This window comes from Glycine soja, chromosome 10 (genome assembly GCF_004193775.1).
Source record: "Glycine soja cultivar W05 chromosome 10, ASM419377v2, whole genome shotgun sequence".
Taxonomy (NCBI): Eukaryota; Viridiplantae; Streptophyta; class Magnoliopsida; order Fabales; family Fabaceae; genus Glycine; species Glycine soja.
Genome location: NC_041011.1, coordinates 41,494,669 through 41,547,682, shown reverse-complemented (window position 1 = coordinate 41,547,682; position 53,014 = coordinate 41,494,669). Strand labels below are relative to the sequence as shown.

The window sequence follows — 53,014 nt, the reverse complement described above, 5'->3', positions numbered from 1 at the left end:
ACCAATAACCACCAAGAACACATTACATTAGATAGATTATTAGGAAGAATTTTAGGAATACCTGAATTTATAATGATTGATCAACAAACGCAGCAGAATTTGAATCCCTAGATAATCAGTGACTTCATGGTTCTTCCTCGACCAGAACCTCTTTATTCGACCTTCGTAACTCTTCAGATGCGAGAAGAGAAACTATATGTGACAGCTTGATATATTGGAGATCATAATCTTCTTATAATGTGTTAACCTAATAAGATTCTCATTATCCCCTAATGGACCAACACTTACATCTGTTCAATTAAATTCATATCATTTAATTTAGTTGTCTAATTATCGAACTCACTTAATTTAATCACATAAAATAAAACCCACTAATAATAAATAACTAATATAATTATCTTATAATATTAATCCACATTAATTATTAAAATAAAAAATTCCAACAATAACTTCTCTAAATCTATATACAAACACAAACGTGGGGTTTACATCTACGTCACATTTTACAAAACTACAAGTATAATATTTTTTTCCCTTCATAGTACAAGTATAATATGTTATGTGCTCCTATTCAATTTTCTTATTAAATGTAGGAATGCTCACACGATGAAATGAATGAATATTATAAAAAATGCAATCACGTACCATATATATATATATATATATATATATATATATATATATATATATATATATATATATATATTACTAACTACATCCTTCTAATTTTCTACCTTAACGAATATTGTAATGTTCACACAGTGAAATGAATGAACATCATAAGTATACAATCATTTACCATTGCAATTGTCGTCACAAAAGTTTCGGTGGGGGCAACCATAAAAGGGGGAGATGCAATAAACGACAATCTTACCAGGAAGCATGGCATGCTATAGCAAGTGCCTTATCCAATCATTTTTCTATATGAAAATGACTTGCTACGGAATATTCAGGCTTCGTATAATTTGATTCCAAGATTGATTGAGCTTAGTTTCAACTTCCAAATTTAATTATAAACTAAATTAGGAAAAAATGAATACTGAAAAAAAGAAAAGAAATGAAAAATGAGAGACTCCTCCCAAGTGTCAATAATTTTGTTCCTTAATTAAACAAAAATAAATAATAATATTTTATGCGTGTATCTAACGTCTTTCAACTTGAAAATATTTGTATTTATCTTATTTTAAACTTAAATTACTATTAAGTATTAAACTTTTCAATTTTTTATTTAAGATATTTCTTTCCCAATCTATCAAATGAGAAGAGTGTTTTTGTATAATTAAAAGTTTTTTTATACAATTAAAATTTATTTAATAATTACACAGTTATTTAAGAAGCCACAAAACTTTATATTTATACTTTCTTAAAAAATAATAAAAGTATGATTGAACTGATCCGATTTAAATCACTTTAGATTGGACTGAATCAAATTTAAAATTTTAGATCAAATAAATAGAATATAAAGAAAATTTAAATTATTAAATCATATATTTTTTTCTTCTCAAAACCAATTTAATCCCATCTATAAACACCCTTTATTTTTTTGGTTATATGTACTCTATAATTTTTCTTTACCATAACACACATTCTAATATAAAAGTTATGGTTAAGATTAATGTAAAAATATATTTGATTATGTTTTGTTAGTATATTCAAATTATGTTTAATACTTTGAAATTATTTTTTATCATACAAAATATTCTACTTACTCTAAGATAAAAAAACCTATAATTGAGTACTAAACAAATTTATTTTGATTGATTTTTCGCTCCAACTTTAATATATTGTCTCTATTTTTTTTATAAAAAAATTATATATTCCTCACTATGAAATAAATAAATACCTAGAAATTTGAATATATATATATATATATACTATTTTTTGGTACAGGAATATATATACACTAAAATAACCTTACAGCGTGAATAAGTAGAGTGAATGTAGAAAGATTTAATATATGCTTGTGGACTATGCGTAGATGTAAATTTGAAGAAAGAGAGAAATGTGTCTTAATCAACAACAACAAAGGTAATAATTGAATAATGAAGATGAAGGCGTGTTTTAGAACACCCACGAGGTGGCGAATGAACATTGTTTACGCAAAGTCACTGCAGGTTATATTAGATTTTTTAATTATGAATTAATAAATGATAAGTTTGGAGAATCACCGAACTCTGAGCTTCCAAATTACTAAAGGCAACATCAAAAAACTCGAAACTAATTAAAGTTAAAGCAGAGAAGAGCAGAGAATCATCTCTCTCTGCAAGAACAAGAAGAGAAGAGACGAGAGGGAGGAGAAAGTTGAACACTTTTCTCCTTTATTACTATTGCTGGAACAATCTCCTTCTCTCTCTCTCTCTTCTTTGAAGGCAAGAAGAAGAAAAGAAAAGCGCTCTCTTCTTCATCTTGTTGCTTTGTGAGAAGAGAAGAGAGATGTTTGGGTGCAATAGTTTATGCTGGGATTCTTCTGTCCCTGAATTCACTGACCCTGATCCACTTCCCTTCTCTCTGCCTTCGCCCCTTCCTCAATGGCCACAAGGTATCTTCTTAGCATTGACTTTTTAAACAACCTTCTGGATTTGATTGATGGGCTTTTCTTTTTCTTCTCTCTCTCTCTCTCTCTCTCTCTCTCTTCTTAATAGAATTGCAACGATTAGGCACTGTTTTTTCATTCAATCAAACGAGAAACCAAACTACTTTATATATTATATCATCTTTGAGAAAAACTGTTTTCGGTCTATTAATTTCAAGCTACAGAGGTAATTGGATCAGAATTGAGATGGGTTGCTACTTGCTATTTATACGTCATTTTCTTTTATCAATCTCGCGGTATATTTTGAAAACAATTAGTTGTTTGCGAATATTCCATCACTATGAGCACAGAGAAGATAGATGCCTTGTTTATTTATTATAATTTTGTTTGGATGTGAAGTAGTGGCATTAATTCCATGGTTCTCTCGTTTACCGTGTTCCATCACGTATTGCTTCACTTCAATAGACCGTTAAAAGAAAATGTTTTTATAGTAGGAAAAGGGTTTATGATGTTACCTTTTTTGTAACTCTCCAACTGGAATTTCTTATCTTGACTTAACACTATAAATGTTTTGTCAAATGTTGTGCAGCTTATTGATGGATGTTTGTTTGCCTTAGAGAATTGAACAATATTAATTCATTACTGCAGCACTTTGTGTAGAACTTCCAGTCATCCACATTTTTCACTCATAAAATGCTAAGCTTAGTTTGTTCTTTTGCTTGATAGTTGAGCAATTGTGCATCAAGTAAGCACTTTTATTGTAGTATACATCAAAATTGAATCCTTTCTACCGATAATCATTTATTCTGTTTGGTTCAAACTATATGATCTTCTGTGGCTATGCTGTCAAATATTTGTGGCTTAATTATCTGATTTATCTAAGCCTGTGAGTGATCTGGTCAGGTGGTAGTTTTGCAAGTGGAAGAATATGCCTTGGAGAAATAGAAGTTGTAAAAGTAAACAATTTTGAGAAGGTTTGGAGATGCACAAGTTTGAATGGGAAATCGCTTGGTTTCACATTTTATAGACCTTTGGAAATTCCTGAAGGCTTTTTCTGCCTTGGTTACTACTGCCAGTCCAATCACCAGCCATTGAGAGGATATGTTCTTGTGGCCCGTGAAACTAGTTTCGATGCCTCCGTGTTAGAATCTCCTGCTCTGGAAAAGCCACTTAACTACTCGTTAATATGGAGCCTGGATTCACATGATGAGTGTGTTTACTTTTGGTTGCCAAACCCTCCAACAGGTTATAAAGCCATGGGCATAGTAGTTACTAGCAGTCCTAAGGAACCTGAAGTTGAAGAAGTTAGATGCGTGCGAGATGATCTCACAGAAACTTGTGAGACTTCTGATCTGTTACTGACTGTAAAGTCAAAATATGCAAAAGATTCATTTCAGGTTTGGAACACACAACCCTGTGATAGAGGTATGTTAGCTAGAGGTGTAGATGTTGGGACATTCTTCTGTGGCAGTACCTATTTTGATTCTGAGCAAGTGGTGGATATCGTGTGCTTGAAGAATCTTGATTCTTCCTTGCACGCGATGCCAAATCAGAACCAGATTCATGCACTTATTCAGCATTATGGTCCCACTGTATACTTCCATCCTGATGAGAAGTACTTGCCATCATCAGTGCAATGGTTTTTTAAGAATGGAGCAGTTTTGCATGCAGCAGGCAATAAGAAAGGTATAGCTATAGATTATCAGGGCTCAAATTTACCTAGTGGAGGAACAAATGATGGTGCATTTTGGATTGATTTGCCTACTGATGGAGATGCAAGAAACAATCTAAAGAAGGGAAACATAGAGAGTGCTGAACTCTATGTTCATGTGAAACCAGCATTGGGAGGAGCCTTTACTGATATTGTGATGTGGGTTTTTTGCCCCTTCAATGGACCTGCCACCCTTAAAGTGGCATTGATGAACATTGAGATGAGCAAGATAGGAGAACACGTAGGTGATTGGGAGCACTTTACCCTTCGTATAAGCAACTTCACCGGAGAGCTATGGTCTGTTTACTTCTCTCAGCATAGTGGAGGTGGATGGATACATGCATTTGATCTGGAGTTTAATAAGGGGAATAAGCCAATTGTTTATTCATCAAAAGATGGCCATGCTAGCTTCCCTCATCCCGGGACGTACCTTCAGGGATCATCCAAACTAGGAATAGGAGTACGCAATGATGCAGCTCAAAGCAAATTTATTGTGGATTCGAGTGTCAAATATCAGATTGTTGCGGCCGAGTATCTTGGTGAAGGAGTCATTACAGAACCATGTTGGTTGCAGTATATGAGAGAGTGGGGTCCTACCGTTGTATATGATTCACGGTCTGAGATAGAGAAGATAATAAATCTGCTTCCACTATTTGTTAGATTTTCTGTGGAGAACTTATTTGAACTATTTCCAACTGAGCTTTATGGTGAGGAGGGGCCAACTGGTCCAAAGGAGAAGGATAACTGGCTAGGAGATGAATATTGCTAGTTCTGCTTCCTCTCTCGTTTTAGCGGGAAAGGAATGCAAACTGATTAAGGTAATATCTTTATGTCCTGGTATTAGTATGTGTTATGTATGTCATTGTGGGAGAGGTGAAATGGAGCAAGACATCAACATCATCATCATCATCAATCAATTGTAAAGGGGGTGTACCTTACATAGTAGCAACTTATGTCATTCTTGGTGACCTGAAGAACTATAGTTCTCTGATGTTTGAGTTGCTTAAAACAATATACATAGCTACACAAAAATTGTGAGTAGAATGATAGCAATATACATTCTAATACACTCTTTGTTATTAGCTGAGAATTATTTAGACTCACAAATGATGTGGGGCTCACTTCCTATTGGATGAGTTTCTCTTATTATTTTGTGATTCTTAATAAATTTTAATCAATTACAAAAAGTGCATTAGAAAGAATGTGTTCCTAGCTTAAACTATAAACTTGTATGAGCTAGAGTTCTCGGTTGTATACACATTTCTGATCTCTTTGTATGATAATCTTGTTGCCAGTGTTTAGTGGGAAATATGAATTTTTTTTGCTAGTATTCCGAGTGTTGCTATATCTTTTATTCAATAGTTCACTTGCGTTCGTTTGATTGGAATTGGGAAGTTTTTGTCTGATCTGTTGTATCTTGAAAGTTTACCTGTCATTTCATAAAATAAAGTAACTTTATTATTGAAAGAAATTGTTATTTTCGCAGAGGTGTTATAATTTTGTGTAGGCTTCGTCGCCAAACCCAAATTATTATGCTACAGGCAATTGAACGTTATTTTTTTTTAATAATAATTATGCCAATGGGAAATGTGAGATAAAAGTGAGGAAATGACTAGTTAGGAAAAATACTTGCATATTCCCCTGATATACCACCTTTATGTAAGACTATAATTTTTAAAATCATAATAAAAGTAAAGTAAGTTATCCAATTTTTGGTAGTAGTGAATATTTTTTCTTATTTATTTGAAAAATGTAAGAAATGTCATTTTTTTCTCATAATAATAAAGTGAGTGATTCCTCTTGTGATATTATCTTAAAATCTTAAAAATTAAGGATAAATGAATCAACAAAAGTTGATCTAATTGGTAAGAATTAAATTTATATTCTATAAAAATATGGGTTTGAATTTCAATACTGATGTAAAACTCTTGTTAGTAAACAATCTATATTGAGACATCCTTTGGGCCTAGTGAATTTCCAAAATCCAACTCATGTTGAGTTTGGAAAGAGTAATTATGCAAGTAAAGCCTCAATGTTGCCTAAGAAGCAATTTTTCTTTTGACACTGCATTATTGCAGATTATTGCCGGGAAGTAGGCCACGCCTGATATTCCACGAAGCTTGATTTTTACATGCCTAGCTAAAGAAAAGCCATTAACTGCTTACAGCAACAAACGAAACATTTCTATTTCATTTTTATGGGAGGAACATTTCTGTTTCACCCATAAAAGATTTTAGCATGGGGAATAACCATTTACGACAAAAAAAAAAATAGATTTAATCATATATATAAACAGATCAAATTGTGTCATCCTTCATGTTGCCACATTCCTATCTCTTCTTCAAGTCTTCCCACCTAATCTCCTGGGCGCATTCCCCACAGACAGTACTGCATCCAAATTTTGTTCCTTGACTTCTAAGTGTCAACATATGCGCAAGGTTGGTGCATTTCCGTATCGTGAAACGCCTGCTTAGTTTAGTTGGCAAGATGCTGCAGCTTTCTGAAACATTTTGGGGCATCGCAATTGGCATTTCTGGCTTCTGTTCGGGCATAATAGACTCACCAAGTGGTACTCTCTGCACTTCTTCCCATTCCAACGATTTCTGGTAAACCTCCCAAGCCATATCTTGCTCCTCTTTCGATAGCTTTTCCTCTTCATTTTCTTGTAACAGGGATTCATGTTCATGATAATTGGCAATCCACCTGTTACAAAAAAATAGATTAGCTTATGTGTAAGATACATCCTACTTATTCTAAAAAAAATTGAGAGTAATTAAATACAAGCATCCATATTTTTTACAGATCTAACTCTAGCACAAAATCGTTAGTCTATGTACTTATTACTTAACTAAAATCTTTATTGATACTATTGCAGCATAGCAGAAATCCAGCCACTAAAATATCCGGTTCAGCTAGTGTCCTAATCGTGCTAAACTCAAGATCCAGACAGCACATGTGACCTGGATGCATATGCAGAGATATGCCCAAAAACATGATTCACATTATTTAGGAATAACTGAATGAGTGAATAACTGAAACAGACATAATTTTTGGTTGGGTCAGGTGTAGGACTGTCAGAAGCAATAACAAATACAAATCATTTAGATGCTTATTGCTTCCATCTCCAACTTTCTGACACACCTAGTCCCAATTGTTGAAACTAAAAGGGTAATTAAAAAAAATTAACATCCGATTTTGGATTTGTCTGTTTAACCAAAAAAAGTCAAAAACACTTTAACGACACTTAACAAAAACCTTTGTAATGAATATTCGTTCCCAATTTAAAATAATAAGTACAGGCATAAATGTTCATCTCAACAACTTATATAACCTAATAACTAAACTAACTATAAATCATTTTCACCACAGAATGTTGCAGAATAATCGGACTGGGAAATAAAACTGCATCAGATTTGCAGAAATATAAATTACAATCAGAGGAATGGGAGGATTCAGCAACAGATCTGAATCAATAATACCTCTAAATCAACTTCTAGATTATCTGTTAGTTGACAGTGAAATCATGAGTCAACTAATAGATGTGTAGCATGACATTTAAGAAAATTATTTTCAACACATTCTAATTTACCTTGAAAATTGCACAAAAAAGGAAAATTTGAAGTTACTTGATTCAATGCTTTTTTGGTCTAGGATCACAAGTATCTTCTACAAGAAACAATCTTGTTCATACAAGGAACATCCCCAACATTGTGGACCTAACTCTCCTATCAGAGATTTTATCTATATGCAACCAGGAATCAAACATATACAACCAGAATCAACCACTCACTTATTCCAAGAAACTTATTCCTCTTATCACACTCAAATTTAAAATCAATGCCTATTATTAGTTTCTTTAAAAATATCTTTCTAAATATACCAATTTATTTTTAGAGTAGCCTTTGAAAAATTGTCTAAATAATTTCACAAGAAATCAATAAATTTCTAGGAACACAAAATATTACAAATAAGCTCGTACCACAATTAACACTAGCCTGAGACTTTTAAAACAGGTGTGATGATGCAGAGATTCAATCCTTCATTTGGCCAACTATTCCTATCCTATACTTAGGTGCTAGCCCCTCTTACATACAAACTTAGAATATAAATTGCAAACCATGAAACAAGTGAAGATATATTGAAATATAAAAGAAACTATAATAATATTGTGTACTTTTTAGTCAAAGGTGAAACGAAAAAATGCAACTCCTTCTAAAAAAAATAAAACACAATAATATAATACAAATGCATCTCAGACATGAAACTTTGGGATACTAGAGTCCAAAATGGAAAAACATACTTTTGGTAAAAAAAAAAAAGCTAAAATATGTTTTTCGTCCCTATAAATATCGAAAAGCTAGGAATATGTCTATGCAAAATTATCGGTTTGTTTTTCGTCCTTGTAAAATTGAAATGTGTTGTGTTTTGGCCCGGAACTAGGCTTGGACGAAAGCTTACGTGACATTTTTTAAAACTTAAATTATAGGTCAAAATATCTTTTTGTCCATATAAATATCGAAATGTTCGAAATCCGTCCATGCAAAATTTTCAAGTCTTTTTTCCATCCTCAAAAAATTAAAATTTGTTACTTTTTGACCTAAACATATGTTCGGGTATCTGAACCTACGTGTTACTCTTTCATTGGTTCCATTGATGGTTATGAAAGTGAGTGATTTTTGGGGGTTAAAAATCGCCACAAAATGCAAAAACAAAAAACCCCAAAATTTGTAAATCCCTCTTTGCTAACTTCCTTCCCTAACTTCATCTTCTTCGAATTTAAATAAACAATTTTTTTCTTCTTTTTCATTCTTAAATGTTTTGTCCAACTGCAATGGTCAGCACCACCTTATTGACCCTGTCATCTTTTTCTTTGAATTCCCCTTTCTTCCGAAAACCTAACATCTTCACTCTCAAACTCAACGTTACGAATACCAATTTCAATGTTCTATCGTCAAACATCGCTGACAAACTCAACAACCTAACTTCCGAATTCACCTCTCTATCAAATTAGCCTGGTGGACGGAGAAGTTGAAGAAAGTTAGGGAAGAAGGAGGTTAGGGAAGTGAAATTTACAAATTTGTGGGGTTTTTTTCTGCATTTTGTGGCGATTTTCAACCCCCAAAAATCACCCACTCTCATAGCCATCAATGGAACCAATGAAAGAGTGACGCGTAGGTTCGGATTTACTCGAACCTACGTTCGTGCCAAAAACTAAAAAATTTCAATTTTTCACAGACTCAATTTTACAGGGATGAATTTCAAATATTTCGATGTTTATAGAGACGAAAAACAGATTTTAGCCTATAATTTAAGTTTTAAAAAATGTCACGTAGGCTTGGAGTCGTCCAAGCCTAACTCCGGGCCAAAAAATAACACATTTTGATTTTACGAGGACGAAAAACATACCAAAAATTATGCAGGGGCGAATTTTGAACTTTTCGATATTTATTGGGACAAAAAATATTTTAGCCAAAAAAGTTTTTTCTGGGAGAGAAGGTTGCCCAATTTCAAGGTAAAGGTACGCCGCAAAACATGACCACCAGTAGAAGTCTTGAACCAAACCCAAAACCTTTTTGATTTTGGTTTCCTCTATATCATTTGAGTTCATAAGGAAAATAATTTGATAAAATTTTTGCTATAAATTTGCAAATGCACCTGCCTTGCAGTAGCTTGTCAATTATATTTGTCATGGACTAATTATCCCAAAATGATTAAGCTCTTGGGGGAAGGCTCAATAATGATGTTATATCTAACATGCCTCCTCATTCAACAACCTATTGGGCTTAAAGCATGGGTAATGCACACGTTCATTGTATCTTGGGCTAAAACTCAACTTTTATCGAGAAAAATTGAGCAGCAATGATCAAGTCTTGACTACTTGGTCATATATGCTCTAATAGCACATCGTGAATCAACTATCCCAAAAGGTTAAGTTGTTGGATGTAGGCTTATGAGGGGATTTTATATCTAACAATACTTAAAATAGGACATCGCCTTCCATTTTTTTTGTCAATGAAAAAGTATGATGTTGACAAAATAAAAAATGCTCTTGTTCACTTCAATACTACTTGTAGGAAGTCCAGGGTAAAAAATGTGAAAAGATACCAAAAAGTCAAACTGAGAGAGACACTATAATCATGAGAAGAGTCTCAAATGAAATAATAACTAGTGTAACTAATACAAAGAGAGCAGTTGAGTAACTTGAACTCTTGCAATACTCTAATAGTCCAGAAGTCAAGAGAACCTACCTTGGATGATGCTTGCTAAGTAAGCTTTCCATTAACTTATCAGAATAACTACTTCCATTTGAATGTGGTGCTGTGTGTTTCAGTGAATGCCCAACCAAAATTGGGTTGTCTTGATGTTCATTATCTTGACTTAGATCAACCAAAGTCTCAGGGTTGTCATCATCACCAAACTCAAACAGATGCAGCATTTCTTCTTTAGAAATGGTCCTATGCACCTGCTGTCTATCAACCACCCTAGCAGCAAGCCCCTCCTTTGTTACCTATTCAAATCATTTCCAGGAATTAGAAAAAAAATTGACAAATTAACAATAGAAGCACATCATGTTGTATTACCTGGCGCTTATATATCTTCTCCTCCATAGTTCCATGAGCCAGCAATCGATAAGCAAACACAGGCTTTTTCTGCCCATACCTACAAACATGAAAATTATTTTGATTTCAACCACATTGTTTGTCAACTGATACAAATTAAATAATTTGTAAATGATCAAATATAAAACATGTATCCTTTTAATTTTTAAGGGTCTATCCAGAGTGAAACCAGCCAAACTAGTAAAATTCAAGTGAAGATTTTGATTTGCAAATACAGTGATATCAATTGTGTACAATACTGTATCAACAAAGTACCTAATTTCCCGCACAATGAGCAAATGCTTTTGCAAGAATAAGAAAATATTGGTGACCGTAATTAAGAGTGTAAGTCTCAACTTTCACATCTTATTGTTAGATATAAGGGAAACCCCTCTAAAAAGGCAATGAGCTAAGATACTGCTCACTGAAAGAATTCTCCGTAAAGGAGACAGTCACATCAAATTCTAAACTTTATATTTTATAAATAATTTTTTAATCAGAAGAAAACTCATCTTGATTAAGGGAAAAATTAACAGGATCTTACCTCCATGATCGATAGATGGCCTGGAGATCATATGTTGGATTCCAAGAACCATCAACTATAACAACACGATTAGCTGCATGAAGATTAATACCCAAAGAGCCTGCTCTAGTTGAAATCAGAGTGCACTTTACCCTCTTATTCAAAGGCTCATTAAATCTCTCAACAAGCTTCTGCCTCTCAGAACTCTCAGTCCTTCCATCCAACCTAGAGGTTAAATCATATCAGAAAATTCAGAAAATAATGAATGAAATAAAATTTTAAAAAAACTACTTAAAATAGAACCCATCTAAATTACAAAGTATTAAGATAACGGAAGTTCCAAGATCGAACAACACATGTGCATTCTGAGATGAAACGAATACAGGAGAGAAGAAACATGAAACAATAAAAAGCATACAGATTATACAAGTCCTGAATAACACAATCAAAATTCATAAAAGGGAAAGTAAGAAATAACCAGAAGAAACAAAACCTTTAACATGCAGAGACAATTGATCCAAAATCCCAAAGTATGCTTAATTAAGAACTCCAGTGAAAATGATACATTAAATCCCATGACAAGTTCTTGTCTCCTTTTGTGGGATAAGAATAAGGTTTAAATACATTTCTGGTCTAGTAGACTTTACCTTGATTTTGGTTTTGGTCCTCATACTTTAAAAGTTTGGTTTAAGTGGTAAAAAAATTGGTTTTAGTACCTGCTATCAACAATATGCCAAAACACTAGCTAACGCCTGGTATAATACGGGGAGCAAAACCTATATTGAGTAAAAGCAACGGGGACCAAAACCTAAACTTGTGAAAATAGTAATTACAAGGTCCAAAAACAATTTTTAAAGATAGGGAAATCGAGCTAAATAAGGACTACAAGTATTTAAACCAAAAGCTGGTTGGCAAGTCTCATTTCAAATTTTTTGTTTGTTTATAAGTTGTCAGCAATAAAATTGTATGTCTTTCCAAACACAATACTAGACTAAACAACTTACTCACTCACAGTATATCGAGTAAAAATCATATTTGTGGTTTTATAAGAATTTTTTCACAACACTGACTCTCTGAAAGATATCCTCTAATACTACTTGCTTGAAAGAGATAAGAAACAAATCAGAAAATTTGAAAAGTATCAAGAATAATTTGAGCAAGCCAATAAAAAGATCAATACAGAAGGGTGTTAAGTAATTAAACATTAATCCAAAATAATTTAGAAAATCTAAGCAACAATTAACACACAAAAAAAAAATCATCCCCAGACTGTTAAAACAATAATGCCTTCAGATGAGTGTTTCAAGAAAGTAAATGAGCATTTAGAACCACAAAATGAGTTTAAAAAAACATAATAAAAAACAAATTAGAAGATTAAAAAGAGTAGCATCAAGTTGAACAGGTTTTAAAAAATCAGGACTCACCTATACCAATCTTTTCCTTTCTTCCAAAACTTCTCTCGTTTGCTACGTCGAGGTATCCTTGAGAGATAAAGTTCAATGAGGTCTAGGGTTGGTATGCTCTGACTGAAAACTAACACCTTATCACCCACATCAGAACTCATAGTTAGTATTTCCATCAGCAAAACCATTTTGCCACTGTGATCAATCTCTTTATAAATTTTTCCATGAAGAAGATCATTCCACCAACCCTGGAAGGTGAAAAATAAGAAGAATCACCACCGAAAGCATGCTTGTTAAAAGCACAATTCATACCAAGCGATTCAGTTTACAATTCATGCAATGTAATATCACTTATATCAGGACAGGACAACAAAAATAACTAACACTGAATCTCATTCATTACCGTATTTTGTTTCTTTTCATACCTTCAGGAAAAAGCCATTATCATCTTTCCTTTGCAGCAAGTCATTTGCATATCTCATCTTCTCTGCAAGGTAATGAGTTGTTAAAAAATACCATAAAAAGTTAAATTCATGATATGAAGAACAAATGACAAAACAATAAATAAAACTCAAAATAGTCAATAGATTATATATTACAAGAAAAAAATGTTTTATTAAACAATAGTAAAATTCGGAAATCCATCCAAAAAGAAATTTGACCAGTTCTTATTGTGCCTCCAAAACAGAGAGAACGTATTTGTTCCATCATAAACTCGATGGCACTAAAGACAACTGAACTATGTTCACACATTTCAGAAGTCAGAACCAGTAGTTCCTCAATACAAGTCCCTGCTAAGTGTATTATCTCAATATTTAATACAGAAACAAATGCCACTTTCATCACTTACAATAAAACTAACAATAATAATTGATTTAGCAAGTACAAAAGGAAAAAATATCACTGAAATTAGACAGTTCGATCAAGTAATAACTATATTAATCAATAACGAAAACAAATATTAGAAGCAGAAAAGAACAGGTACCTATGTATCCTATTCATGAAGACTTACCTCCAGCAAGTACATTATAATCAGAATTCTCGTCACTGGAACTATCATCCACAAGAAAATTCTCAACAGCATCTTCGTGTTTTACATAATCCTTGACTTCTTTAGTCAACTGCAAGATCCCAGGGTGATTCCATATCTACTACAGACAAATTTATTCATCACCATCATAGTTAACAAAGTTATTTAAATATTTTTAGCTTATAGTGAATTTCAACAAACTAATAAATAATGATTGATATTTTTGACAAAACAGTAAAGCTAACCTCCTTTTAGAAGAACTAACTACAAGAAAGAAAGAAAAAGGCACAACTTTGGAAAATAGAAGCTATGAATTTACGTACATCAAAATCAGTTGTTCGTTTTGAAATAACACAGGACTAATTGATAACTAGGGAGGAGATATAAGCAAACTAGCCCATGCAAGAATTTATATTTATTGAATTTTTAGTGTTTTACCCAAATCAATAAAACAGCCAACAAAAAACTGTAATGAAAAACACCTTGGCTTCCTTAACTCCTTCAACAGGTTATTATAATTATAATATATACTAACACTAATATTGCTCAGACACTTAAATTGACTACTAACTACTAAGTTCCTCAAAGGCATACTTACCCGAGCTAATGCCTGGTACCCAGCAAAAAAACATCTCTTCCTTAACATTTCAGGATGCACCTGAGTAGTGAACCCATGCACATCAAGGAACCTCTTGTACAATTTTCTCTGCAAGGGAGATAGCTTGACAGTTATCACGAAGACAGTTTTGGGTGGTAGATCCTTCTTCACCACATTCATGTCCATTCTTTGAACAAATCCTTTTAACTGTTCATAGAGGATATGAGACCTCTGGTTCATAATTTTCACATCGGTCAGAGTTGAATTGGTGTGCTGTCCATTCTCTATAGGATTTTGGTAGCTGCACATAAATAAAAATATTCTGTTAGAGACTCAGATTTAATAAATTCCAGTAAAAATCAGTACAATGAGAGAAAAGAAATCCTTGCCGGTTTCGAAATTCATGGCTGCTTCCAAGAAAACCTTCTCTTACAAAATCAACCATCTATTTCAGATAAAATGCAAGAGTCAAAGACTGCATGCAATAACTTAATGAACATCCAATTTGTAACTTATACACAAACTTACACAGTAATATTCCATTAGATTGTTTTGAAGAGGTGATCCAGTAAGCGCAATTCTTCTCTGGCATTTTACTTGTTTCAAGGCTTGAGTTACATCAGCCTTAGTATTTTTTATCATATGGGCTTCATCACAAACAAGAATGTCAGGTCCATCCTGCAGCAACATACCAAAAATGAAAAAGGAATGCAATTGCAAATGGCACAAATTTGAATATTAGGATTATTCAAATTTTAGGAGTCCTAATCCATTTACTGCTCTACTGCTGCATTCCCAAAATGTACAACTACATTACTACAATATTTAATACCCTCTGTTTTAACCCAGTGTTAGTTTTAAGTGGCTGTCTCCTTTCAGTGTCCTTGTCCTCTCTGATGTGGCTGCCATATCTACTTGTCTTTTCCCTGTGTGCAATCCATTCCACCAATAAAACCAGCAGGTGCAGATCTGTAGGACCTCAGTTTCAGGTCGTCACTTTATACATGCTACCTACATAACCCATCCAACAGCTTTCTGGTGAAATTGTGACACATCTTTCCACTATTTCTAACCATTTCTTCTCCGGACCCGGTCAACTGACTCATTTTGGTCAATCCCCTTTTTCTAACCAGAAATCCCTCTCTCCAGCAGTATCCAATGTTTGGGATACCTTATTTAGTTGTGTTGCCTCTAGCAATGCTATATTTCTATATAGATTATGAACCCCACTTTAATTTTAAGTTAAATTGCACAATCTCCTCTGTTTTTTCACTTCTTCAAATAACTCCCTTCAAGTCTTTCTGCATCACTTTAATGACATTTTTTGTTTATTTTACACCTTAACCTTGGGGGTTTAACACTTTCTCAACCTACATCCCTAAATTTTATTTGTCATCATCAAACAATCTACAAAAAATAATAATAATAATTTACAGGGGTAGACAAAAAAAAATTATCGTTGAAGTTAATTGAAAGTAAGAAGCGTTTTGACATGATGAGGGAGGCTTTATGTGAAGGGACAGAGGATACAGCTTTTGAAGAATTGTGGAAGGTAAAGGCACCTAGTAAAGTATTAGCGTTTGCCTGGAGGTTACTCAGAGATCGACTACCCACAAGTATAAACCTCCACAAACGCCAAGTGGAAATAAATGATAGGAGATGCGTGTTTTGTAACAGCTTGGAGGAGGACACAGGCCACTTGTTTTTTCGTTGCAGCAAAATCAGTCCATTATGGTGGGAATCGATGTCTTGGGCGAACACCGTGGGCCCTTTCCCGCAAACCCCAAAGCATCATTTCCTCCATCACATATATGTATCGGTTGAGGGTGTAAGGGTCAACAGGTGGAAGTGTTGGTGGCTAGCTTTGACATGGTCTATATGGCAGCAGAGGAATAGGATACTTTTTTCCAACGATACATTCAACGCCAACAAAATCATGGACGACGCAGCCTTCCTACTTTGGACTTGGCAGCGTAACTTTGAGAAGGACTTCGGGTCAAGTTATAACCATTGGTCGAGCAATCTCAGATTAGGTTTTATTTGTTAGAGGAGGATTACACATTACAGTAATTGCACAAAATCTGTTATATAGATTTCCAAGCACTGGTTCCTATCTAGACTACTTCAAGTCTGGTATCGGAACCTTGTGTTTGGCACCCTTAATTGTAAACTTTGTACCTCTGGTACTCAATTAATACAAATATATACTTTTGCTGAGCAAAAAAAAAAATTGAAAAAAGTTAATGTTTTCAGTTAGTCTAGGGTGTATTTTGATAAGCCTTGAAAAAATGCTTTTATGAAATAGATTTTTTCATGAGCTATTCTTTCTAGATTTTGAGAAAAGCTCCTTTTTTAAATGATTTCGTTTTTTGTTCAAGAAATTTATTTAATTATCATACAAATTTGTAATAATGCTTTTAATTTTAAAAAAAAAAACTTTTATTATTAAAAACAACAAACAAATGGGCCCTAAATTCACCAGCATATATTTAATAATTTAGTAACACATTGAATATTAGTCAAATATAGTTAGTGCAGTCAACATTTAAAAATAGCTATGCAATTGGTCCTTTATTAGCTCTTATATTTAATGCACTCATAATACAAATTACGAGAAATTTAAATACTCAGTTTCTCTCAAACACCAGATGTTTCAAATACTCTTAGACTTCCTAAGTAATATCAAGATAATTGAAATTAATGCCTAATCATTTGTCACTATGCCTAATCATTTGTTATGAGGGGATACAAGATAGGGCTTTTGAGGAGCTGTGGAAGTTAAAGGTGCCAATCAAAGTTGCAGTATTTGCTTGGAGGCTACTTAGAGATAGGTTGCCTACTAAAGTAAATTTGCACAGGAGATAAATAGAGGTCACAGATAGGAGCTGTCCATTTTGTGGAATTATGGAAGAGGAAGCAGGGCATTTATTTTTTCATTGCAGCAAAATCCTCCCTATTTGGTGGGAATCATCTTCATGGATGAACATTTCTCGAGTTTTCCGGAGAGACCCAAGGCAACACTTCCTACAACATTGTTTCATAACGGCTAGTGGGATAAGAACTACTAGATGGAAATGCTGGTGGCTGGCTATAACATGGACCATCTGGAAGCAGAGGAATAAGATCATATTCTCTAATGACTCCCTCGATAGTAATAAATTGATTGACGAGGCATCCTTTCTATTGTGGACATGGCTATCGAACTTGGAGAAGGACTTCTCAGTACATTTTAATCAGTGGTCTAGTAATATTAGAGAAGGGTTTTTGTATTAGGAAAGAAAAGTCACAGAGATTAGCAGTAGCTTTATAGCTTGGTGAAGCCTGTTTTGGTTCCTTACTAGACTCTATTTAGTCTGATTTGGAACCAACTGTATGGCCATCCAAATACATGTATTTCATTACCTTTGGTACTCAGATCTATTTATATAAATATATATCTTTGCTGATAAAAAAAATAAATAAATCAACTGATTCACAAGTAGACTTATCTGGCCATGGCAAATTTCAAGAAGAGATGCTATTTCAAGAATTTTACCTGCAAAGCATGGCAAATTTCTCTGGCCATGTGTCGATCTTTCACATGCTTCCCAAAAGACAAGTTCCGGAAAGCAGTATAACCAATCAAAAAGACACCACCTTTAGATCTCCATTTTGCAAGCAATTCTGGCCTTCTATCTCTGGAAAAGGAAATTATACTAATAAGATGACTTTTGTGTTGAAAATAAGAAAAATTGAAGGGTAGCCAAATGGATCTTGCAATTAAACTGATGGTATTACAGGTTTGTTCGTGTCAAATAGGCATAGTTGGGCCAAACCAGCCAGTCCTACCAATGAAAAACCAGCTAACACCAGTTCATTGGGGTGGGGTGTTATTTTTTTATTAAAAGAATCTATTATTATGATTGATAAACTTTAGCCTAATATTAAGATGATTGATGCTTATATAAATTATATTTGTTTAGATTTTTAATTGTAGATGTTAATAAATGTTATTGTATTTTTGTTAAACAAAACAAATAATTAAATGAGTATTCATACAGCATTCATAGTACAAGACATATAAAAACTTTCAACAAACACAAAATTGAAAGATTCTTTATCAAGAATTAATTTCAACATATGGACAGATTTGACCGAGCCACCAAATTTAAGAATTGAGGTTGTTTTTACAAATATGCAAATTAAAACTGACGTAATTAATGTGAAGAAAAAAAAAGGCAAATTTACACAGAATGGCACTTTATATGTTAAAAATGCAAGGCCACCACTGGATTAGTTTGTATGATTATTTATTATAGAAGGAAGTGTAGGACAAATAATTTTTAACTTGGATAGGCTAGTATGCTGTTACACATCTTAACTCTTATGAATAACATAATGATTTCAACAAAATAATAAGCAAACCTTGATACATCTTCCAGCATGAAGACCCTGAGAGGCTTTAACTCAGATGGTCTCCACTTGATGAACTCTTGACGCCAATTATGTAGCACGTTGACAGGTGTGACTATAAGCGCAGTTCTTAACCCCAAATCAACACATCTCATTGCAGTGTACAAAAAAGCTATCACCTATAAGTTCCAGCATAATCAGTCATCAGACCAAAATCATCAAACAACAGAACAGCAAAAAAAAAAGATAACCTATCCAAAAATGTTGCAAATTATTCACAACAGAAGAACAGAATAAAAAGAACGAAAATAAATTATCCTTTTAATCTTTGAATTTGTACTTATATTTATTTATAATTTTTTCTTATCTTTTTATATTTATCCTTTAGATTGAGTAATTAATACTGGCCATTTTGAAAATAAAAACGAGAGGCTGTTAGACTGGTAGCAAAAGCAAACAAAACTATTCTCTGGAAAATGTTGATTAAGTCCTGGCCAAGGTGACAAAACTGATCAAGAATTACAATAGTCTCCTACTATGGCTCTTCAAGAGGCCAACTCTCCCTCCTTATTCTCCATCCCTCATTTCCATTTTTACAATTCAGAGAGAGAGAGAGAGAAGAGAGAGATTGAGAAACAGATTGTTATTCAGCCTAACTGAAAACAGTTACAGGATATTAGAATATTAGAGCATGCGTTGTATAACTGTATAAACAGTTTTGTAATTGTGTGTACTTGTAAGGGCTGTTAGCCTTTGCTAACAGCACTCTCTAGCATTAGATATCTGATAACAGAATTAGTTTTTTTTTTTGGAAGGCGAAATATATATTATATTATTGATTTAGATAAAACAGTACAAGTGGTACTGAACAAAGAAAATACAAAGCACCTCTGGTGCTGCCTCCCAAAATAACCCAAACTAACCCATCAAGAGAACATCACCACATAGGTTAACCAAAGGACTCCGATATATTAGAGGACCAATGGTTGAAACTACTGTTGAAACCTTTCTCTCTAGCTTTTATCCAAGACCAAGCTGTAAACATAGCCTCCTCCATGACTTTATAGTAATCAAAACGTTTTCCTTGAAAGATCAAGATATTCCTATGGTGCCATATGGTACTAGTTAGAGCCACCCACCACCCACACCATCTGCTTTGATTTATATTAACACCAAATCCTTCACAAAATTGAGCTAAATGGCTTGCTGGGGAAGCTGGAAGAGGTCCTACAGCCCTGACCCATCCCATGGATTCCCACCACAGGGGCATAATCCTTTTACAATTAAAAAAGAGGTGACCCACTTCCTCCTGCTCTTGACCACAGAGAGGGCACCCTTCATCTTGGAGAAGCACATTTCTTCTTAGCAAATTACCCTTAGTGGGTAACCTGTCCTTAAGAAGTCTCCAAGTGAAGACTGCTGCTCTTGGAGGAACTTTCAACTTCCAAATTAATTTGAAGATGCTGACATCCGAACCTCAGGCATTGTTGTTCAGCATTAATCTATAAGCTGACTTGGTGGAGTACACACCACTAGATTCAGCTTTCCACCTCATAGTGTCCTGCAAGTATCTCTGGATAGGAATAGAATTAATCTCCTCCATAAAGTTGACTGCCAAATCATTTTCATGGTCAAATAAATTCCTCCTCCATTTAAAATCCCATCTCCAGCTATCTTCATAGAAGGTCCCCATTTTTGAAATGATACTATGCTGCTGTCTGCTAATCATATAGAGTGAATTATACTTCTGCTGCAGATTGAATTCTTCCCCTAACCAGCTGTCTGTCCAGAAGTGTATTCTATCACCCCCACCAACACTCCATGCCATGTTTTGATGAAAAATGCTGTGCTCAGGCTGGTGATAAATCTTCCTCAGATCCCTCCACCAATATGAGCTTCCCCTCTTATCTCTGCCCATCTGGAACTGATTCCAACCTCCATATTTGGAATTTATGATTCTAACCCATAACTGCTGCTGATCAGTAGCTAATGCCCAAATCCATTTGCCCAGCAAAGCTTCATTGAATTTAGGAATATCTTTAATCCCTAAACCTCCTTCCTCCCTAGATAGGCAAACAACCTCCCATTTTACCCAAGGGATTTTCTTGTAGTCCTTATCTCCCCCCCACAAAAAATTTCTCTGCAGTGCTACCAATCTATGAACTACCTTTTGGGGGATCTTGAAGAAGGATAGAAGATATATTGGTAGAGCATTAAGGACCGAATTGATTAGGGTCACCCTTCCTGCCATGGATAAATTAGTTAGTTCAGTTAGTCTGTTAGTTAGTACAGTTAGTTTGTAAGTTAATTTAGTTATCCTGTTAGTTAATTCAGTTAGCCTTTACTGTTAGTTGGTTAGATTCTGTTACTGCTAGTGTTTTTTTTTTTTGCTCAGCAAAAATAGATAATTATATTATATGCAGGGTCGTGGATAAGTTAGTCAGAATGCAAAGAAGGTTTCTATGGGGAGGAGACCAGGAGCAACACAAAATAGCTTGGGTCAAATGGGAAACCGTTTGTTTGCCAAAGGAACATGGGGGACTAGGAGTTAAAGATATCCATTTATTCAATTCATCACTGCTGGGCAAGTGGAAGTGGAACTTGTTTCATAGTCATGGGGAGTTGTGGGCTAGGGTATTAGAATCGAAGTATGGTGGTTGGAGGGGTTTAAGTGAAATAACTAGAGGGAAGGGTGAATCAGTATGGTGGAGGGACCTAAAGCTAGTGTTTAATCAATCGTATAATGGAGAGATGTGGAAGAATACAACTGCATGGAGGGTTGGCTGTGGAGATAAGTTCAAATTTTGGGAGGATGTATGGACGGGGGGAGAGGAGTCTTTACTTGAAAGGTTCCCTAGGTTGTACAGCATTTCTAATCAGCAGCACCAAAGAATACAGCAGATGGGGGACATCAAAGAAGAAGGTTGGGAATGGGACTTTAGGTGGAGAAGACCATTATTTGATAGTGAAGTAAATTTGGCGGTGTCATTTTTATCAGTCGTTACAAGCCACCCAATTCAGCCTCACAAATCTGATCAATGGGTGTGGAAGGCGGAACCGGATGGATAGTACACGGCTAAATCTGCTTACGAAGTGTGTAGGGGGGACTCACTTGATCAGCAACAAGATGGAGTGTATGAGGAGCTGTGGAAGTTCAAGCTTCCGTCTAAAATTATCATATTTGCATGGAGACTAATAAGAGATAGACTACCAACTAGAGAAAACTTGAGGAGGCGTCACATTCAGCTTGGAGATTCAAGATGTCCATTCTGCGGAATTGAGGAGGAAAGTGCAGGTCATTTATTCTTCTTTTGCAGCAAGATTCTTCCAATATGGTGGGAATCTCTATCATGGGTGAACTTATCGGGAGTTTTCCCAAACCAACCAAGGCAGCACTTTCTTCAACACATTTATGGAATGACAGAAGGGATGAGATCTAGTAGATGGAAATGGTGGTGGATGGCACTGACATGGACCATTTGGAAGCACAGGAATACTATTATCTTCTCAAATGGCTCACTCAATGCCAACGGAATTTTAGATGACGCAATTTTCCTACTATGGACGTGGCTTACAAATTTGGAGAAGGGGTTTAATATGCACTACAACTACTGGTCTTCTAACATCAGAGCAGGGTTCCTAAATAGAATAGCAGTGCAGACTTCTGTATTATTTAAATGTTTTTCCAGATTGGCCAAACTATGTTAAGACCAATTCTGGATTGATACTTGTACTGTTAGTACCTCTGGTACTCAATTAATATATATTATTGAGTTTGCTGATCAAAAAAAAAATATTATATGCAGAGTACCAGGGGTACTGAAAATACAAACGATAGAGATATACACAGCTGGTACCACATACTTTCCTAGAGGTTCATATTAGGGACCAGCTGGACCCAAGCCTAGGATTACACCTGTGGTGCATCTACTACAGAGAATCCTAGCATGTACCCTCCTTTCCTATTTACCCAAAGGCATCTCCCAGCTGAGAGGACCACTGGTTGTAGTGCACTGTAAAGTCTTTCTCCATAACTTTAAGCCATGACCATAATAGGAGAAGTGCATCATCCAACACTTTACTTGTGTTGAAAGGCTGGCTCTCAAATACTGTTTTATTTCTCTGTTACTGCTAGTGTAAAGGTTCAGAGGTCTATATATACCTCTCATTGTAACCAACTAAGATAAACTTTCAGTCTAGGAATAATATCAGTCTTTTCTCTCAATTTTCTCATCTTCTCAAACACTTTCCCACCTTCTCAAACACTTTATCACTCAGTTTTATCCAATACAGGAAGAGTTTATATAGTTGACAGTGAGAACTGACAACTATAGTTAACAAACTAACAACACCTAACTGTAGTAAGTAAAAATACTTGAGGTACAGTATACACTTATACCACCCTGCAAGCTCATGAGGAGTTGGAAGAATGTCTTTCAACTACTCTAAGCCAGCAGGAGAGTAGGATTAGTTCTGGGCTTAGTAATACCAGATTTGGCTCGAGTACACATAGGATGTGTATTATCAGGTCTGATAGTAGGTTGTGAGGTTGCTTGTGTGGGAATCGAGGGAGGATTTTGCTGAGCAGGTAAGGCTGTACTGGTAGGTAAAGGCTGGGTATGGGAAATATGTGATGAAGGAGGTTGCTGGTCACTGGAAGAAGAGGAATTCTCAGTGGCAGCAGATGATGACGTATTGGCGGGGTTAACAGATACTGTAGAAAGTAAAACAGTGAGGGTAGATGCAGTATCAGGGACTTCAGAGGTTAACAAGGATGGTTCAGGGAAAAGAGAAGGATAAGGAAAAGCTCTCTCATTAAAGGTAACATCTTTAGAGATGTATAACCTGCCATAAGCAGCAAGGCACTAGTAACCTTTTTTTGAAGGAGAATATTTCAATAATACACATTCTTGAGATCTAAACTGTAACTTATGTTTGTTATAAGGTCTCAGCGAAGGGAAGCAGGAGCAGCCAAACACCTTGAGAAATAATTAGCTTGCTTGTTGAAATTTCTGATATGGAATCTTATCGCCAATAGCAGAGGAGGGCAATCTGTTTATAAGAAACACACCAGAGACAAAGGCATGATCCCAGTAATGAATAGGCAGTTTTGCTTGATACAAAAGAGTGAGACCCAACTCCACAACATGTTTGTGTTTGCGTTATAAGTCTCTGCTGAATACCATGATCAGTTAAGAACTTAGTGAAAGGTCTGAACTCCCCTCCCCAATCAGACAGTACAGCTTTAATAGAGGAGTTAAACTGATTTGAAACCATAGTTTTAAATAGTTTAAAGTCCTCTAAAGCATCAGATTTGTTCTTGAGTAAGTACAGCCAAGTGAACCTTGTGTTAGCATCAACAAAGGAAATATAATATCTAAAACAAGAGGGTGATGCCAATGAGCAGGGCCCCACAGATCAGTGTAAACAAGGTCAAAAGGTTTATCATAGACAGTAAGGGAAGAAGAAGCAGGAAGTCGATGTGACTTTCCAAGACAACAGTGATTTCAAAAATCTGTTGAGTCTTTATTAATATTTGGAACATTACAAAGTCTGAGTACAATTTTCATAGTGGCAGCACTAGGTGACCAAGCCTAGAGTGCCAAATGGAAAAGGAATTGGAATTACAAGTAACTATATTTACAACACCATCAACTACAACAGCTTTATTAGAGGAAAAAGTCAGATCGGTTGGAGGAAAATTACATTCCTACGCTTCTAGCACCAGCCTATCTTGCTCCTGCTTCTACACATACTTCTGCTGCTGTGCAACCTGCTCCTGTACAAGTTCAATATGCTCAACCTGTGCAGTATGTATATGCTCAACCTGCTCATTCCCAAGCTACTGTACAACCTCAATATGTGTACATTCAACCACCTCAGATCACTCAACCAGCTTCTAAACATCCTCAAGTTTATCTAGCTAGTTCCTCTCACACTCCAACTCAAGGGCAGAGTTGGTACCCTGATTCTGGTGCTTCTCACCATGTGACAGGGTGTGGTAGTACAAACTAATCAGCAAGATAGTTGGGGTTGGGGGGTGGATCCCAGCGGGAGATACACAGTGGGCACTGCTTACAAAGTGCTCAGTAGACACTTATCCAGGGGAAATAATGATGAAGTGTTCAATGAATTATGGAAGCTCAAAGTTCCAAGTAAAGTGTCACACTTTGCTTGGAGGTTGATTCAGGATAGGCTACCAACAAAGGTCAATTTGAGGAGGAGGAATGTGGATTTGAATGACGTATATTGCCCATTCTGTAGATCTAGTGAGGAGGATGCGTCCCATTTGTTCTTCAGCTGTGATAAAGTCTTGCCTCTATGGTGGGAAGCACTTTCTTGGTTAAACATAGCTGGTGTTTCCCCGGAAGCTCCCAGAGACCACTTCCTTCAGCATTCTCACGGATATCTCAAGGGTATTAGAATTCAACGATGGCAAATGTGGTAGATTTCCTTAACTTGGTGCATATGGTATCATAGGAACAGGATTGTGTTCTCAAATGAAAGATTCAACAATCAAAAGATGATGGATGACGCCATATTTTTCTGCTGGATATGGCTCAAAAATATGGAAAAAGGATTTGACATCCCTTTTCATTCATGGGCTAGCAATATGAGGGTCGGGTTTTGTACTTGGGGGGATTGCTCTATAGGTTACTTTTTGTAGAGGGGTGTCTAGATAAATCCAGACCTATGGATGCTTAATTCTTGCAATACAGCTTGTATTAGGACTCCATAGACTTACACATAGTATGGCAACAGTGTATATATAATAGTACCACTTGTACTAATCTTATTATCATAATACAAATTACTTTTGTTGATAAAAAAAATGTTGCAGAATATACAGCAAGTGACACCTTTTGAGGGCCCTGATCAGATCATTATTGGCAATGGTCAAGGTCTCAACATTAATTCTTCAGGTGTTTCATCTTTTTCTTTTCCTCTTAATCCTAAATTCTCTCTTGTCCTTAGTAATCTATTGTTTGTTCCTTCTGTTACTAAGAATCTCATTAGTGTCAGTCAGTTTTGTAAAGATAATAATGTCTTCTTTGAGTTCCACTCATCTTTGTGTCTAGTTAAATCACAGGATTCTAAACAAGTTCTTCTAAAAGGGCTTGTGGGGAGTGGTCTCTATCAGTTCCCTTAACTCCTTTTGTCTGTGCCAAAGTACAAGCTTCCTACAAATGATTTTGAAGATCGGAATTCAAATAAAGTCAGATTGGTTGGAGGAAAATTACATTCCTACGCTTCTAGCACCAGCCTATCTTGCTCGTGCTTCTACACATACTTCTGCTGCTGTGCAACCTGCTCCTGTGCAAGTTCAATATGCTCAGCCTGTACAGTAACTTGGAAATGAGCAGGTTGAGCATATACATACTGCATAGGCTGAGCACATTGAACTTGCACAGCAGCAGAAGTATGTGTAGAAGCACGAGCAAGATAGGCTGGTGACTTTATTTGAATTCCGATCTTCAACCGAAGCATATTTAGGAGGAATTTGAGGATTAATGATGTAGCCTTCAAGATGATGACTGTGAATAAGAGGTTCCACCTGTTGAATCCAAAGAAGATAGTTCTTTGCACGCAACTTCTGAGAAATTGATTGTGTGAACGTTTTGGAAGAGCTCGCCGATGACGATGGCGGCGGTGGGGAGGAAGGACGATTTCAGTAAAAGACTACAAATCTACCTACACTAGACTAAATAGAGTCACATTGTTGAGTAATATTTGTTCAATTTGATTTAAACTTCAATTCAGAAAAGAACAAATTATCATGATTAAATATTGCAGAAGGACAATAATGATAATTTTTTTAAGAGTGAACGGAAGAGAGATGAAAAAAATATGTAAGGTGTACTAAAAAAAGTGCAATTTCGCAGAAAAAACACTGATCTGTCACATGGATTTTCAACAAACAGATTTCACTCTTAAATTATATCTACATAATAGCTTATCATAAAAAAAAATCTATCTACATAATAAAATCTCCATAATGAGTATAATACCTGAAAAGTTTTACCAAGGCCCATGGTATGAGCTAGAATACATCCAAGACCTTTATCCCCAGACTTCACTTTTCTGATTGATTGTATTATATTTTCCCACATGAATCTTATTCCAGTAATCTGCAAATGTGAAACAAATTAAACTGTAGAAAAATACCAAATCCAAAAAACCAACAAACACAGTGTAAAAACTTCAAAGATGAGTGAATAAATGGCAATAAAAAATTCAAATGAAGAAATTGAAGATGTAAGAATGGTGAAGAGTATGATTCATTCATACTCCATACAACTATTGTATCCCCAGTTTGCTTATTTAGCAATTAAACCACCTTTTGTGCATGTTTGGTTTGGCTTATTTTAAAGAAATAATACCTTTTTTACATGATCATGAGAGTTATTAAAAACGGTTATTTCCTGATAAATAAGCTTCCCCAAACATGTGCTTTATGCTAGTACCAAATGAAGGCATATCAGCTTCCAAGATGAAGAATGTCCATGTTGACTGATTATAATTGCTTGGCATTGTGCAAACAAAAAATTAAAGTCCAAACAAGTATTCAGAGTTTCCTAAAATCCTCCAGTTAGAAGTTAGAATACCGAACAAAAAGGTGCCAGTCAAACAGCCAGAAGTACCAAAGTGACATGCAGCATATAGGTTTTTTTTAATTTACATCCAATGCTATGCAACAAGCAAATAACAGATCTTATGATCTAAAGTGTATCCTAAGAAGGTTCATTATCCCAAAAAACAAATAAATCGGGATAATCTTATAGAAGACCTTATGCTAAATAAAGAACTAGGTACAATGAAAATTCCAAGCAGGAATGAGAATTTATATCCAGAGAAGCAACTGTCCAAAAAATCAAAAAACCTGATGAGCCTTCAGTTTAGCGGAAATGCTAGGAGGAATTCTAACAGCTTCTTCACCTTTCTCCCTCACAACATTCACTATGTAACCTGCTAGTGCATCACCAAGAACTTCAACACTTGCACTTTCTGATAAATTCCCATTACAGCCGTCAGAGCTCATTTCAAATGACGAAGCAGAAAACTGTCCTCGCAAAGACTTCAGGCGTTCCTGACGTTCCTACAGAAGTGGGGATGATAATGAACAATTTCGACCAGCAAACCAGTTTTGGCAGAACAAAATCTCAAGAAAATCTCACCTTTTCAATTGCAATTTTCCTCTTTGTCTCTTCTCCTAATTCAGCATCATCGAGTATCCTCCGAATCTTCTTTTTGTGTCTTCGCTTGGAGCTGTAAAAAAAAGATAAGATCTGATAATGAACATCTCTACAATTCATATGTGGAGATTATTGATGATAACTTGTAGTAAATTGTAAAGTTAGAATAGTGCAACAAAAAAATGCCTGTGAACCTGAGAATGCCATGCACATGACTTCATATCAAATGAGACAACTACAAGAAATCTTATAAGGAATGACTAAAAGAAGATCCAAGATGAAAATGAAACAACAGTAGAGACAATAACATTCAACAGAAACCCATTCAAATCAACAAATAAATTTTCCAAATTGAGATGTACATTCCAGAAAATCAAGAGAAAACAAAAAATAAAATGTTTTCCAAACCACCTTCATTTTCTTAATCATCATCAGAACGTGTTAATGCAAGAATAACCACATGGAAAAAGTATATACAGATTTAAGCATCACTAACCATCCGTCAATATCATTAATAGCTAAGTCTCAACCATAAATTGTCAATAATTACAGTTAGAGAGCATAAACAATAAAAAAAGAAAACTACATAAGCCACAATGTTGGAGGAAATCAAATAGTCATATGCAGCACAGAAAGACAATCAGCAATCTCAGGATAAGAAGCATGAGCATGAGGCAATTAGATATTCAAGAAAATGACCACACCATAGAAGTGCTGTCAATGAATTAAGCCTGTAACGATGACTTCACCTGATTGTAACATTAACCTTTGCATCTGAATCATCTGAACTATCTGAATCATCTGAACTATCTGAATCACTACCAGAACTGGAAACTATTATATCAGCAGACCCCACAGCTTTCTCTAGTTGCAAGGACAGTTTTTGCAAAAGATTTGGATGGCAAGAGCAACAATGCCAGCTAGTGTCCTGCATTCCAGCATACAATTCTACACCAAGATTCTTCTTTAAACATTTGGTGCAGAATAAACCCTTGCATAATTTACAACTAACTAATTCATTGCTTCCTCCACACCATGTACAGTAACCCTCCGAACAATCTTGTCCCATATCCTGTGACAAGTAAGCATTTAAATTGCGTTTTGAGCCTCCTTTGTGGACATAGAAATATTAACTTGAGATTGAGAAGCTGTGGAAGATCAGCCTAGCTCAAATGAGGGAAACACCATCTATTTCATAAAACACATTACTTTGAACAACAATATTTTTCAGGTTGCTTAAATGAATAGCTTCTTCCTCCAAAGCAAACACAGACAGAATTTTACCAATTTACAAAACCGAATTAGATGTTTGTCCTAATTTCTCAAATGGGATGACCAAAATCTTATGGATTCAAACTGAAAAAATTGAATTTTATTAACAGTAAAGCTCAATTTTACTAATATACTAAAACAGAAGTACACAATTATGCACCAAATATCCCACATACAACTTCCAAGCAAAACATTAGTAGATTTAGGCTCATACCTTTTTGTGTGTCTTTTCTTTTAATAAGCAATTGCAATCTCCACAAGTAATCACTTTCAAGAAAGGGTGTGGATGCACTTCAAGGGCCACTTTATCACAAACTGTGCACCAAAATTTTTCATCCAGACACTCCGAAGGAAGAGAATCACCACCATTGTCACATAAATCTTCTTTTACCTCTTGAGTATTGCAATCTAATTTATTTTCACTGACCTCTGCTTCATTACCACTATCAATAATAACAATTCTACACTTTTTATTGTCAGCATCAAGCTCACCACTTTTTACACGTTTGATTCCTCTCTGTTCAATGTCATCTGACAAACCACCAGTACTCGTAAGTTTTTCTTTGTCAAGATGATGGCTGGCATCAAAAACATTAATGTTATCGGCCCCCATAAGCACACATGTATCCTTGCCATTGTCAGACACAATTTTCCCATCATTGCTAGTTCCTTCCTTCATAGCAGGGCTTAAAGTATCAACAGATGAAGGTTTCTGTATGTGGTTCTCCACCAAAAGGATAGGTGTGCTCATTTCTCGCTGAATTACATTTCAAATTAGTAAAACATGACAATGTCAAAGGAACAAAACCAAATCGAATTCAACCATCAATAAGTCATACAATTCCTATAATTAGGGGCCAATTCTCAATTATGAATACCAAGAATCATTTTTTGTTTAACCTATACACAAGATCATTAACTGGGGTAAATGATACCAAAATAATCATAAATCATTTGAGTAAAAGATCTCAAAAATAACATCCATAACAAAAAGACACAAAAGAAATGTCCGACAGTTTCTGGGTCAAGCAAAAAAAAAGGAGAATGAAGTCATAAAACTCACTTGTTTACTTTTCCTTTTTTGCCTCCTATGTTTCAAACGGATTTGAAGTTTCCTATCAACAATTGCATCATCCTCTTCTTTGACCTGTGAAGAAAGTGCATGAAAATATAATCAACTTCCTAAACAAGGGCAAACATATTGACATGAAGAAAAAATAGATACGCAACACATTTATTAACATGGAATAACACTATATGAACTAATGTATCATAGCATGTTTGGTACATGTTAGCATATCAGTTGGTGCTTGTGTGTATCTGTTCAGAATATGTATGAATATTCAAAATGCCAAATGTCAAACACCATAACTAATTTGACAACTTAGAGATGACCGCAAGATCATATGCCAGTTTTGTAGTCATATCATAGTTATCAATCTTACATGGCACTTTAGCAGAGTGCAGCAGCTGACCCCAAGCGTGCTAAACTGGGGTTCATAGTTCAGAACAGAGAAAATAATGGAGTGTGATGTCACCACTGAAAATAGTGGCAAAGATGGCTGGGTGTTGCTCACACAGCAGAGAGAACGGAGAAGTGTGGGAAACTAGCATCCAACTAGGGTTTGTCTGAGTTATGAAAAGGGGAAGGGGAAAATATGTTTTCCAAAATATCTCACTCTAGCACTGCTATAGCACCACTAGGGCTGCCATTCAAAAACACACTTCTATTCAAATATTTTTGTGGCACATTGTTGAATAAACTGAGAGAGAGAGAGAAAGAAGAGAAAACTTGTAGAATAGAAAAGCTGATTTTATTGATCATCAAAGTTGATTTCAGAAGGTTAGAAAAAGAGGTATATATAGACCTCTGTTCTGTTATTCTAACAGATAGTAACTAACTAACAGAACCTAACCAACCCTAACAGACTCTAACCAACTCTAACAAGATACAGCTTTGAATATTAATGAGGTGCAGTTAGTTAAAACTAACTGCCCTTACAATTAGATTACAGAACTGTTTTCACAGTTGATTGACAGCATACTCTAATACACATTGCCACTCTGCACCTCTATGCTGTCATAGCGCCTCTATTGTGTGATATCAATAATTCAATAACTGTATTAGAGTATTGTATACCCATGATACATTGACTCCGTTTTGTAAACAATTAATATTGTTATTAGTCTGTTAGTCTTATTAGACTTAGTTAGTCTAATTAGTCATCTGTTGTAGACAGTTATATATAGCTGAACCTCCTCTGTATTGCCTTTTTCAGAAATACAACTCAGTTTTCATTTTATATTTTTCTCTCTAACATTTCTATTATGGTAATCAGAGCAGGTTTCGAACCCTAGCGACCTAGCCCTTTTTCTTTTTGCTAGTGCAATTGAGATCTTGCGATCTCTCTTGCAACTTCAATCTTCTTTGTGAGATCTTCGTGATTTCAGTTCGTGATTACAATTTGTAAATTCTGACTGGATCTTTCTCTTGTTCGTGATTTTCTCGTTGCAATCACAATTCTCTCTTTTCGTGATCTGTCATCTCACTTTGTGGTTCTGGTCATGATCTGTGTGCGATCTCTATTCACTGACTTCATTTGCAATCTTCATCCGATTGCAATTTCTGTTTGCAATCTCAAATTTCACCTTTCCGATCTAAGTCTGATGTCTCTTCGTGGTGTCGCTTCGATCGTAAAGATAATTTTGAGATCACAAAAGGAATGTAATAAAGATAATAGACATTTTATTCATAGAAGACAATATTAAGAAAACAGAGAGACAAAGAACAAGAGATTAATAATAATGCCAAAAAATGGAATCATAAATACTTAACTGAAACAGGACATACTACACCAAACAAATAAATCTATATAGAAATCAATAAGCAGTTCATTCCAAATCAGAAATATTAAAAAAGGTTGTTCAGTAAGTACCAATGATAAGCACCTAAACACTTAGCCAACTCATCCTTAAAAGCCTGTTGTTAGGGGGGAGAACTAAGCACTTAAATACTCCACCAAGCATCCCATACTACTCGATGTAGACACCCCATAATACCCAAGTCCTTGTCATAGCACCACCCCTGAGAGCTGACATCTCGGCAACTCACACTCTACAACACTTGACTTGGTGAAAATTCACTCAACTTCATTGTCGGTCAAAACCCTCCATAAATAACCCTTTCCGAGATACTGACACAACCAGCTATAATGCCAATTTATAAGCACCCAGGCACTTAGGGAACCATCCTTAAAAGCTAGTTGTTAAGGGGAGAGAACCAAGCACTTGAATATTCTGCTGAGCATCCCATACTACTGGATGTGGGACTCAAGCACCCCATAACACCCAAGTCCATATCAATCAACCAAATTCAAAAGAACTCAAGACAAGTAAACATGGTGTCTACAATGAAACCAAACTAAAGAGTGAAAAATTATAAATAAAATCTCCAGTTGGGTTATTCAAGGAACAAGTTAAGAAAAATAGGAAAGAAAACAGAAAATTAACCAAGACATTAGCACCCAAGTCAATGACTATCAGAGTTGAATTTTTCTGCTGTTCAAATACACAAAAATATACAGCTGGCTTATTTGATATTCCATAAGGATTAAAACTTTTTCATGTAAATGCATGATTAGTATATTAGATACATTGGAAATGAATACAGGATGTCCCACTTTGTAACAGATAAAGGAAAATCCACAAGACTGTCAAACAATATCTAGAACAAACATCATAGTTTCAGAAACATTGATTATCAATAAACAAGAAGTATTAAACTGTAGTCATATTGGTCCATGAAAAATGCACTACATTAACAATTATAATTTAGTCTCTCATTTACTTAATTATACGATTTAGTCCTTAAATTGTTCAAACTCATTTCATGTTATTCATCAAAACTCAAAATTGATAGCAAGAAGACTAGCATGAAACATGTTTGCATAATTTAAAGACTAAGAGAGAATGAAACATGTTTGCAAGAAGACTAGCATGAAACATGTTTGCAAGAAGACTAGCATGAAACATGTTTGCAAGAAGACTAGCATGAAACATTTTTTTAAAAGAGTAACTTGAGAGATGAGAGAGAATGAGAGAGAGAGAGAGACAGAGTCAGAGAGTGCGAGAGAGACAGGGAGAGAGACACAGCCAGAGATCGAGAGTGGACAATTGTGAGGAACCGAAAGAGAGAGAGGCATCGAGGCTGGCAACACTCGACGGAGGGCCCCGGACAACACTACGGCGGACGGCGACAACGACAGAACGGACAGCAACGCAACCACTATCCAGTAAACTGGCGTGACAGACCTGATGTCACGACGTTTTATTTCACTAGATTCCCGGAATCGGAGAAGGAGCTGTGGTACCATTTCAAGCAGATGGGGGACGTGAGGGAAATTTTCATCCCTAAACAGTGAAACAAAGAAGGAAGGAGGTATGGGTTCGTGAGATACAAAGGAGTCTCAAGCGCGAGTTACATGGAAAGAAAATTAGATAACATTATCGTAGGGGGTCTCAAATTGCACGTGAACATCCCAAAGTATGGGAGAGGAAAGGAGGAAAAAGAACTAACCGCAGCCAAACAAAGGGGGCATAAGGAGGGTGATAATCTGAGGTGCAGTATGGCAGCAGAGCCAAACACGAAGAGGTCGTACGCGGAGGTTGTGACTTCACACGCAGAGAACAAGGAAAGAAGAAGACGTACCTCCTCCTTGACGATGGTGCATGGGAGAACACAGTCCTCGATCATACTCGACATTTCGGAGGAGGCAAAGAAAAGATACGCAGACACATGGGTAGGAAGACTGAAGAGACAACAGGTGTTTGAACGAGTAGAAGACGAACTCTCGTGGATCCTTGGCTCAGAAGTATCGCCCAAATATCTCAGAGATGACATGGTTCTCCTTATCGGGCTTTCAGACACAAAGGCTCAAGAGTTGATTAAGGAAGAAACCAATCACGGCACATCTGCGTTCTACGGCTTGGAGAAATGGAATTCGAAGACCAAACCAGGGAACAGGTTGATTTGGGTGCAATGTTGGGGTATCCCCTTAGTGGCGTGGAGTATTGATCACTTGCGCAAAATCGTGGCTGCAGTGGGCGATTTGGTTGAAATCGACGACGATTTCGAAGACATGCAAAGGCTTGATAGAGCTCGGGTTCTGGTCAGAACTCCATGGACGCCGACAGTAGAGCACATAGTCACAGCCCAAATAGACGGAGACGTCCACAAAATTTCAATCGTAGAGGAGAACTGGAACGCGGGGGTAGTATGCGCGAGAAACCACCGGAGTGTTTGAGGGTCAACGGAGGAAATCTATTCCGACGTTGACGACACTGACACCTTCCAATCGTGGTCGACTGATACTTCGCCGCCATCTACCACCTCCGTAATGCACGGTGACACCACATTCCAGCAAAGCTTGGTAAAAACCAACAGTCAAAGCGGTACATGTAGTCCACTGGGTATTGCCCATAGCAAAAGGGCACGTGGTCCAAGTAAAGCACTTAGCCACCCAGGAGCTGAAAAAGGAAAGGAGATAAACCTTGAGGAATGTAACCCGACATTACCAGGAGCAGAGTACAAGGAAATGGAAAGTCAACCTGCAGGGGCAGCAGGTCAGGTTACGAAAAAAAGGGAGGATAACCTACAAGGACTATCGGCCAGCACAGGGGAGAGCCCAAAAGGGGAGCCAGCTGCCTTGGACCAAGGACATTTGGGGGAGAGCTTTCAAAAACATAGCAACGGACCTCTGGGGATTTTTTAAATAAGTCACGTGACACCAACGTGAACTTAATTGGGCCTAACCTTAATATGGGCCCTTACAGACCTACAACCCCAACAAACCAGCAAATTGCTCAACAGAAAAAACCTGTAAGTGCTCTGCAGGTTTATTCCAGGAAAAAGGGGTGTTCAAAGAAATGGGCGGGCTCAGGATAGGGGAAAAGAGATCAACCCAAAGACACTGGACTTCGCAGACAAACCCATTAACCACAAGGACAGTGCTGTCTCATGTGGTTCGGATGAAGCCTTGGTGTCTCCAAAACAAGACAACTTTCATCAAAGCCCTTCCCTTTCAAGTAGCTTCAATAAAAATGACATGGAGGATAAGAATGATGCTTATAGGGACTTAGCCAGAGAATTGGGAGTCTCTTTCGCAGATAATAAAAGTAATGGTGCAAAGCTGATGACTGATATGGACAACAGTGAAAATCCTCCAACATCAGCAACTGTGTTGGGAAATGTAGATAATGCCTCATGAATATTTTGTCCTATAATTCTAGAGGGCTGGGGAGTGGTGTCAAATGGTCAGCCATCAGAAAACTGACCTTGGCAAACAACATCAACATTCTTTGCATTCAAGAAACCAAAAAGGAATCTGTTGATGCAAAGTTATGTCAGTACCTGTGGGGTGACAGTAGTGCTTCTTGGGAGTGTGTTCCTTCCTCCAATGCTACTGGAGGACTATTATGCATTTGGAATAATGGATCATTCTTGGTAGATAGGCGGGTGCTGGGGAGAGGTTTCATAATGCTGGGGAGAGGTTTCATAAAGAGAATAAGAGGGTTTTCATTATTAATGATATGCTCCCTGTGAACTTCAAGGGAAGAGAGAGCAGTGGGCTGAGCTATTGCAGTTGAAATCATCCTATCAAGAAGGCCTTTGGTGTGTCTTGGGTGATTTCAACTCCATAAGGCATCGAGAAGAGAGGTTGAGTTCATCTCAGACAGTGGGTACATCATCCAGCATATCTGAATTTAACTCCTGGATTTCAGATATGGCTCTAGAGGAGGTTAGGTCTGTTGGGAGAAAACTCACTTGGTGTAGACCTAATGGCAGTGCTATGAGCAAACTGGACAGGTTCTTACTATCTAACGAGTGGCTGTCCCAATGGCCGGATTCTACCCAATTTGTGTTGGAAAGGGATTTCTCTGACCATTGCCCTATCCTTCTGAAGTCTAGAACCATTGATTGGGGGCCTAAACCTCTCAGAATTATGGACTGGTGGTTAAAGGATAAAGGGTTCCAGAACTTGGTGAAACTTGAATGGGGTAATTATCACCCTCAGGGATGGGGAGGTTTTGTTCTAAAACAGAAAATTAAGTTCATCAAACAGCGAATAAGGCAGTGGAGTCTATCTCATGGTGATATCAGTGCTAGAAAAGTCCTTAACTTAAAAAGGGAGCTGAATGCTTTGGAGGATGATCTCACCAACAGAACTTTATCTCAAGATGAAGTCAACCTTAAGAAATCACTCCAGGACCAACTTTGGAATGCAGCCTATGCATTTGAATCTATGCTGAGACAAAAGGCTAGAGTGAGGTGGCTAAAAGAAGGGGACAGCAACTCCAACTATTTCCATAGATTGATCAATCATAGAAGGAGACAAAATGCTTTTCAAGGGCTCTTCATAGATGGTGTGTGGGTGCAAGATCCTAGCAGTGTTAAAAATGCAGCTCTTCACTATTTCAAAAATAGATTTGCTGAGGAGAATACTAGTAGGCCAACCCTGGATGGTGTACAGTTCCCTTCTCTTCCCCAAAGAGAAAAGGAAAGTCTTGTAGCTAGATTTTCAGAAGTGGAGATTAAATCAGCTGTGTGGGACTGTGGTGGGGACAAAAGTCCTGGTCCGGATGGCCTAAATTTCAACTTCATTAAGCTTTTTTGGGAGACTTTGAAACCTGATTTCATAAGGTTCATGGATGAGTTTTACATTAATGGCTCCTTTCCAAAAGGCAGCAATGCATCGTTTCTAGCTCTCATCCCTAAGATCAAAGACCCTCAATCTCTTAATGATTATAGACCCATATCTCTCATAGGATGTGTCTATAAAATTGTGGCCGAAATTCTGGCTAAAAGGTTGGCTCTCGTGCTGTCTCATCTTATTGATGAAAGGCAAACAGCGTTTATGAAGGGGAGGCACATTCTCCATGGTGTTATGATTGCCAATGAGGTTATAGCTGAGGCCAAATTAAGGAAAAAACCTTGCATTGTCTTTAAAATGGACTTTGAAAAGGCATATGACTCGGTTTCTTGGGGTTTTCTAGATTATATGTTGATGAGGATGGGCTTTTGCGAAAGATGGAGGAAATGGATTAATGTCTGTATGTCTACAGCAACAATATCCATTTTAATTAATGGAAGTCCTTCTAAGGAATTTGTCCCTAAGAGAGGTTTAAGGCAAGGTGATCCCCTTGCACCTTTGCTATTCAATATAGTAGTGGAAGGCCTTACCGGGTTGATGAGGTCAGCAGTAGCAAAAAATCTCTTCAGCAGTTATCAAGTGGGAAGGAAAAAAGAGGAAGTTAATATACTACAATATGCAGATGATACCTTGTTCTTTGGGGCTGCCACTAATGATAATGTTACAGTTTTAAAATGTATTCTGAAATGCTTTGAGTTGGTTTCTGGGCTAAAGATAAATTACAATAAAAGCCAATTCGGGTGTCTGGGTAAATGTGAAGGCTGGTGTAGGGAGGCAGCTCTTTCTCTCAATTGCAGTCAACTGGAATTTCCCTTTTCTTACCTTGGAATTCCAGTAGGGGTGAGCTCTAAATGCAGGATTGTGTGGCAGCCTATTATTAGGAAGTTTGAGGCCAAGCTTACAAAATGGAAGCAAAGAAATCTATCAATGGGGGGTAGAATAACCCTCATTAATTCAGTCTTAACAGCTTTACCCATCTAGTTGCTGTCCTTCTTCAAGATTCCTAAACATGTGGCGCAAAAGATTGTCTCTATTCAAAGAAATTTTTTATGGGGAAGTCATCAAGATTCCAACAAGATCCCTTGGGTGAGGTGGGACACAGTCTGCCTACCTAAGAGTAAAGGGGGGTTAGGGATTAAAGATTTGACTAAATTTAATGAGGCGTTGCTTGCCAAATGGGGGTGGGAGCTGGCAAATAATCAGAATCAACCATGGGCCAGAATTCTATTGTCTAAATATGGTGGATGGAAGGAACTGATTTCTGGTAGAAACAGCAGTGTATCCTCTCCTTGGTGGAAAGATCTCAAGGTTGTCTTCCAGCAGCAGAACAGCAACACAATTTGTAATCATCTGAAGTGGAAGGTGGGCTCTGGTGATAAAATTAGCTTTTGGAAGGACAAGTGGCTGAATGATAATCTAACTCTCCAACAGAAATATCCTACTCTGTATCAAATCAGTAGTCAACAGCCTTCTACAATCAACCTAATGGGGGAATTGGTAGAAGAGAGATGGAAATAGAAGCTAAAATGGAGGAGGCATTTTTTTTACCATGAGATTGAATTGGTAGTAGCTTTCTTAGCTGAGCTTGAGAAGTCCACATTAATCAGTCCAGCAGGGATTCCCTAATTTGGAAAGCTGACCCTAATGGTATTTACTCTACAAAGTCAGCTTATACACTACTGCAGGAAGCTGACAGGGAGGTTCTTGAGGACAGTGCATCGAAGATAATTTGGTCTTTGAAAATCCCTCCAAGAGCAATGGCGTTCTCATGGAGATTACTCAAAAATAGGATACCCACCAGGGCTAATTTGAGAAGAAGACAGGTGGAGATGCCTTCATATAGTTCCCCTTTATGCGAATCTGAAGAGGAAACTGCTAGTCACGTTCTATTCAGCTGCATTAAAACGAGGAATCTCTGGTGGGAGCCTATGAATTGGGTTAATAGAGTGGGTCCTCTCCCCATAGAACCAAAGAATCATTTCTTGCAATTCTCACACTGGAATGCAAAAAGAAGCACAGACAAAAGATGGGAGGCCTTATGGATAGCACTGTCCTTGACCATTTGGAATCACAGAAACAGCGTGGTCTTCAATAACCAGCTCTTCATCCCCGAAAAAGTCATGGACGAAGCCTTATTCCATACTTGGTCATGGCAAAGGTGTATGGAGAAGGGTTTTAATACTCATTTTAACCACTGGTCATCTAATCTGAGGGAGGAATTCTCTTAGGGGGGTCTGACATATCTTGTCAGTTGTACTGCATAGTACTCGTTTTTTATTTGGGCATTGGTTTTCACTGCCTATGTTATCTGTTGTACACTTCAGACCCTTATTTATAATATACATTATCTTTTGCTGTGAAAAAAAAAAGACTGAACATTTTGGCAACAACTTAATTACATGTTTGCATAATTTAAAAACCGAACATTTCGGCAACAACTTAATTTTACGAAATAATCAATTATTGAAAAGCTCTTTTACAAGGCTAACAAGAGGAAAATGATCATTTCTTCAAATTAAGTTAATCCAAATCATGGTTATTGAATCGGAATTTGAATCATAAATCAGAAGAGCTATTTTACGAATCATGAATTGAATCGTATTATGAATCATAAGATACATGATCAATAAAAAATATAACATTTTAAGTAGAGTGACATAAGAAAAAAAGGCAGCAACCTAAATCGTAACTCGTAAGATGTTTGTTTCTTTTTTTTTTTGCATTGCTCCACTAAAGCAAGAACATAGTAGCAGAATATGTGGGACACAAATTAGAATTCGTTCCAACATTGCAAATAGATCTCCGGTCTTCCAAAAGAAATTTGGAATAAGACAAGTAAATGGGTATTTGAATAGGACAAAGGAGGGGGTTACTTAAATATTTCATATAGGATAAAGGGGGGTTTGATCTTTGAACCAAAGGGGGTCCCACAATTAGAAAAGATGTGCACAGTGCAAAGTAAAAGGCTAAAGCTTAGCCACCGCATTGACACACAGAAAAGGCTTTTCAGAATTCTGAAAAGGCACCACAGATGCAGTGTCATTTTATATAATCTGAAAAATGAGAAGGCTCTCTTCTTAAGACTTAGGAGGGAACTTTTCGTCATTTTCCCGGTTTCCCCCTCTTCTAAAAAATATTGAAAAAAGAAAACACCCAAAAATCGAAACAACCACTGCTTCAGAATCATGAAACATGCGATTCAACTACGATTCGCACAATACAGAGTACGATTCCGCTCAAAAACGATTCAGCCTGCAATATATATCGTCATCCTTCAATTTGGTATCGAATCAAGATATTACTCGTACGATACATATGATACTAATAACTATGATCCAAATACACACAAAATCATACACTTCATTTTAATCAGGTAGTTTGTCAATGTAGAACACTTTCAAGGATCAGCATCCTATTTTACTCGATAAATAAATAATGAGTTGATAACTACCTTTTTAAATTGCCTCCTTTGCTCATCAGAAAGATCTAATTCTCTTTCATTTGCAATGGCAGCTGCAATAAATGGATCCGTAGAATTGCCATCAACATCATCAATCTCCTCCACCTAAAGAAAAGGAATTTCCAAAAACAAAAAGGTAATTAACATGGTGAGCATACATCACCTATGGTGAAGAACATGCTTTACGAAACAGCTTCTATAATGTATTAAATTATGTAAAAGCCTACAATTTAAGAATGCATTGAAAAGATCAAAATCCCAAATACCAAAAAAATTAACCAAAATTCTACTTATAGAACAAAACCAAACAAACAGGACTAAAGATAATTCATGAATCCTCAAACAACAATTCAACAATTATAGGATCCATGCACACAAGGGCAATGCCAAATTATGAGGCAAACTAACAAATTTAAACCAGTATTCAAGGTAAACAAGGGCATGCTACATTCTACAATGTTAAGGACGGTAACTGAGTAAAACCTAACAAATGATTTTTACAAGGAAACATGAGAACGGATGAAGTACTTATGCCATTTTTTCATTGGATAAAAATAACTGCACTAACATTACCCCAGCCATTTCCTGACATTTACTTATATATATTTGTATAGCACTACATGTAGTCCAAATCATTAAGAATCCAAATTCAGGGCATCTCAAAGTCAAGGGTAGGGGTGAAAAACAAATGATGAATAGAAAAAATTAACAACAACTAGCTCCAGTAATTATTCTTTCTTCCTCATCATTTGATTCTTTTGACATATACATCAATAAAATATAAAATCAAATAAAAGGCAGTAAACACAGTCAAAAATGTATTTTCCACCTCATCAACTCCAGGAAATTTGAGTCCCATCAAGGCAGCTTGCTGTGGAGTGCTGGCCAAATAAACAGACACCCAATGCTTACTGCCAAATGAAGCATCAATGCCACTCCCATCAGAAACTATTTTATTGAACAAATCCCAATCCCCCTTAGTTTCAGTCTTTATTGGCTCCTGGGTTTCATCACAAAGCTTTTTTTGGAGAAAGCCACTAGCACCCTCTTCCAATAATTTACCATGTCGCCTGAACCAACACCAAAAACCTATAAGATGATAACATATTTAATTCTTTCTAGATCCAATGCCATATAAGAATCATACCTTCTAACAGGTCTGTTTACTTGAAGATGTTTCTCAGCATCAGCAATTGACTCAGCAATTTCAGCAGTTGCCAGAGAGCCAACCCAATGATTCCTCTTTTTCCATGCTTCAGTGGAGCAAACATTAGGAGCTTCTCTTTCAATCAACTTATAAAGGCTAGGAAGCTCAATGCCAGCCCCATCAAGTTGTTCCTACTCAAGATCATATCAATAAATAGCAGAAGAAAAACATAAGCACATTTCAGAGGCAGAATTTATAACAGCTCCAAGAAAATTGCCACAACAACCAAACAAAAATCTTAGCAACTTGGAATGTTAGAATCTACCACAATTTACAAAATGGAACAAAAAAAGAAAAGCATAAGCACGGATAAATAAAGGGCAGCCAGTTACACAAAGCTTTGACCATTGTGGAGTCTAGGGAAGGTCAAATGCATGCAGCCTTAATCGATGAAGAGTAATAGAGATCAAGGAAGGAATCCAAACAAAGTTGAATACACAAGTGATAAGTTGGAGGTTCACGGTGGCACAGTGGCAAGACCTCAAGGTAAGAGAGATAAACAGGTCATTATAACCTAATTGCTTGAGTTCATAACAAGGCACCAACTTGAGTCTACGTGACAAAATGTGAAAGAATTTTTTTTTAAATGTGTTTGAGTGTGTTTTTCACACACTAGCATTGACTGTTTATATTTAAGAGTACTACAAAGATAATCAATACCTAGCTATACCATGTATCTACGCTACTTAGAAAAATAAATATTAAAGAAGCTCTTATCTCCTAAAAATATTCCTATTTCCACCAGTCTAGAATGAACCTTTGAAGAAATAAATTAAACAGAGCCTTTAGGGCAATTAAAAAGTGCCAGAAAGCATAATAACAGGTTGGCATTTATATGGAAATTACATGGTCAATAAGACCTAACCTAAATTAGGCTTGTAATAGTTAAGGGATAATTTTATTAGCCAAATATGAATTTTATGTTAGTTTACATATTATGCGATTGTACTTAAGACACAATTGTATTTGATGATTTTCTGCTTTTATACGGTGAGAAGAACATTGACTTCGGAGTTGATCATTATTTTGAATAAGAATTTTTCAACTTATCTTCTCCATAAGTGAGAATCTTTTCTACCAAGAGGTTGTACAATCCTCTACTAAACAGTATGAAGAATTATGTGCAAATGCTTATGGTAAATTACCCTCCTTTGACTTCACAATTGCAAAAATTCCCAATAGGGTTAAAGTTTTTGGATTTTGGTTTACAGGTAAGCAAACAATGTTGGGTTCAGATTTCAGAAGCTTTGCTCATACATAGTTAGACTTAGATTTCAATCTGTGGTTTACTTCCGTTTCGGCTTTTTAATCATCATAGATGCTATTTCGGTAGCTAGAACTTGTGTTGTGATTACCACAGTCAACAACGAAACAACACACCATTGTGCTAAAGCTTAATAATAATAATAATTAATTATGGTGATGAATGAATTTCAGCATGTATATGTCAATTAATCTCAAATACAAGGCACAAGGGTGAGATCAAAATCATAGACTTCTATAAACATGGCATTTTATATGCAAAACTATAAAGCAAAGGTAATCACTAGCATTTTTAAAACTCCGAAGCTCCTGCCCACCGCCTGCTCAAATAAAAGGTTAGCATAGCAGGTTTAAGATCACAGCTCTATCTGACACCACTCTCCAGTGATCTGGGTTATTGCAAATTCAGACATATTTAGATCAAGTTCGGTGTGAACTTATCTCTGAGGGCTATTTTACTTTTTAAGTATCATAGCCAAAAAGAAATAAAGAGAAAGACCCAAATCAATATCATAAGAAGCAGAATACAGATTAGACCAATTTTTAAGTATTGATAGTGATAAAAATTGAAGACAGCACAAAGAGAAAAGCAAATATTACTAACAAAAATATCTATTGAAAATCAAAGATAAAACCAAACCAGTAAGTGGGCACTTTCGGTTTCAAGGTCATCCAGAACAGCTTCCCACTCTTCTTTAAAAGTGGCCATCTCATCAGCAACAGCAGTTTCCAACTACAGACAAGATACACAAATCATACGTAAAAAAACAGAAAGATTAAAAAAAAAAAGGGGACAAAGGGAGAAACCAACATCATCCCCCTGAAGATTTTGCTTCAATTCTTGTCTAACTTCACTCTCCACTTTAGAAAGAGACTCCTCTTCAAGAGCCTCTTGAGCCTCTGCAGCCTAAAAAAATGTTAGAAGACCTCGATTGTTGATATGAAATTGCATAAATTCATGTATCATAAGATACAAAGTCATTTAAGATTCATCTTATGATAATAATTGATAGGAAGCCAAAACATATCAAATTATAGGATTTGAATCGTGAAATGTATGATTTTAATAACTATGACGTCAGCATCTCAATTGCCTTGAGAGAGGTATCAAGGTGAAATTTCAAAATTTGCAAGAAATTGACAAAGCTTGTGACCCAAGTACAGGCTCAATTTGTTGTTTCCAGACAAGAAAACTCTTGTCAAAAAGTTTTTCAATGAGTGGGTAGGAGAATTGCACCCAAATTATTGCAGGAACCATGGGACTCACATGAGAAGATGAATTTGGATATTAGGTCCCTGGACGTGGTGCAAATGTTGATGCATGCAGCGCACAACTTGCCAGAGGCTGTGAAGCCATAGGATCTGATCGCAGTGGTGGCAGATGAGATAAATCTGGCACCTCATGCGGTGGAAAAGGTAAATTTTGTAAAGTCAGGTCCAAAACAATTGATTAGGCTTCAAAAGCTCTGGATACCATAAAGAATGAGCGAGAGAGAGAGAGAGAGAGAGAATCTTAGAAAGTATTTGTGAAAATAAAGTTGATTTTGTAGGCACTGATTTAGTGTGGGTTTGGCTTCACGTTAGATTCTCCAGAATCATATTGAAATACCAGTTAATGTGTTTTCTTAGGTAAATTTTCACATGATCTAAAACAAAAATCGCAAAAATAACCCCAAAAATAGGTTGAGCCTCATGCCAGATGGGGATTAAAGGGGGGACATTTCCATGAGGCATAGTTGCTGGAATGGCTGGCCTTTTCCCATGATAAAGGGCATTTTTTGTGGGTGCAACTCCAACTATGCAAAAATGCAATGCTATTTTGTATGCAGGTAGCCATCGAAGGTCATGATGCACCATTATAGCAGAACGACATGTTGTGGTATTTATTCCTATATTTAAAATCACTTAGATAGTAATATCAGCTGACAAAAAAATCAAACTCTAGCCTAACAATCAACGATTGATTATTCTAATGATCTAATAATTAGTGAATATAAATAAATATAATCAAATTTCTGACATAAAATGCTAATATTCTAACAACTAGAAAAAAAAATCTTAGTAGAATGTTTACGTATTTAGAAGAAGAAGAAGAAAACCCAACTAGATAGTGTTCAAAGAGGAGTTAGTGAGCAACCACTAAGTTGGCTGGTTATTCATAAACTCGTTAACTAGAATTAGTTTTTTTTTTATTTCCTTAAACAATTAAATAACCCTAAAAAATTCAATAAGTTAGCAATTATTACTAAGCAGGAAAGAGACTACAATTAAATTATAATTAAAAAAACATAAAGTAAAGATACAACTTAGGATGTGGAATAATACCTGATAAGAGATCATGAAAAGCGTAAATAGTGTGTGTTAGTATGGTGTTGGGAGGGGGGTAGCTATCTAGCACATTGCATGCTTGTGTCTGTATAAATATAATTATAGTACCTTACTCTCCACTTCTAACAACTCAGAAATAAGATCTTGTATTTCCTCTTCTGTTAACGGCTCCTGCATTATATGCATACAAATGGAAATAAAGTACACTAAAGTTTATATCAAAAGGCTAATATAGACAGCTAGGTTTTTATGAGTATTAAAAAAAACTATCATTGATAATCGAAGAGAGAGTGAAATAAAATATCTAGATGACTGACCCCAAGATGCATTCCATCATCTTTTTCAGGAACTAAAGATTCCTCATCATCTGAATCATCATTGAAAGAACCACTAGAAGCACTCTCAATATCCACCACTTCATCCTCAGTTTTTCCCTCCATCTCTAGCAAAAGTTACATCATGAGGACATACAAACATACAAGACAGCATGTTAAATAAGAAGAACTATGTATGGAATGTATAACAGTTCAACCTTCTAAGAGAATGATAAAGAGGCCAACAACAATGTGGAAGAAAAGTACAACAGTGGGAAATACTAGAACAACAAACAGTATTCAAAAATATTTTGAAATAATAATATCATGTCCAAAGATAATAGTTTCTCTTCCCATGATAGATAAACCAGATTTTTTTTTGGTCAGCAATAGATAAGCCAGATACATTAACCAGTGGGTTTTGAATCATGGTAGTTGGATCGGGATACAAAGTGTGAATCTGAAAGCCCATTTTACGAATCACTTATCGAATCCTATCGCAAATTGTAAGATTCACAATCAACAATAAAACTTAACATATATATATATATATATATATATATATATATATGCACACACACACACACACCAACATAAAAGCACAAATTCATGATCAATAGCAAAAAACATAACTCTAGGATCATTTTAACAAACATGAGAAATGAAACATAAATATATATATATATATATATATATATATATTATCATTTTGAAGTCAAATAGCTAGCAAAGTGTAATAAAAGCTTCAAAACAAACACAATAACAGCCACAAGGCCAACAAAGAGGAGACAATAAAGACCACCAGCACCAGTAGTTAGAAGACGACAAGAAAGACCAACAAAGACGAGACAAAAGCCACTCATGGGTCACTCATGTTTGGTGGCAACAGAGAAAGAAGAGCTGAACTGTAAATGTGAAGGAAACCATAAAAACGTAAAGAAAGAATGAGAGGAGATGCTAAAAACGTGGAAACCAGCAAGTGGACCACAATGGGTCTAACGGAAGGGAAAAGAACAGTGCATTCCTTCTCATTTCTACTTTTTTTTGGGGGGGCGAGGGGTATTTTTTAGGGTTTTACAGAGTTGGGGTCATGCATGACCTGAACCAGTTTGGGGAGTGACCCACTGCACCAGACTCCCGCAATTCAGAAGAACTCACGATCGATGCAATTCTGGAGCGATTCGCTTGTGATTCATACCCAAACACAATTCAACCTTCAATTCAAATCACCAGCCATGAGACTCATATCATACGATACTAGTACTACCATGTTTTGAATCCATTATTTCACCACCATCCTTCTTTAAAAAGGGCAAGGCAGAAGTCACAAATAACCATCAAGTTCACACACAACAACTATATCATAGACCTTATTTGACACGTAAAAAAAGCCTATTTCTATTTACTGATTTTGATTTACACAGCCTGAAAACAGGAAAACAATGTTCACTCACACAATTAAGCTAACGCTGCAGTAGTACCTAAACGAGCTTTCAAATAGAATCTAGACAACATCTGTCAAAGTCATCTATCCCTCAGTGCCCACAAACCCATAAAAAAGTTTTTTCTCCAGTATTACTCATAAATAAAAGAATCAGCATTGCTTGATTGAGTGTTTAGCAACAAGATCCGAATCATCTTAGCCACCTAATTTACTGGCATTCCTTGAGAATATTGAAAACCTTGACAACAAGCTCGATCCAAATTTTCTAACTTAGAATTGGCAGCTTCTATCTTGGCTTGGCTCTTCATAAAAAATCTACCGCGAAAAAATGAAATAGAACCATATCAAATTTGAGTAAAAGTACAGTCAAATGTCAAATAAGCAGTGCAGTAATGACGCCCAAGCCCTAAGGCAAACAATAAACAAAACATTTAATTACAAAATTTGTCGGAGTTATCCAAAATTTCTCAACACGTTACACGTGAAAAAGTACTCTGATTCTCTCCGTTTACAATTTCACGCTAATGTTAAACAATAACAGTCCAGTGGTTGGTCGGGGATAAACACTAAACCTAATTAAGTAACACAAAATATCTAACGCTGCAGCAATCAACATAACCAGCATTTTGCGTAATGCTAATTATTGATTGAAAGCAAATATTCTGAATCACGCTACAAAACGAAGCGCAGTACCTTAATCGCGGAAACAGAGGAAAGTAGAGATGTGGTTTCGGAAATGGTTTCTGGATCTCTACGTTAGCATAGAAAAATGAGAGAGAGAGAGAGAGTGAACTTGGTAGCAACCTCCAAAGAGAATCGAGATTATTCGATCCTTCTTCCGAATAAGGGTACGGAAAGAAAGAGGTTTATAAATATGATGAGTCGGGTAGAGTGTGGTGTGTTCTCACGTGACACGCTGTTTCGGGTTTTGGGGCGAAATTTGAAGAGGCTTCGTGACGCGCCGTGAATTTGAAGGAGGGAGAACTGAGAAGGAGAGAAAAGACACAAATATCAAAATATGGCAGTACCTTATAAAAGCTTCGTGATGAAATGAAACCAGCAGCGACTCGATCCATTCACCGAACGTAGATTTTTTTTTTTCCTCCTTTCTTTTTCGACACTCGAATTCGATTAATTAGTAGTAATTCTCAACCATTTTTTTCTTTTTTTATCTATAACTATTAATAATACAAACTATTTCATTTGATATACACATTTTAGTAAATAATTTTATTATTAAATTAATTTTTAAATTTCAAATTTTTCTTTTAACTTGTATTAATTTTTCACTACTTTTATATTATTAATTTTTTAATTCTATCATTTTTTATTAATTATATTTAACTTTTATTTTTGTATTATTTAAAAATTTTAGAGAGACACTATCCTAGTAATAAAGAAAAAAGAGAGAGGGGAGAGAGTAAATAATATAATTGATGTGATGTAAGAACAAAAAATAAATTCTATAAAAAGATGAAAAATAATAAGTATAAATGAAACTAAACATGGATTGATCAATTTAAAATCTTGTCACTAAGAAAGATTGTTTTTGGGTTAATATATTGTCGGTCCATAAATATCTTACTCAACTTTTTCTTGAATGTTAAATTGTTTCCTAATATTTCATATACCAGGTGAGTATTGTTAAAGTCAAGGATAAACTGTTGGAGGGATTTAAATTTAAGATTGTTAGAGACAACAAACACATCAATTTGGTTTGGTGGGTGGCAAATTTTGGACACATGTGTTAGAATGTGTCATTTGTCTCAATTCATGATGTTGATCTTTGTCTGCGCGATATTATGATTGATAATAATGGGTACGTCAATGGTCTTTATACAATTCTCACAAACAATTTTCCACACGAAGCTTGCCAATATAAACTATACTCTTGTTCCTAACTTTTAGGATTGTTAGATTTGGAAACATAATTCCAGTGGTATCAACACTGCAAACTCAACCTATTATTGATCAAATAATAGCAATGTGAATTCTCATCTTACATCCTATAGATGGTTTTGTTATCGATGAATGACGTTTTATTTCAAAGACATTTTGGCAGCCTCCTCCTTTTTTGTTGTGCTTGCTCTCGTAATTTGGAAGATACCCTCCATTGCATCCATGATTGTTCACATGCCAATGAAGTGGGGTCCAAATTTGATTTCTTATCCCAACCTGACTACTTTGATCCTAACTCTCATATATGGGTTCATAACTGCTATCATGTGCCAAGAGTTACCTTTTCATGGTAGCCTTTTGGTAGATTTGGAAATGGTGCAATGATAGAATATTTGATGAGCAAAATTGGGACATCCAGCAAGTCATTCACCACATTATGATGTTGCATGATGACATGATTTTAATTATATGTCCAAGATTAGGACGTTGATTCAGACCCACATTTATGCGTATCAAAGTGGTTTCCTCGTCTTACGAACAACTATATACTCAATGTTGATGGAAGTTTCAACCAACAAAACATATTGTATTGGGTCGAGTGGCCTTATTCGTAACCATGATGTGGGTTACTAGCTTTCCAACTTATGAAGTTATGATGGTTTCAAAGATGTTTTAAAAGACTATTTTTGTGGCTAGGAGGTCGCATGGGATAAAAGGCTTCAAAGCTATTTGTTGTGAAATGGATAATTTGAATGTGATAAACTCATGGGAGTGCCATATTTTTGCATCGGTATGTGGTGTTAATGACCCAAATTTTTGGTTTTGTTAATGGTAGTATGAATGTTAGTTTTACTCATGTTAATAGGAAAGCAAATTTGCTGCTAATTTCCTTTTTGTTGTTGTTGGGCTTAATCCGACCCAATATTTTTTTCTCTGATTTAATCTTTTTCCCTCTCTTAACATTATCATCCTTTCTTAAAAAAAAAAAAAACACTATCATCCTTAAGCATGGGTTAAGATAGTTATTTTTGTTATCCTTTTCCATAATAATAAAAAAAACTTGGTATCCGCACTATCAACAATTACAAATGTTTTGTTTTTATAATTTTTTTAAAATTGAAAAGGAAAAAACCCATACTTTAAGACTTGTAGTCAATCAATTATTAATTATGTCATTATAAAAAAAATATTTTGCCACGTGTGCATATGTTTTTATTTTCCTGCTACAACGTTGTTTAATTTTTTAATTTATAAAAATACATAATCATTATAATTTAGGTGATGACAACAAAATATATAAAATTAAATTAATTAAATCATTAAATCTTATTTAAATTTTAATTTTACATAACACAATAAATAATTTATCATATTTTATGAAAAAATTGTGCAAATAAAATGTTGAGATTTGAACATTCAAAACTTTCCTTCTAACAAAAGCTTTATAAGTATTAAAAATATTTTATCATTGAATGACAAGTTTGCAACAACTTCTTTATATATTGCATCGTATCTTTCAATATTAATTTTATTTTAAACATTTTGTTAGACTAATTGTGTCGCATATAATTCATGTGGATATGTGTGAGTTTTTACAAAGAATGAACAATTGTGTATTATTGAAGCTTCTTCAATGGTTTTTTCAAGGGTATGGTAAGCGCTTTGAGACCTCCTCCACAAGGAAAAACTACACGCTCCACCTCTTCCATGACATATGTATGATTAAAGAGGCTAAGATCCATGGGAGGTTAAGAAGAACACCCTCGTGCATAAGGATCAAATGTGAGGCTAAGGAACATAACAAGGTGGCTTTTGAGTTTTAAAAGATAAAGTAGCGCTTGATAGAAAGTAGCACCATGCTTAAGGTGACTTGTGAAAACTCTTAACCACACCTGAACTTGTAAAAAATATATTTGTAAATTGTAAATTTTGAATTTGAACGAAGGAACAATGTATGAGTCAACTACAATTTTCTTTATTTACTTGCATGCATGATTAGGTGTAGGTTTCAACAAAGTTATTTTTATCCGCACACTCACCCAACATGATTTGCACTATTATTTTTAGTACTTTTTTTTAATCTAATACCCATACATAGTCGCCTAAAAATGCACTTTTGGGATAGTTTAAGTAGCTTATGGCTAGGTTCCCTATTTTGCCCAGTCCTACTACCCATTTGTGACAACTTATAGACAAAATGAAGTGTCGTGAACTCATGGAGACAATTATTTTTTTTTGAAATTGATCAAATCACATAGAAAGAGAGCATAAGCGTTCAGTTTTCAAGGTGAGATTGATTTACAAAATTAAAAAAAGAACAAGAGCACTTAACATCTAGCTTAACTATACAATTACTATCAACTATCAATAAGTGCTTAACTTTTATAATAATGACTCATTTTGTTGGTGCAAGTCTTTGTCACCCTTTTTACACATATCAAACGCATTGTTAAAAATAAACTTTTTTTTATATTTTTTTAACTTTATGCTATTTACCTATGTAATGTAAGCTTTGTTATAAAAAAATGCAGTTAAAATGTTTTTCAATAAAAATGTTTTTATTAAAACAGTCCAAATGTAATTATAAACTCAATTCATAGGAAAAAAATAATCCTCAGCTTATCAAGTAGAAAGAATATTATTCGCATCATAACTAAAAAGATAACTGAATAAGATAAATAGCTAATATTTGAATAATATTATTAAATATTTAGAATACTTTATAAGAAATAATAAAATCAAAAAAATTATATTTAATTTATATATTTTAATCTTAATTAGTTTGGTTATTCCAATTTTGTTTATCTCAAGTTCCACCACTGGTTGGAAAGTTATTTCGATCATTCAATTTTCATTTAAATAAAAGTGAAACTTGAAATTGTTTTATTTGAACATGAATTCAATTTGCATGTTGTGCCATAACAAAGAAATTTAACCATAGTGTAAAGTTGAATTGTTTTAAAATATGTTTGGTGTAGAGGAAATTTGAATTAATGGTGTATGAAGAATAACCCTCTATGGACGAGTCTAATAACCATTCTCAGGCCACCTTCTTTGGCATAGGTAGGCTACTATCTTTGGAATGACTACAACAATTTGTTTTTTTTTTAAGGTCAATAATCTCCCCTTTAACTTTTTGCATCAGATCTCAGTACCTTTTGTTGATAATGATCCCCCATGCTGGATAATATTAGAAATGTGCATCCTAAAAGAACTATTGATGTGGCATTGTGTCCTCCTTCAAAAGGTATTTTTAAGGTTAACACAGATGGCTCCTATCATTCCAGCTATAATAAGGCCGCTTATGGAGGTATCATTTGTAACTAACATAGTGTTCTCTTAGCTATGTTCCACATGAACTTAGAATTATGTAATGCTATCTAGGTTGAATTATGGTCTTTGAAGATGGGTATCAAGATGGCCAGAGAGTTGAATCTATATCATCTTGTGTTTGAGATGGACTCTCTAGTTGATGTGCATATTATTCATAAAGGAAAAACCAACTTCGTTTTACTTTAACCTCTGGTTGCTACGATCTGCAGTCCATTGATGCTCGTGGATTAAAAGTCGTCTCTTCATCATGTTTATAAAGAGACCAATCGTAGTCTGGACTTCTTGGCTAACTTGGGTTATCACAAATCTTTTGTTTTGACCGAGGTTTCTTCTCCTCCTCCTCTGTTGTGTATTGTCTTTGATTATGCTCGAGGTCTTGCTCACTCATGGATTATCATGTTAGTTGTTTTGGTTCCTTCCATTTGTAATAAAAAATTAAATAAACAATTTTATTATTTTTTGATGAGTTTATTTAAATTATTTTTATGTAACATAATTTATTTTCCTCTTTTTAAGAAGCAAATCATACATGCTTCTTAAAAAATATTTATATAAAAATATTTATAAAAAAACATTTTGAACTAAGAGGACAATGTGTCATTAGTCTAGTTTAATGTTGTCTACAAATAGTATCTAGGGAAGTTTTAGAGAAAAGCTATTGAAAAATGCACACACTCTATATCTTAATTAATTTCGGAATGAAAATTTTCTATGAAATAGAAAATGTGACATCATAAAAATCTTATATAATCAATTTGCACGTTCATACTAAATCTTTCTTGTATGCTTTATATTTTCCACT

General features: G+C 35.5%; 2 protein-coding genes across 5 annotated transcripts; one reads left to right on the top strand and one right to left on the bottom strand.

The window, feature by feature from the left end:
- The first annotated feature begins 2,136 nt into the window (after positions 1–2,136).
- LOC114372622 lies at positions 2,137–5,574 on the top strand. The gene is made up of 2 exons (XM_028330288.1): positions 2,137–2,539; positions 3,437–5,574. The coding sequence occupies exons 1-2, from the start codon at positions 2,434–2,436 to the stop codon at positions 5,011–5,013; spliced, it is 1,683 nt and encodes a 560-aa protein (XP_028186089.1). The 5' UTR covers positions 2,137–2,433; the 3' UTR covers positions 5,014–5,574.
- Positions 5,575–6,121: 547 nt separating this feature from the next.
- Positions 6,122–48,063, bottom strand: LOC114372621 (protein CHROMATIN REMODELING 20-like). Of its 4 annotated transcripts, none has more exons than XM_028330286.1 (26): positions 48,009–48,063; positions 45,540–45,664; positions 45,331–45,393; positions 43,706–43,801; positions 43,535–43,627; positions 41,572–41,762; positions 41,254–41,494; positions 40,416–40,529; positions 30,319–30,402; positions 29,470–30,012; positions 28,733–29,055; positions 27,966–28,056; positions 27,671–27,886; positions 26,799–26,918; positions 18,802–18,968; positions 17,933–18,074; positions 14,926–15,075; positions 14,787–14,842; positions 14,398–14,698; positions 13,782–13,917; positions 13,195–13,256; positions 12,791–13,017; positions 11,388–11,591; positions 10,826–10,904; positions 10,493–10,752; positions 6,122–6,947 (listed from the first exon to the last, which is right to left on the bottom strand). In XM_028330286.1, exons 2-26 carry the CDS (start codon positions 45,660–45,662, stop codon positions 6,575–6,577), a joined length of 4,455 nt encoding a protein of 1,484 aa, XP_028186087.1. In that variant the 5' UTR covers positions 45,663–45,664; positions 48,009–48,063; the 3' UTR covers positions 6,122–6,574. The 4 variants fall into 4 exon arrangements, with proteins under 4 accessions (XP_028186087.1, XP_028186086.1, XP_028186085.1 ...); XM_028330285.1 differs by lacking the exon at positions 48,009–48,063 and adding an exon at positions 47,674–47,993; XM_028330284.1 differs by lacking the exon at positions 48,009–48,063 and adding an exon at positions 47,018–47,147.
- Between the last annotated feature and the right edge of the window lie 4,951 nt (positions 48,064–53,014).

Coding starts and splice junctions, on each gene's coding strand:
- LOC114372622 (XM_028330288.1), top strand. CDS start 2,434: ATGTTTGGGTGCAATAGTTTATGCTGGGATTCTTCTGTCCCTGAATTC. Junction 2,540..3,436: donor CCTTCCTCAATGGCCACAAG/GTATCTTCTTAG, acceptor TGATCTGGTCAG/GTGGTAGTTTTGCAAGTGGA.
- LOC114372621 (XM_028330284.1), bottom strand. CDS start 47,051: ATGTTGTCTAGATTCTATTTGAAAGCTCGTTTAG. Junction 45,394..45,539: donor ATGATGGAATGCATCTTGGG/GTCAGTCATCTA, acceptor CATATAATGCAG/GAGCCGTTAACAGAAGAGGA. Junction 18,075..18,801: donor ATGCTGGAAGATGTATCAAG/GTTTGCTTATTA, acceptor TTCCTTTTCCAG/AGATAGAAGGCCAGAATTGC.